Source organism: Citrus sinensis, chromosome 2 (genome assembly GCF_022201045.2).
Source record: "Citrus sinensis cultivar Valencia sweet orange chromosome 2, DVS_A1.0, whole genome shotgun sequence".
Classification (NCBI taxonomy): domain Eukaryota; kingdom Viridiplantae; phylum Streptophyta; class Magnoliopsida; order Sapindales; family Rutaceae; genus Citrus; species Citrus sinensis.
The window spans coordinates 3,088,044-3,146,899 of record NC_068557.1 but is presented as its reverse complement, the minus strand read 5'-3'; the positions used below and the strand labels follow the sequence as shown (position 1 = coordinate 3,146,899).

General features: G+C 32.9%; 5 protein-coding genes and 1 non-coding gene across 6 annotated transcripts in view; 3 read left to right on the top strand and 3 right to left on the bottom strand.

Moving 5' to 3' along the window:
• The first annotated feature begins 3,867 nt into the window (after positions 1 to 3,867).
• On the top strand, positions 3,868 to 5,520 carry LOC107175932 (uncharacterized). The gene is made up of 3 exons (XM_052434557.1): positions 3,868 to 4,686; positions 4,782 to 5,321; positions 5,422 to 5,520. The coding sequence occupies exons 1-3, from the start codon at positions 3,868 to 3,870 to the stop codon at positions 5,518 to 5,520; spliced, it is 1,458 nt and encodes a 485-aa protein (XP_052290517.1).
• Positions 5,521 to 5,845: 325 nt separating this feature from the next.
• LOC102609068 (hypothetical protein) lies at positions 5,846 to 10,338 on the bottom strand. Its single transcript, XM_006470575.4, has 8 exons — positions 9,551 to 10,338; positions 8,952 to 9,020; positions 8,409 to 8,540; positions 8,272 to 8,325; positions 8,130 to 8,174; positions 7,304 to 7,443; positions 6,325 to 6,450; positions 5,846 to 6,229 (listed from the first exon to the last, which is right to left on the bottom strand). The coding sequence occupies exons 1-8, from the start codon at positions 10,130 to 10,132 to the stop codon at positions 6,160 to 6,162; spliced, it is 1,218 nt and encodes a 405-aa protein (XP_006470638.1). The 5' UTR covers positions 10,133 to 10,338; the 3' UTR covers positions 5,846 to 6,159.
• Positions 10,339 to 13,283: 2,945 nt separating this feature from the next.
• LOC112497338 (small nucleolar RNA R71) lies at positions 13,284 to 13,390 on the bottom strand. Its single transcript, XR_003064137.2, has one exon. It is a non-coding gene; the product is annotated as a small nucleolar RNA R71 (small nucleolar RNA).
• A 19,128-nt stretch (positions 13,391 to 32,518) lies between these two features.
• Positions 32,519 to 34,599, bottom strand: LOC102608575 (phospholipase A1-Igamma3, chloroplastic). The gene has a single exon (XM_006470574.4). The coding sequence runs from the start codon at positions 34,245 to 34,247 to the stop codon at positions 32,640 to 32,642; it is 1,608 nt and encodes a 535-aa protein (XP_006470637.1). The 5' UTR covers positions 34,248 to 34,599; the 3' UTR covers positions 32,519 to 32,639.
• A 13,539-nt stretch (positions 34,600 to 48,138) lies between these two features.
• LOC102608284 (phenylacetaldehyde reductase) lies at positions 48,139 to 54,662 on the top strand. The gene is made up of 6 exons (XM_006470573.4): positions 48,139 to 48,355; positions 49,795 to 49,964; positions 52,058 to 52,249; positions 53,070 to 53,232; positions 53,910 to 54,096; positions 54,340 to 54,662. Exons 1-6 carry the CDS (start codon positions 48,229 to 48,231, stop codon positions 54,482 to 54,484), a joined length of 984 nt encoding a protein of 327 aa, XP_006470636.1. The 5' UTR covers positions 48,139 to 48,228; the 3' UTR covers positions 54,485 to 54,662.
• A 1,751-nt stretch (positions 54,663 to 56,413) lies between these two features.
• LOC102608002 (phenylacetaldehyde reductase-like) overlaps positions 56,414 to 58,856 on the top strand; it is a 7,170-nt gene continuing 4,727 nt past the window's right edge. Inside the window, exons 1-2 of the mRNA XM_006470572.3 lie at positions 56,414 to 56,584; positions 58,672 to 58,841. Coding sequence (XP_006470635.1) covers positions 56,455 to 56,584; positions 58,672 to 58,841 — 300 coding nt within the window. The 5' untranslated portion in view covers positions 56,414 to 56,454. The remainder of the gene's footprint in view (positions 56,585 to 58,671; positions 58,842 to 58,856) is intronic.

The following is a 58,856-nucleotide window of genomic DNA, read 5'->3' as shown; positions in this document are numbered from 1 at the left end:
ACACTCGAAGTTCGCCCGGTAACTTGCCGATTTGTTTATCAAATGGCAATCCTTCGGCTAATCCAATCCACAAGATTCAAGTTTTTTCGCCATCAACAGGACGCAAAGAGGTGTTTTTCTACTAAGCCAATTCAAACAATGTAAAATTCGATAACACTATGGATTTTAATATTTGAATGAAAACTGATATGATAGCTTATGAATAATTTTTCCATCATATTGAATACTAATAACGAACTTAATGTGATGCTTATAAATAAATTGTCATAACAACTGAGAATTAAATGCTTGGATCCCTAACATTATTGATCTTTTGGTTTTTTTTCTTTTTCTTTTTCTTTTTCTTTTTTTCAGGCAGGAAGAATTGAATGCTGTGATGTTAAATATGTAGCTGGTGAGGACACTGTGGACGTTAAGCTAAGCGCCTGCATGAAAGGTGAAATGTTGGCTTAAATGTAATGTGAAGCTAAGATGAACGGCATGAAGGAGAATTATTGGATACGTAGGAGTTGTTACCGCGAATAAGTAACAATAATACAAGGGGATTAATTAACACTATCTGCTCCATTGAAGATTAAGGTCTTTAATCTTAAACTATTTGTATGATTGATTGTCTACTTCATTTGTACAAAGAATTAACTCATGTTCAATTCTTATGTCGTGCAGATATTCGCAATTTTATAAACTGCAAACTTATAAATTGAATATTTTTGGGAAAAAGCATTATACTTTTTTGATCAATTTCATCTAAGTATGTTTATTTTTTATCTTTTCATATCCGCATTACATCCGGCCCAATGAAGCAAAAATAAAATTTTAACTCGGTATTTTTTGTCTTTTTGTAATTAATGTGTGGTTCAACTTAATTACAATAAATTTCGATACCCCTTAAAGTTTCTCTATAAATAATCGAGGCGGACTAAAATTAACACTTACATAATGTTGAAAAATAATCTATAAAATGAGAGAGATCGTTTTATCCTCTAAAACAATACATATCGATTAATTCTTTCTTAATTTCAACTCCTACCTAAGCTATCGATTAATTCTTTCCTAATTTCAGCTCCTACCTAAGCCCCAAAAAAAAAAAAAATCGTGATAAGTAAATAACAAAAAGACTAGAAAAATGAAAGATTCCTAATACCAAACTTGTGAAAATAATCACTCTCAAGATTTTTTTCAAAATTGAATATATTTAACCCAAAAATGAGCCGTTGGTATTAGTAATTTAGTTGGGAAATTTACACCAATAACCATAAAAATTTTGATTTTTTCCATCTTAACCCCCCAAACAAATTTCTATCAACATTAGCCATAAAAGAACCTTTGAGACCAAACTACCCCTCACTCTCATCTCCATTTCCTCTTCCTCTCGCCTTCTTCTCTCCAGTTCTCTCCTAATTTCAGCATCCACCGCTTTCTTCTTCTTCTCTCTCCTGTAATCTTCGTAATCGTTCGGTCTGCCGGGGTCGTACTCCTCGATTACGGTCGAAGTGACGCTGACCAATGCCGGTTGCAGCAGCGCTGCCACGTCATCGGGGGAAGGTGGCGAACAAAGAAGAAGGGACTGGCGAAAACAAACACAACAACTTCATCTCCATCCTGATCGTATTCATTTGTCTTTACTTTTCCTCGCGGCTTCTAGAAGGAGGTTGTATCTCCAGATGATCGCTGATGATCGCTCCTATAGATGTTTCCGTATCAAAAAAGACAGCGTCCTGTCTCAAAATTGTTTTCAAGTACAAGCCACAGATTCTGGCAGACTGCCGTTACCCTATGATCGTCCAACAGCACACCTCCGCAATATTGCAGAGCAAAATCTTATGTTACTTACGAAGAAATTAGGCAATGCCGGTGCCAATAGCCAAAATATACAAACGTCAAAGATGCCTAAAAATCATTCAATGATATCAGCATAACAAAACCAAAGGAACTAGAGAAATATAAGGCTGCACGTCAAGAATTATGGTTTTGTCACCTTTGGAACTTCATTTACAACATGGGAAGGATCACTGGAGCCAAATGATTCAACTCACTGGAGCCAAATGATTCAACAAGGGGGCCGAAATAAGAGTCCAAGGCACCTAATGATCCCAGCGTCATCAAAACGATATCCTGTTTGTCAGCAAATGTAAACAGCTTATGATATGCCACCTTTTGAACAGCCTCAGCCTCTTTCTTCCCATCTCCTGCTTTTTCTCCATTAATTTCTTTCTTTTTTCCTCCATTACCTCTCCTTCTAAATATTAATTTCCTGTTATTTGTTCATTTGCAATCACTAAAACATCATCGAGAGTTGTTGTTATTAGTTAATAGTCTCAAGGACTGAAATATAAGTAAATAAGAACCGGATGCTTATATTTCATGTTACCATAAATGTAACAATAAAAAGAAAAAAAAAACAGAAAGAGAGATAGAGCATGAAAATATTGTGAGATGCAGCTACAAGTTACAGAGGTTATGCTTCGGTAAATGTATGATATGACAAGTAAATGTTACTTGTTCTCGTAAGATCTGCAGTACTTTCTTTGATTTATTGCAGGGATGTGTTCTAAATGTTGAATTTTTTCAGAATCCCTACTCTTGCGCTCTCTCTCCTTTTTTTTTTCACCAAGGCCATAGATCTTCGGATCTATCATCTCTGTGTGTTTGATCAAATCCCCTCGATGTTGCATGCAAATTGCAAGGACTTTAATTTCACGTTTATTTTTTCAGTATTAATTTCGTAGCCTTTTGAAGGTTACAGTAATACAGCTCCTCCCCAGTTCCCATACATGATGCATGGAGCGGGAAACAAGACGAGAATAGTTTTACGTAAACAACAAACCTCCATAATAATACAAGCTATAAGCTGAAAACAGTTGGTGCCTTGGAAGGCAACCTGTCGCACTAAGCCTTGGTGCGACAGGTGCCTGTCGCAGCAAGGCTTCGTGCGACAGGTGCCTGTCGCACCAGGCTTCGTGCGACAGGTGCCTGTCGCACCAAGGCTTCGAGCGACAGGTGCCTGTCGCACCAAGGCTTCGAGCGACAGGTGCCTGTCGCACCAAGGCTTCGAGCGACAGGTGCCTGTCGCACCAAGTTTCGTGCGACAGGTGTTTGTCGCACCAAGTTTTTTTTGATTTGTAAAGAAGGGTAATTTAGGGAGAAAAGCGTGTGTTTGGCTAATGTTGATAGAAAAAAATTGAGAGGGTTAATTGTGAAAATTATAAAAATTTTATGGTTATTTTTGTAAATTTCCCAATTTAGTTGGTAAAATCTTATTCAGCTCCACTACAAATCAACTCATAATTTTAGCCCAACTTCGAGTCACCAATCAAAAAAAAAAAGGAGGGGGGGTGGGGGAATGAAGGTTATAAATTTTTCATATAATTTTGAGTATAATGGAATTTTTAAAAAAGACAAATAAATTAAATTATTATCTAGTAGAATTATCTAAAGTACTAGCTACGATCGATCCTATGTTCATTCTGTGCTATATCATAGATGCCCAAAAAAGGGGAAAAATTATAAAATCATATAAAAGTTTATAAACACTATGACCGTTGTAAAAAGTTTGTTTAGTTCCCGAGAACATGAAGTACTAGTAGCTAGCTGGCATGTAAAATGTTTTGAGAACTTTTTCCCAAAAATCTCACTTAAAATTTTACGTAGCAGTTAGATAATCACTCCAACTCACGAACTTAATGCTTAAGCCCCATTTCATAAACTTGTTTTAGAGAATTAGAAAGGCCAATAAGATCACATGCATTAGCAAACTTAAGGAAACAAGATCCATGCCCCAATAATTAAAAAAAAAAATTAAACGTAATTGTCACATGGGATCATCCCCCTTTTCAATTTCTTTCAAGTTTTTGTTTCATTTGTGAAATGTCTTCAAAGAAAGCAATCAAAGTTAGGAAAATGAAGCAAAGTTTTCAAAATTTATCTTTAGAAACTTTGTGTAAATCTCTAGCAATTTCAGGGTTAGTTCTCTTTTTGTTCTACACACTCTTGTTTAACCAACTTTACAATCACTCTATTACCTATTTCTCTCCACACTTCAAAGTAATATGGCCAGCTTCATCAAGTAATGTTACTTCCCCTACAAATATCAACCACATTGTGTTCGGCATTGCGGGTACCGTAAATGGCTGGAAATACAGAAGGGCATACGTTGAAGCATGGTGGCGACCAAACGTAACAAGGGGTTATCTCTTTTTAGAAAGATTTCCCAGTAGAGAGTTCTTACCATGGCCTCCATCCTCTCCTCCATTTCGAGTAAACGAAAACATCACCCGTTTAAAATCATACGAAAAGATTAAGAACTCATTTCAAGTTCGAGTGTTTCGAACAATTTTGGAGACGTTTAGAGAGGGAGATGAAGATGTGAGATGGTATGTAATGGCTGATGATGACACCATTCTCTTTGTAGATAACTTGGTTGAGGTTCTTGCAAAATATGACCACACTCAATATCTTTACATTGGGACAAATTCTGAGTGTGTTTCTTCAAATTTTCATGCTTCTTTTAATATGGCATTTGGTGGAGCTGGCTATGCTTTGAGCTATCCTCTTGTAGAAGCATTGGCTGCAAAGTTTGATAAGTGTGTTGAGAAATATCAGAATTTGTATGCCAGTGACCTCATGTTATATTCTTGCTTGGCAGATTTGGGAGTCACCCTAACGCTTGAGAAGGGCTTTCACCAGGTAACTTATGATCATGCTTTGAAGATTCTTAATTTTAGTAAGTTTTTAAATTCTAAAAGTGCTTCTTTGTATCCTCATTGTAATGGAGAATGCAGATTGATCTACACAGTGACATATCCGGTCTCCTATCAGCTCTTCCTCAGATACCGGTCCTCTCGCTCCACCACCTTGACGTCATAAATCCAATCTTTCCCTCAATGAGTCGCTCCAAGTCCATAAACCATCTGATGAAGGCGGCAAAACTTGACCATTCACGTCTCCTACAACAAACTATCTGCTATGACATGCAAAGAAATTGGTCTTTCTCCATCTCCTGGGGCTACACAACACATATATATGAAAGTATTCTCCCTAGAAATTTTGTAGTGAAACCCCTCGAGACATTCAGGCCATGGCGGAGGAGCGACAGGCAACCACTTTACATGTTCAATACTCGGGGCATCACCAGAAACTCATGTGAAGCACCCCATGTTTTCTTCTTTCATTCTGCAGAGAATTCAACAGAAAATAAAATTGCTACAACTTATCTCCGCGCATTACCGCGAAATCTGCCACCTTGTTCAAACAGTGGCAATATTTCTGCAGATTCCATCAACACAATTCATGTATTTTCTCCAGCAACTGAACACAAGAGGGTGAGTTCCCTACTCCATACCATCTCATTATCATCAGCATTCATATAATTGACAAAACTATAGAATATGAAATGATGTCTGTACTTCATGCATCTTCCAGATGGGGAAAACTGAATGCTGCGATGTTGAGAAGATGCGTGACGTGAATGTTACTGATATCAAGCTAAGGAAATGTACAAAAGATGAAATCATTTCCTAAATTTGATTCAAAATTTTGATGTTCATTGCTGCATGAATAGAAATATCTACATGCGACCTTCAACTATTTTTTCTATTTTTGTCTCCAAAAGATCTTGGTGATTTTTTATGCATCTAAAAGAATGAATTTGATTTGTTCAAACTCTCATACAACTCTGACTACTTTCTACATCTACAGCAATAAAGCACGACTCAACCACATTATTTTTGGCTGTGTGCTGTGCTCAGCAACCACAAGAGTTAACTTGCCCTTGCACCAGCGACATAAATCATAAATCATGAAGCACCAAGTATAAACAGCTTAAAAAAAGTAGGCGCCAAACACATTCTATCAGAAACCTTTCATCATTATTATTGCCACCTAACAGATGCATCAGATGTTTTTCAGGTGCAGAAAAGTTTCGGGAAAATGCCTAATTCAGGAAATCTGTAGAAATTAATTGGGGGAAAGTAGAAAATCATGGAATTACATGAAAGATAGATCGACTTCAAGAAAATGTCGGCTGATAGGCAAAAAGAATTACAAAGGCAGTTTCATCATGACTACTTTCAAATTCCCCACATGTATAAAACTTATCATGAATCGATATCTTATACCTACTTATATAACTGAAAATAGCTTCAGACTTCAAAATGCATATTACCCAGACAAAACCTTCTCATCCTCGTGAGCCTTCTGAATTCCTATCAAACGAGCATAGTCCACCCACCTGCCAAAGCAAATTAAAACTCATAATGAGTTTATTTGGAGTGATAAGGTTACCCTTAGCATTGAAATTTGGGAGGAAAAAAATCAGAATCTTACAACAATGAACCCAAGTATGTGTTGCCTGTTCGAACGGCGAAGCAAATTGCACTGAGAATAAGCTTGTGCTGGTGCAGTAAAGGCTCCAAAATTCGCTGTTCTATAACACCAGCCAGTACTTGGTACCTGTGAAACACAAATGTGTCGTAACTAAAATACTCCCATGCAGAGTTGTTACCTTCAACAAGAATATATCAAAAGACAAAGGAACGTCTATTGGGGAAATTTTCCATAAATTATAGGAATGAGTAGGCGTCCCATGTTCAACATGCACTTCTGTAATATGTCAAATTTGTTTCTCATAGACATATACCATTTCAAATATCTTCCACTTAGACATTTAGACCATGAAGGTCCACCTCCAAGCCCCTAGCAGATGTAGGTAGTTTCAAGTAAGAATGTAACCATCCAGGTCTCTTAAACCAATATTATGTCTATATTTACACTAGGAAGTTGTACTCATTCATATTATTAGCATCTCAGTTCTGTGGCAACTTCACATTTTTGTGAGTGCTCGTAGGTTCAATGGTAAAACCTCGTGGAGTGAGGAGGAAGTTTGATTTCCATTCATGAAAAAATAATAATAATAATAATAAATAAATGACAACCTAGTCTATTTGCTAGAATCTATAATTAAATGTCCACATAAAGCATCAATATGTAGAGTTTGAATTTGTTGCAAGCAAATTATTAACAAAAAATACAGCTTAGCCCAAAGCAGAAGAACATGAACAGTCATTGAACAAAAATATATATATCTAAATACTCCACAATATACCAATAGATAACTCGGCAGCATACCAACTACTTATAAAAAAAATAAATAAATAAGCAGAAAAAGGGCTCTAGACTTCATATTGTTTTAACAAGATTAGATAAATAGACATAGTGTGTTATGGACATCAAAGTGGGCTTCAGACTTAGGCCAATGATAGCAAACCAGGGTTTGAACAAAGTGATGGTCGTCAGAAACTCATACCTGAGGTTGCTAGAAACTGCCATATAGACACCATAAGCAACACTGGTTGAAAGTATGGGCACATTTTCAACTTCACCTTCGGAAGACTTGTCCACAGCCTTTCGTGCATTGATTAAGGCATTTGTCACAGCTGTCCCAACCTTTGAAAAATTAAATTGCATTAGATGCAAGCATATCCATATTTCAGATTCAATTGACCACATTTAGTAAAGAGAAAATCTCTGGCATAACAAGCTAATGGCCATCAAGAACTTTAAGAGCTCCACAAGTTCAAATTCTCAAATAATAGAAGAAATAAATACATGAATTTTATGAATTAAATCATTATAGCCAAGATGGACAAGATAGATCCCCAAGATGACTTCTATAACGCATCAAAAGATTTCAACTTATAGCAAAACCACAGCATTTGATCGACATTTGCTATTGGCAAAGCACCAGAAGAAGCGAAGGTATCTAAGTGCTTAGGCAAAAGCAATAAACACTAACCCGGGACTTTGAAATCCATAAGGCCAACCAAACCATTTTGATGTTTTGTGATGGGACCACCCAAAGAAAGATGTAATACCCAGTCCAATTCTATCATGTCTTTGGTGAATATATAATGATTTCATCCTTATAAACAAAAAGAGTTTGAGTGTGTGTGTGTACATGTAGATACACAAGGAGGAATGCATGATAAGATCTCAACAACTTTAAGTACATTAAGACCTCATGCCAAACAACAGAGTGATAAAACAATCCTGCCATAGGCAGATAAAAACAATCTAAAGACAGAGAGACTCATGCTTAAAGCAAAGAACCTCTTAAGAAAAAACTAACTTACCAGCGACGAAGTGGTGCCAACTGCAAAAAGCTTTGCCCCGTTCCGCTGCGTAACACACAGATAATATAAAATATAAAGTATACTTTTCAGAATAAATTTGAGAATTCCTAACAAAATATATTCAACATAAGAAATTTCTTACCGCTATGGCACCTAACCTCTGCAGCAATGAATAAGAAGTTCCAGAGAGTGCCACCTGCATAAAGAGGTTAAAAAACAGCTAAGTCTCTTGCTTTATAATCCCAGAAATAATTTTGCAAAATTTGGACAAAACTGAACCTGGAAAGCATTATCTGGGCAGTTGTAGAAGAACTTGGATATGGGACCAGCATGGACTGCAAAAGACGATCGGAGAGCGACAGTAGGAGCAGGAAGATAAACAAGCATGAAATCTGCAATTATGGCCATTACCTAAGAGAAAAGGAAATGACAACTCAAATTATAGAGATTACATATACTTAATGCATAATACACGAACCATCAAACATTTTTTTCAGTTTATGAATAAAACAACTACTTGGTTCATAAATTTAGGTATAAAAATATGCACATACTCAACATTTAAAGATTTCACAAAGATTGTATAAGTATTTTAGAATATAACCATAAGCCTTATGTTTGGCTCAAGTTAATTGTAGTTGCAATCACTGAGCTATTTTCACAATAAGGCAACCCATTTGCACAAGAACGTGCAATATTTTTAAAGAAAAAAAAAATCTAAATCCACTCATATTTAGTGCTGATTTAATATAACCTCACAGCAAAAGAAATCATGAATCTGAAAAATCAATAACAATTTATAGCAAATTAAAAGAACCATACCACATCCGCAAAAACAATTTCAAGCTCCTTAAAAAAGTTTTCCCTGCGCCGATCATACTCTGCAGCTGTCTGGGCAATTGAAAGATAAAAGAAAAAAGTGTTACCCTTGATGAAATTTAAGGTTGTAGGCCTAACTAAACTAGAGAAATTCAGAGCAACACACAAAGTGAGAAACAGCAAAACATATCGAAGTGGTGTATTATAAAGCATTATTACTATCAAGCAAAACAATGAATTTCTACTTTGGCATAACTGCATATCATAATGAGCGAGGACGACAGTTCTTTACAGGGGCATTTTCATAGATCTGCAGTTCAAAATAACCTGCTCAAACAATGCATAATTACGCCCAGAATGCAGTAAGCTGCAGCAACCGTCACACAATTCTTATCAATACTACTCACTACATAGTTAAGGCTCAATTGAGGGTTGAAATTTGATTTGATCCATATGCTCCCTATAGACAGCAATCATCATGAACATATCCGCTTCACCGAATCAAACAAAATTTTTCCAAGTGTACTCATTTTACCAATAAATTAAACAAACACTTTTCCTCCATCAAAGTGATCCAAATGAAGAAGAAGAATAAAACAAACCTTGGTGAAGATACCAACGCCGCATTCAAAGAGGACCTTTGCCAAGAAAAGATCATCAGCCAATAACCTTTCCTTGAACCCACCAAATTGCATCAGCCATTTGAACAAACCGGACTTCTCAAGCTCAAAGTACCTCGACAACACCGCCCCAGGAATCCTCCCGTCCTTGATCGCGGCCGCCAAGTCCTTCGGCAGACTCTCCATCGACCTCTTCGCCTCCGCCAACACGATCAACGCCTCCTCCCTGTTCTTCTCACCCGCATTCTCACCATCGCCATCGCCATCATTGTTATTTCCACCACCACCACCACCACTACCACCATTGTTGTTGTAGTTGTCGTCGCCGCCGCCGCCGCCAGAGGAGGTGGGGGTGGAGAAGGCGAGAAAAAGGGAGGTGGGTGGTCGGCGGTGGTGGTGGAGGTGGAGGGAGAGAGGGGTGGTGAAGGAGGAGGAGGAGGGTGGTGACGTGACGGAGAGGCGGAGGGGAAGAGGAGATGGACGGTTGAGATTGAGTTCTGGGGTGTTGTTGTTAGAGATTGTGGAGAGAGACGCGGAGGCAAAGAAGCAACTGGCGATGGACATTTTCGTTGTTGCTGCAGCACTTGTGGTCAGAGTTGTGTTCGTGTTCGCAGTTGTAGTTTCTTCTTCTTCTTCTCCTCCTTTGGTTTCTGACGAATTTTTCTTTGACTACCACCTGGTATTTCACTCTTTAGAACGAGAGAAGAAAGCAATCGGGCTTTTTCGGTATTTTGGCGTGCTCCAAATCTCCCTCTATTGACTCCACCACTCTCTCCTAGTCTCTACTCTTTTTCTTTTTTTTCTTTTTTCTTTTTCTTGTTAACACTTTTGGTTTATAATCATAAAATAGATAAAATAATGGTGACACAATTAGTTGTTACTTAGCATTTGTTAAATAAGTAATTATTTTAACACATTACAATTTGATACATTATTTTTATGTACAAACTTTATATTAAGTAGACGGCTGACAAATTTTATGTTATATAACATCGCACGTGACAAACTACGTTTAAGAGAGACTATAAGTTCCACAGTACTAAAGCCTTAATTTCATTAATATTAATGAGAATCTTTTGTTTTTTAAACAAGTCACAAAAATTCTTTCTTAAAATATATAAATAGACTTTCTTTCAGAATAAATTTTGAGTCTCTAAGAATAATTTCTAGACACAAAAGAATGTTTTTGACTTTTGAGTGACATAAAAGAATCCGTGTACGTATTTTTTTTAAAAAAAAATATTGGAGTCGCGTTATTATACACGAGCGTTTTTGTCCCTTTTTTCTTGTATTTTAATTTCAATAATTTGAAATTGTGAGAAAGTGTGGCACACGCTCTTAGACAGGCGTGACAAACTTGAGTAAATCTGTGTGGGGTCCGGGCACTGTTGGGGTTGGTGGCAGTCAACAGGTACCTAGTTTTGCAGTGCGTGGCACGCGCAATGGTTGGCGGCTGGGAGTTAGTTTTTGTTGTTATTTTTTTGTTATAAAATCGAAATAATTTTAAAATAATAGGGAACCTTAAAAATATTAGTATGAGTGCCGTTATGGTACCATACCACAACTAAATTTAATTATTGAATTCAATTCTGGTGATTATTATGTACCGGATCTAATGACTGGATCCACTAATAATATGTTACCATTACAGTATCATAATTTTACCCGATTAATATTTAATCATTCAAAAAATTTGTTACTACTTAATAGTTACACCTACTAATATTTAATATTTTCAATTGTGTAATTGTATCTTGTGGAATACAGATTTTGACAACCCCACAAATTTAACCTTTTTTATGCTATTGTCTTGATATTTTTTTTAATAAATAAATTTAAAAAATCCATGATTTAGATGAGGAATCCAATTCCCATGTTGCACAATTAATTGTAATTATATTGTTAGAGTGCAATTTATGCACTAGTTTTGCATTGTTTACTTCCCTTAATATCGATGTTTTGCACTTAATAATAATGTTTTACTTGTGTTTTAGTTTTGTAGGTGCAATTCTATTGATTGGTGATAAAATTGAGCTAAAAGATGATGTTTAAGGAGGATTGTTCTCTTGGAGAAATTATGAGGGTCAGAAGAACTTTGTTGATAAGGCGTGGGCGCGTGCTGTCAACTGCGGACCTGCAGTTTTTAGTTTAACGTGTTTTGTATTTTTGGTTATTTTTGTAATTACGAATTTAATATTTCAGATATTAGTATTTTATTTTAAATAGAATTCTAAAAGAGAAGAGAGAGAGAGTATTTAAGGGAGGAATCTATTGTGAAAAAGGGGGGATTTTTGGATTGGAGAAAAAGAAAGAAACCCTAGATTTAATTTTTCTCTCCTCTCTATAAAGAACTAAACCTATTTTTCTGGTTGAAGGATAACGAAGCTTTGATTCATCACTACTGTGAGATCTTTCTTGTGCTTTAATTGTTTTATTACTTTTTGGGTATTTGTTTATTCTCTGAATTAGTTTCATGATTATGTTTGTTAATTAGGTAATTGGCCACTATTTAATTATCAACTTAATCTATTGTCAATTAAAGAATTCATCGTATGAAGAATTTAATGCTTGTGACAAATAACATAGCAGAGAGTTGTGTTGTGAGAATAAACAATCTAATTTAAATGAATCATCATATGTGTTGATTAGGATTTGGGTCTCTCTGGTTTTTCAGGCTGTCAATTGATTAAATTCTATGATCGTATCTAGAGTTGTCTATTGATTAGGGAAATAACCAACGGTCGTACCTTGGTTATCGACTAGTTAAGGAGAGATTGGCTATTAGAGGGTCTCAGTAGCTATAACCGGTCTATTCATGAGTAATAATAATCGATATTTGAATCAATGATCAGTAGTCGAATCAAGCTGAGTTAATTCCTTCAACCAGAGCTTTCTCTAATTTGAATTACAACTTTAATTTGCATTCTTGTTATTTTAATTTGATTTTTATTATTGTCAACAATTCCCCCATTTTACGTTTTACGTTTCAAAAGGATTTAATTAATTACCGATCTCTATGGACACGACCTTGCTCAATCACTATACACAATTTATTTAGAGTAGGAATTTATTTTTGTTGGCTTCGACACCCATCAAATTTTGGCGCCGTTGCCGGGGATTGGTGTCATTTATTTAATCCTTTTTACGTTTTACTTGGTGTATGGTTCGTTCTTCTCGTACAGGTACACTTTCGTTTGATCCTGAAATTGAGAAGACAGCTCGCCAGCTGAGACAGCAGACGAAGCGAGCTAAACAACGATCATCGTCACCTTTGCTTTCTGAAATAGATACAGTACCTGATTTAGTTGAATCATCTAGCGATTCAGAAGAACAAGTGATGGATAGACCTGCACCTGTAGAAAGAACTCTTAGAGAGTTAGCTGAACCAGACTTGAATCAACAACCACTCTGCATTCAATATGTAGATTTGGAGGTAAATTTTGAATTAAAGTCCGGTCTTATTCATTTATTACCCAAGTTTCATGGTTTTGCAGGTGAAGATCCTCATAAACATCTTAAGGAGTTTCATGTTGTGTGCTCAAGTATGAGGCCACAAGGCGTGACTGAAGAGCAGATTAAGCTGCGTGCTTTTCCGTTCTCTGTAGATGGGCTAGCTAAAGATTGGTTATACTACTTGCCTCCTGGATCGATTACAACGTGGAATGGTTTGAAGAAGCAGTTCCTTGAGAAGTACTTTCCTGCTTCAAGAGCTGCCAACATCAGAAAAGATATTTGTGGGATCAGACAACTTCCTGGGGAGACTTTGTATGAGTATTGAGAGCGATTCAAACAATTGTGTGCCAGCTGTCCTCAGCATCAGATTTCTGATCAACTTCTTATTCAATATTTTTACGAAGGACTGTCATTGATGGATAGGAGTATGATAGATGCTGCTAGTGGAGGCGTGTTGGTAAACAAGACCCCTACTCAAGCAAGGGAGTTGATCTCAAATATGGCTGCTAATGCACAACAATTTGGCAGCAGACAAGATGCCACTTCAAGAACGGTGAATGAGGTAAATATTTCTTCTGTTGAACAACGTTTAGATAAACTTACTTCTCTTGTGGAAAAGTTTGTTGTAGGTAATGTGCAACAGGTGAAGACTTGTGGCATTTGTTACAATATGGGTCATTCAACTGATATGTGTCCTACACTTCAAGAAGAACCCGCTGAACAAGCCAATGCAGTTGGAGGATTTCCAGGCATGCCTCAGAGGAGGTATGATCCTTATGCACAAACATACAATCTGGGATGGAAGGATCATCCCAACTTCAGCTATGGAGTTAGGCCGTCAGGATTCCCACAACAGTATCCACCAAGACAACCAACACCTCCACAGTCAAACTCCAAGTCAGGTATATCTCTTGAAGAAATTGTTAAATCACTTGCGACTAACACTCAACAATTTCAGCAGGCAACTACAGCAAGCATTCAGAACTTGGAAAACCAAGTGAGTCAATTGGCAACTACGATGAGCCGTCTAGAGTCTCAAGTATCTGGGAAATTGCCTTCACAATCTGAGGTGAATCCAAAGCAAAACGCCAGTGCCGTCATCCTTAGAAGTGGGAAGGAGTTGCAACAGCCTAGTAAGAAAGTGACAGAGCATGTAGAAGATGAGCTTGAAAAGAATGAATTGATGCCTAAATCTCAGGATGCGCAACCCACCAGAGCGAAACCCCTACCTATTGTGATACCTCCTCCTTTTCCAAGCCGGTTTGCAAAATTCAAGAAGGAGGAACAAGAGAAAGACATCCTTGAGACATTTCGCAAGGTTGAGGTAAATATTCCCTTATTAGATGCTATAAAATAAATACCTCGATATGCTAAATTTCTTAAGGAACTGTGCACCTCCAAGAGAAAATTAAGAGGAGATGAAAGAGTTCATATGGGGGAGAATGTTTCAGCAGTTCTCCAAAAGAAATTACCTCCCAAGTGCAAGGATCCAGGTATGTTTACTATCCCTTGCAAAATTGGTAGTGTTAGAGTTGAGAAGGCTATGTTAGATCTAGGAGCTTCTATTAATGTCATGCCTCGTTCTATTTATTCGTCTTTGAATATTGGTGCATTAAAAGAAACTGGCGTGATAATTCAACTAGCTGATAGGTCTAATGCATATCCTGATGGGGTATTAGAAGATGTCTTAGTACAAGTTAATGAGTTGGTTTTTCCTGCTGATTTTTATGTACTTGATATGGAAGATGATAACTCCTCTAATTCTGTCCCAATTTTGCTAGGAAGACCTTTTCTTAAGACTGCTAGAACTAAAATGGATGTACATAAAAGGACTCTTACTATGGAGTTTGATGGAGAGGTTATAGAGTTCAATATGTATGATGCCATGAAATATCTCAGTGAAGAACATTCGGTATTTTCTATGGATGTTATTAACCCTATAGTGCAGGAAGTTTTTTATTTGGATGTTGAAGATTCATTGGTAGCTGCTTTAAATAACAGTTTGGGCCTCAAAGGATTGCAAAAGGATGAAAATGAGTTTGTTTTAAATTCTGTATTGCAAGAGACAATTTATGAATTAAATTCTTTGAGAACTTTAACTCATCATATGTCTAATAATGAATTACCTTCATCTAATGCAAAACTTCTTCCATCTATTTTGCAGGCACCAAAAATAGAGCTTAAACCATTGCCTAGTCATCTAAAGTACATGTTTTTAGGAGATAATGAGACACTTCCGGTGATCATCTCTTCAAAGCTTAGTACTTTAGAGGAAGAGAAACTTATTAGAGTGCTACGAGATTACAAAAAGGCTATTGGGTGGACAATTGCAGATATTAAAGGGATAAGTCCGTCCACGTGCATGCATAGAATACTGCTGGAGGAAGATGCCAAACCTTCAATTGAAGCTCAACGCCATTTGAATCCACTCATGATGGAAGTAGTGAAGAAAGAAATTCTAAAACTTCTTGATGCAGGTATAATCTATCCAATTTCGGATAGCAAATGGGTAAGTCCGGTACAAGTGGTACCAAAGAAAACTGGTATAACAATTGTTGAGAATTCTTATGGTGAGTTAGTTCCTACCCGAGTTCAGAATGAGTGGAGGGTTTGTATTGATTTTAGAAAGCTTAATTCACTCACTAGGAAGGATCATTTTCTTATTCCTTTTATTGATCAGATGCTTGAAAGGTTGGCAGGAAAATCTCACTTTTGTTGTCTTGATGGCTATTCAGGTTTTCATCAGATACCAGTTGCGCCTGAGGATCAGGAGAAGACTACCTTCACATGTTCTTTTGGAACCTTTGCGTACCGACGTATGCCATTTGGTCTTTGTAACGCTCCCGCCACTTTTCAGAGGTGCATGGTCAGTATTTTTTCAGACTATGTAGAAAACACTATAAAGGTATTTATGGACGATTTTACAGTCTATGTTGATTCTTTCGATGATTGTCTCTATAATCTGAAGAAAGTGCTTGAAAGATGCATTGAAACAAACCTTGTCTTGAATTATGAAAAATGTCATTTTATGGTAGATCAAGGCATTATTTTGGGTCATGTAGTCTCTGCTAGAGGAATTGAGGTAGATAAAGCTAAAATAGATGTTATTAAATCTTTACCTTATCCCACATGTGTGCGAGAAGTTCGTTCTTTCCTTGGTCATGCAGGTTTTTATAGACGATTTATCAAGGATTTTTCGAAGATAGCTCAGCCTTTATGCAAGCTTCTTCAGAAAGATGTGACGTTTGATTTTAATGAAGCATGCAAGGTAGCATTTGATAAACTTAAGGAGTTGTTGACTTCAGCTCCAATTATACAGCCACCAGACTGGAGCCTCCCTTTTGAGATAATGTGCGACGCCAGTAATTATGCTGTTGGTGCTGTTCTCGGACAAAGGGTTGGAAGAGCTGCTCATGTGATATATTACGCATCAAGAACACTTGATAGTGCTCAGTGCAATTACTCAACAACGGAAAAAGAACTTTTAGCTATTGTTTTTGCTTTAGAAAAATTCCGTTCATATTTATTGGGTACTAAAGTGATTGTTTTTTCTGACCATGCAGCTCTCAGATATTTGCTCGCCAAGAAGGAAGCGAAACCGAGACTTATCCGCTGGATCCTATTGCTTCAAGAATTCAACTTGGAGATCCGTGACAAAAAAGGAACAGAAAACTTAGTTGCAGACCACCTTAGTAGATTGACCACGAGTGAAGAAGCAGCACCTTTGAAAGATGATTTTCCAGATGAGCATCTCTTTGTAACTCAAGGTATGGTTCCTTGGTACGCTGATATTGTCAATTACTTAGTTACAAGAACACTACCTAGTGATCTGACGAGGGCTCAAAAGGATAAAATTAAGAGCGATGCTAAATACTATGTTTGGGATGACCCTTACTTGTGGAAACATTGCTCTGACAAAGTCATCAGAAGGTGCGTATCTGAGTTTGAAATTCCTTCTATTCTTCAATTTTGTCACTCATATGCATGTGGTGGTCATTTTGGTCCCAAAAGGACAGCATCCAAGGTGTTAGAATGTGGTTTATTTTGGCCTACTTTATTTCGTGATTCATATATGTTTTGTAAGTCGTGTGAGAGTTGTCAAAAGACTGGTAATTTAAGTCATAGAAATCAAATGCCACTTACCCCTATTCTTGTATGTGAAATATTCGATGTGTGGGGCATTGATTTTATGGGACCTTTTCCCTCATCTTTTGGCAATTCTTACATTCTTTTAGCAGTGGATTACGTTTCTAAGTGGGTAGAGGCTAAGGCCACCCGGACTGACAATGCTAAAGTTGTTGTAGATTTTGTCAAGTCTAATATTTTTGCCAGGTTTGGTGTACCGAGAGCGATGATAAGTGATAGAGGCATTCATTTCTGTAATCGAGTGGTGGAAGCTCTATTCAAAAGATATCATGTTACCCACCGAGTGTCTACCGCCTATCATCCACAGACAAGTGGACAAGCTGAGATATCAAACAGAGAAATCAAGTCTATTCTTGAAAAGACAGTTAGTCCAAATCGTAAGGATTGGAGTTTGCGATTAGATGATGCATTATGGGCGTATCGCACCGCTTACAAAACTCCCATAGGTATGTCTCCTTATCGTTTAGTATTTGGTAAACCTTGTCATTTACCTGTAGAACTTGAGCACAGAGCATACTGGGCGGTTAAGCAATGCAATATGCGGATGGATGAAGCAGGAAAGCAGAGGAAGTTGCAGCTGCAAGAGTTGGAGGAGATTAGAAATGAATCCTACGAGAGTTCGCGATTTTACAAGGAAAAGACGAAGACATTTCATGACAGAATTATTTTGAGAAAAGAGTTCTCTGTTGGTCAAAAAGTTCTTCTCTTTCACTCTAAACTTAAACTTTTTCCTGGTAAATTACGTTCTCGTTGGGTAGGACCTTTTATTGTTACTAATGTTTTTCCTCATGGTGCAGTTGAGATTCGGAGTCCAATCTCTAATAAAGCCTTTAAGGTTAATGGTCATCGTTTAAAACCTTTTTACGAAGGTTTTTCGGTGAATATTGTGGAGGAATTGGCTCTCGAGAATCCTATTTATGGAGATTGATACATAAATGTGTCTAGCCAAAGACATAAAACAAAGGCGCTTTTTGGGAGGCAACCCAAATGATTTGTTTATTTTGGTTTTTGTTTTATCTTCTTTAAAAAAAAATGAAAAATGAAAAAAAAATGAAATGAGTTTGCTTATTTTGGTCAGAAGAAAATTTTTGATAAGGCGTGCCCACGTCTTAGCTAATTCTGTAATTTTTAATGTCTCAAAGTTTTAAGGCGTGCCCACGTACTTATTAGAAAAGTACTTCTGAAATTTAATGTGTTTGCTTATTTTGGTCAGAAGAAAATTTTTTATAAGGCGTGCCCACGTACTTATTAGAAAAGTACTTCTAAAATTTTTAGTGTCTCAAAGTGATTCATCAAAAAAAAAAAAAACCAAAAATCGAAAATCACTGTTCACAAATCCCTAATTCAAAAATTACTGTTGATTATCGTTTTACAGCAGCATCAGCCCCAGCCGCAACCAGCAGCATCAGCTCCAGCCTTCACCGCGCAACCAGCAGCAGCAGACGAGTACGCCCAGAACCAGCAGCAAGCTCCAGCATCCCCAGCCCGCGAGCGCAGCGCGAATCAGCCTCAGCGCAGCACATCAGTCCCGCGCGCGCAGCGCAACAGATCCGCAACGCAGACCCGCAACGTGAACTGGCTCTTGCGCGCAACAGCCCCGCAGCGCAACGACCCAGCAACGCGAACCAGCTCTCGCGCGCAACACAACAACGAACCAGCACCCGCAAAGCAAGCCTCAACAGCGCGCACAACCAGCCCCAACTCGCGCAACAAACTCCAGCCGAGCAGCAAGCGCAACACAACCAGCCTACACCCTGTATTCCAGCCGGGTAAATCGAAATCCGTGAGTGCAATTATTGTAACAATGCCGAAGAGGAAAGCATCTACTTCCAAGTCGTCGAAAAAGACACCCGTCGCAAAGAAATCTAAGATTGCCGCTCCCACTACGGTTCCATGGAACATAATTTCAGATTCACGCCAAGCCGTGAGACAAAGATCGAAGCATGGAAAAGGCATGAGTGTTTTGCCACTTGCGGAATCCAATCTCGGAGGGTGCCTCGCATTCGCGACTCAACAAGAGAAAGAGAGGTACAAAGATATTTCCACGCGCAAAATACTTCCAGCTAAGTATATTCATTACCCGACTCTTGAAAAATTAAATGTTAAAGATAATTTTGATTCTTTGATAGATAAGATTGGGTTGCGTAAGTTTGTTGATGTTGATTGCTTGGGTTATGTTGAGTTGATTAGGGAGTTTTATGCTACTTTTCAATTCACTATGCCGAATGATTTTACTTTGCATACCCCGGATGTCATTAAGTTTAGGTTAATGGGACAAAATTTTTCACACTCTATCACGGATTTTAACCTAGCTTTAGGATTCATTGATGATGATTATTCTACTAGTGATGAATATTTAGGAACAACTTGTGACTTTAGCGAAAATTTTGAGCCTTATGGTCTTTGGCGTAATTTATCTGTTGATCACAATGCCTATGACCCGAGTAAATCAAAAAGTTCTTTCTTACGTGATCCTGTTTTGAAATGTGTGCATCGATTCTTAGCATATAATTTTTTAGGCAAGAAAGATCACTCAGGAATTTTCTCTAAAACTGAATTTTATTTTATCTGGTGCATGTTAAATGATGTGAGGCCTAATTTAGGTTTTTAGTTAGCGGATCAATTTCAAAGTGTGCTTAAACGGTATAGGACTTTATTTCTTGGTCCATACATTACTCTGTTAGCTATAAACCTATGTGTGCTTGATCCTGACAATAATGATTTGCATCCTGCTTGCAAAAAGGAATTTTTGGATATGTCTGTGTTTGAAAGAACAGGTGTGGTCGAATTCAAGGAGGGGAGATTTCAGTTTACTGAACCAGGACCCACTCAACTTCCGAAGAAGCTTTATGCTAGGAGTGGTGCTACCTTTGATGACGAGTTTGACGACGACACTGTTGCCCCGCCAACTATTCCTTCTACATCCGCACCACCTTTGAGCATTCAGTTAGAGAAAATGGAGCACAAGTTGAACAAAATGGAGCAGAATTTGGCCGCATACTTCGAGAGTGTGGGATTTACCCCACCATTTCCGCCAAGCCCATAGACGTTATGTGGATCAAAGCTCACAATTCAGGGAAGTTTCTTTTTGCCCTTAAACTTTTATCCTTACGCTTTAATTTTTATGTGAGCTTTGATTATCTTACATTGGGGACAATGTAATTTCTTGGTGTGGGGGAGGGATTTTTGCATTATTGATGTCTGGAAGTAGTATTTTCACTCTACTCATTTATTTTCACTCTACTCATCCTTAAATGATTTTGGAGTTAGTATGCTTTATATATTATTATTTTATCTTTTCTTTTCTTTCTCACTACTTTTTTTTTCCCATCTATCTCAAATTATTTACATCTATTTCTTTTTTCCTATCATACTCTTTCATCACTCACATTTTATCTTTCATTTTTTTTTACTACATACATCTTTCTCGCTTATTATCATTTTTACCTTTCCTTTTATATCTCATTCATACCTTCATCTCATTCTACACCACTATTGATGATTGATTCATTTGAAGAGTGTACATGATTTGATGGCAAATTTACCAACTTTGTGAGGATTTGAGCCTATGAGCAACCACTTTGCTCTAATTATTTTTGTTATGTGAATATCAATCCTAGTTTGTTTATTCTAGAACTTGCTTTATTATGCATGTTGAAGCCACATTACGGGATTTTATGCATTAAAATGATAAGGGCAAACCATTTATCATTTTTCTATTCTCGCATTTTCCTTTTTCTTTACCCGAAGACCTTTATTTGCTACATTTGTTTGAGCCTTAACCATTACCTATCTAATTCTCTCCGTCTACTTAACCATTTTTCTTCTTTTTGAGCCTCAATTTAAGGAGATTTTTGGACTCATTGTATGGATATATTTTGTTGCTTTTTCTACCTTGTATTAAAGTTTCTCAATTAGATCAACAAGCATTATGCTTGAATTCAATTGTGCAAGGTTCATTTCTTTTGTTTGATTCGAAAAAAAAAAACAAACAAACAAAAAAGAAAAAAAAAGGAAAAAAAAAGAAAAAAGAAAAAAAATCGAAAAAAAAATGTTTACATTCTTGGTGACTTGAGTAGAAATAAGCATTTTGATATCATAAGTTCATTCAATGAGTTCATTCTTCTCGTTTTGATCTCTTTTTCTTTCGTAAACCTTTCTTTTTCATTTAACCCCATTACAACCCTTTTAAGACCCTTAGATTTTTGCATTTTATTCATGTTTTGTGGATTGAGATGTGATATATAAGCAAGCTTATGGTAATAGCATTCTTTGATTTGATTTGAGTGCATAGATGATACCCTAAACACTTTGAGTGCATGGAGTGAAGTCATTGAGAGGGCTATTAAATCTTGTTGCACTTGAATTTTGAATGGATCTTCTTGGTGGTTAAATGTTCTTATTCTATCTTATGAGATTCTATGCTTTAAAAGTCCTTGTCTCTCGAATGTTGATCGACTTAATTTCTTGAGGTATGCTTGATTAAAATTATTTTTGGATGAGTTGAGATGAGAATTGAGTGGAGATTTGGGATTAATCTTGAGTTATATGCTTGAGGACAAGCATCATCTTGGTGTGGGGGAATTTGTTAGAGTGCAATTTATGCACTAGTTTTGCATTGTTTACTTCCCTTAATATCGATGTTTTGCACTTAATAATAATGTTTTACTTGTGTTTTACTTTTGTAGGTGCAATTCTATTGATTGGTGATAAAATTGAGCTAAAAGATGATGTTTAAGGAGGATTGTTCTCTTGGAGAAATTATGAGGGTCAGAAGAACTTTGTTGATAAGGCGTGGGCGCGTGCTGTCAACTGCGGACCTGCAGTTTTTAGTTTAACGTGTTTTGTATTTTTGGTTATTTTTGTAATTACGAATTTAATATTTCAGATATTAGTATTTTATTTTAAATAGAATTATAAAAGAGAAGAGAGAGGGAGTATTTAAGGGAGGAATCTATTGTGAAAAAGGGGGGATTTTTGGATTGGAGAAAAAGAAAGAAACTCTAGATTTAATTTTTCTCTCCTCTCTATGAAGAACTAAACCTATTTTTCTGGTTGAAGGATAACGAAGCTTTGATTCATCACTACTGTGAGATCTTTCTTGTGCTTTAATTGTTTTATTGCTTTTTGGGTATTTGTTTATTCTCTGAATTAGTTTCATGATTATGTTTGTTAATTAGGTAATTGGCCACTATTTAATTATCAACTTAATCTATTGTCAATTAAAGGATTCATCGTATGAAGAATTTAATGCTTGTGACAAATAACATAGCAGAGAGTTGTGTTGTGAGAATAAACAATCTAATTTAAATGAATCATCATATGTGTTGATTAGGATTTGGGTCTCTCTGGTTTTTCAGGCTGTCAATTGATTAAATTCTATGATCGTATCTAGGGTTGTCTATTGATTAGGGAAATAACCAACGGTCGTACCTTGGTTATCGACTAGTTAAGGAGAGATTGGCTATTAGAGGGTCTCAGTAGCTATAACCGGTCTATTCATGAGTAATAATAATCTATATTTGAATCAATGATCAGTAGTTGAATCAAGCTGAGTTAATTCCTTCAACCAGAGCTTTCTCTAATTTGAATTACAACTTTAATTTGCATTCTTGTTATTTTAATTTGATTTTTATTATTGTCAACAATTCCCTCATTTTACGTTTTACGTTTCAAAAGGATTTAATTAATTACCGATCTCTGTGGATACGACCCTGCTCAATCACTATACACAATTTATTTAGAGTAGAAATTTATTTTTGTTGGCTTCGACACCCATCATATATATATTTTATTTTTTAAATTTAATTATCTATTTGATGTTATGCTTCATCTTTTTATTTATCTTTTGCTCTTTGACTGAAAATGGTATTTATTTTTTTATTATATGTAATTAATTTTTGTAATAAATGATTATACATATTCGTTATCTCCTTATAATAGTTTTCCTAAGTTATTTATATTATTTTAAAATTCATTGAAAGTCTTTAATACATAAAAAATAATAGTTAGATTTCCATAATATCTTAATGAGATTTCACAATATAAAAATGCGAAGAACTTAACAAATTGAAGATAAGATACCCACCTAAATTGGTGGGCAAGCTAAATTAAACCACATTTAATAAATTAAGAATAAATTTTAAGTTTATAAACAAGCCAATCACAGATTCGAGATGGCCAACCAATTTGACAACTTTATATTTAATAGTATGTTTAGAAAAAGAAACCAATATTTTAATGATTCTATTTAGAAAAAAAAGAGAGAGAGAGAGAAAGAAAATGTAGAAGACACTTTTTCATTATGAGAGCGAAAAAAAAGTAAAAGAATAAATAAAAAGATCGGGTCGGATCCGCCATCGAGTTGACAGAAAGGCGAACGGGCCCTGTAGGTAGGTTAATGAAAGGGACAAGTTGCTTAACTTACGGCCACAATTGCACTTCTTAAAATAGCTACAAATTATGGAACAAAACAAGTCACACAAATCAAAATACATAATATTATATTTATTTTATTTTATTTTTATTCTAAAATAATAATAATAATAATAAATCGACATATGAGAGTCTATTTCTACACAAATTTAATTATAAGTATATTTCTCTTTAATGTTGTTAGTAGTACTAGATAGATTTATCATTTATAGACTATACATGTGTAATTAAATTCTAAGTCACTATTAAAAATTACACAAGATTTTTACCATGTGGCATCCCATCACTAATTAAGATGCAACAACCTAAAGTATTGCACTGCTTGCAATATATTTTCCTTGGCTTTTCTAGCACATGTAATTGAAATCTTCTTATTTTTTATTGTTTTTATTATGCAATATTAAAAATTTAACTATTAAATTTATGTATGGACTTAGACATTTCGTATTTGTGTCTATTTCGATTAAGATGAACAATTCGGAGTAAGTTACAAGAGCCCCTATATATTACAAAATTAATCCCATCTTAAAGATGCCATTAGATTTATTTAGCACTATGTTGGTACAAATAAACAAAGTGAATAATTTTATTAGGAATTTATTAATTTGATGAGATGGAGACCTGCTGACAACAACTCAGGCATGTCCCAAAGACTTATACAATTTCCAAAAACTTTGGATGTCCCGGTCAAACCTACCATTTTTTGTTTTGTATCATAATTTTTTTTTTTTTTTTTGGGGGGGGGCGGGGGGGGGGGGGATAGACTGTTTTGAGAAAGACAAAATTTGGTTGCCGCCCTTGAAAATTGAAGATCAAAATTAACATTCCGGCCATGAGCCATCCGGACTTATTTGTTAAACATTTAAATCTAAAATTTAAATTTTATTAATTTTAGATTTTTTAAATTCATTTTTTTGTTAACTTGGATCTAATGTTAAGACAATTACAATTGAACAAAAAAAAGTAATTTTTTATGATTTTTATATCTAAATAAGAAATATATAGTATATTATAATAATATTTTTATTAAGTGTACTTATTTCTTAAACTATAAAACCTAAATAATTACCCGTTTTGTCTTGTAAATACATAAATGTCAAATAACCATATTTTTGATATTTTTATTTATAAAAACAAACAAGATGCTGCTTATACTCATATATTAGAAAAAAAAAAAAAGCCATTTGAACATTAATTAAATTTAGATATATTCAAATTTCACACAAAAAAACAAATGCTACCTCCATCTTCATACATTATAGTTTGTGCCAATTAAAGCAATAATACTACCATGTGTAGACATAGTTGAGTTGGATATGATTTGTTGAAATCCTATCCAATCCACTATTGAATAGGTTGAGATAAAATTAATCCAAGCTAGCTAAATAAACATGTTCAACACAAACCAATTTAATCCTTATACCATCAAGTTAGGTTGATCAAGTTAAATGTCAAATTAAAAAATTAAAGTTATATAAAGAAAAAGATATGAAACTTATTAAAGTCAAACATAAATATAATATAACATGAAAATTTCAATCAATAGCTAGTGTTCAACAAAATAAAATAAAATAAACCAACTATCTTAAGATTAAGAACAATATTTCAACATAATTAATCTAACCCAACCTGATAATAAAATGAAATTTTCATTTTATCATGATCATGATGATGATCATCATCTATGTGGATTGGGATGAATTAGACAAGTTCATCATAATTAATCTAATCCAACCTAATTATTAATTGAGTTAGAAAAATCAACCTATTTAACTCATAACAACCCACTCGAACCCTTTAAAATTAGATTGAATTGGCATTGAATTAGATCAGGTTTGCCAACCTCCTAAATACTCCCTCCGTCTCTCTCTCCATATATACATTCTATTGGTACAACATAAAAATTTATTGAGACACGCTGAATGCGTCATTATTGAAATCTAATTAAAAATATCTACTTGTTCCAAAAGTGGTTAACAGCTTTAGAGATAAAATTAACCTTGTATATTTTTCAATAACACACGACACCATGTTATAATTGTTCATAGAATGCTATATTAATAATATTCACTATTTAGCTCATATTATTATGTAGTGTTGTTCTATGTTGAAGATTTTTTGTTTTTTTTTCTACTTTTTTTTTAAAAATTATAGCAGGGCGGTAACTAAATTGACCCATCATTCCTAATCAATGACTCACGTAAGTGGCGTTTTAATTCTAGACCCTTTTTACCACCACAAGAGCTTAATCTAATTAACACCCACAATGTTAAATATTATTAAACCATTCCAGGAAAGTTGGCAATTTGGTGTGGGAAATAATTTGTATATTGAAAAATATTTAAAGTGCATCCAAGATCTACATAGCTTGAATGTATCTGCTCTCAGACAAGCCCAATGAAAGCAAAAATTGCAAACACAAAGTTACAATATTCAATTGGGTTACTCTTTGGCCCTAATCCATCGCTAAGTGTAGATTCCTTTGATGTCCTGAAAATCAGCCCCACTACAAGATCCCCGAATCATCCGTAGCCAATCCATCCATATTATTTTTAATCCAAAGGCAATCTGAGAGAGTGTCATTAAAAAAAAAAAAAATTAAATCTTGATAGAGGAAGCTTTGAGGCAAGCATTTGGACAAACAATATAGCTAAATTTCTTTTTTGATTAAAAGGCCTCGGTTAATCGAGATTTATTAATATAAGGAAAATGAGTACAATACATACAAGTGCTGAAAAATGAATAGGATATTTAGGAAAACTCCACTTATACTTGAATTAAAAATTCGGTAATTGATCAAGTAAAATAAAGAAAATGCAAACCCAAATTGACCAATAAATCTACTATTTAATTGCCTTCAAGATAGATACGAGAACACTGAAAAGATATTTTGGAGATTGTAGCTCAACAATTTAGCCATTTGTCCACGCACCAATGAAGCTTAAAAGAAGAGTTGAGCAAACAAGAAACAGCAGTTGTAGAGTCAACTGTCCAACTAAATGCATTTCCAACCGCCACTAAAAGCTTGAAAAACCGCATATAGAATGGAGCTAATAGGTGTTACTGATGTTGGGTTCATAGTTACAGGCCAACACAAAAGATAAAGTAATTGATGGTGGATAGCAAATCACTGATCCCAAATTTTCAACTAAGCTCCGTGTTATTTTTATAGAAAGAGCCTATCCTTGTAACGAGAAATTTTATAATACATATGATATATTACAATCAATTGATGCATGTATGACACATGTGGTTGAATTTATTATAACCACCACTTGCATGATGATTTTTCAAAATAAATGCACATATGTTATAATATTAATTACTTGTTATATGACTGATATGATACTTCTGATGTAATTTAGAATTTCTCTCTTATAATTGTTTTAGGCAATAATTGTTTTAGGCAAACTAGCTAGCAAAGAAGAACTGTAGAGAATACAACACCGGAACAGTGAGCACCCAAGTAACTAATGTAGCTTGAAATCAATGTTTTGGCTCGTTAAAAATCTGCGTTAAAAAGGAAGTGAGATCTCTATCCTGTACTTAAAAACAAATATACGTACTCTCTGACTAATATTTGAAAAGAGATACATGGTGCCATGGTGACAGGAGCAGCCCCTCGAATGTTCGAAAGCTCATTTCTCTTGATGCTTAAGGATTTTCCCAAGTACCATTTTAGTTGGTTTAATCATGATTTGTATGTCTTTTCATACCATTTTTAATTTTTAAATTCTTGGTGCAATTTTCACTTTTAGAGGGCAAGGCTCACTTTGTGCCTACCTAGACATGCTGTGTCAGTTTCTTCGAGGCCAGTTTCAGCTTACAAACTATATATATCTATATTCTATGCGCAGTAATTATAGGAGAGGATTTTGTTACAAATTTTTATAAAGGGACTCGAATCACCGAGGGCTCCAGAGTCCAGAGGAATGGCGCCTTCTCTTGGAACATCTGTTTCTGTTTGTATGGAAAGTTTTTACCCGAGCCCCGTATCACAATCATCATCAATAAGCGCACACATTTTAAGAAAAATTTTGAGCACTGCATTCATTTCATTCGGTTCTTATTTATTTATAAAAATAAATAAACAACAACCTTTCAGAAAACACCGAACACCTTCTCTGTGGAGAGAATTGTCAACTTAACTATTCAGAAAATAATTAAATAAAAGAAAGGCACTCTGGTTTTTAGTCTAAGGACAAATGATGGATTTGTGCAAGTTAAAGACTAAAAGAGAGGCGTGCCATTGAAATGATGTAGCCGTCCTGTCAGTGTCCATTTTTCCGATTCTTGTTGGGTCTCTGTCAGTGGTGGAGCGCTTCTCCAGTAGAAGGGACAAAATTGAGTGTCTCGTTATGTCACGTACTCCACGTAATTTTTGTTTCATTGCTTTCTATTGTGACACGTGCTGTTAAGTCATGGTGCGTCCAGGGAGTTTGAGAGATAAGCGTGCATTGTAAATGTGCTACACTACAGAAGTTGCCAACAACCTTTTAATACCCTTTCCACTTAAAAAGATAATGTGTGCCTATTTATGCGTGGGTTGAGTTTTGATAATATATAAAAGTTTATAATCCTTACATATATTTGAAAACTAACTCGAGAGTGAGAGTTGTCTAAAATTTATATTATCAACCTAGTAATTATTCTCAGTTGATGTAAAATATGCTCCTCAACAAATTTTTTGAACCACTCTTTCAAAAAAAATCAACAATAATAGTACAAAATGAAATAAAATACTGTTAGCAAATGACTCAAATTTTTTGTTAGATTACAAATATATCCCTTTAAATTAATAAGGACAAAAATTTGTATTTTGCTACAATAAAATTTATCTAAATTAATTCTAATAGTCAAAACATCTAGACAAAAATATAAGATGAATCGTAGTCAATGGACTCGTAACTCATTGATAACTCATTCATCCAATAATATTAATTAAGCGCATCTAAAAATGATTAGAACTCGACTATCTGTTAACCAGAGGTAGAGGGTTGAATAAATTTTCTTTCGGTATTAAGTAAAAGAACTCAAGTAAAGGCTGTTATCGGTGGTTGTAGAAGATGAGTCGTATCAATGACATCATAACAAGGTGTCATTTCTTCATATACAGGTACACTTATGGTTTTCAAATTGTGCACATTTTCATAACCATTCGTTTCGTGTGACAGATGGGAATTTTTTGTCTTTTTTTATTAAGAAGAGTGGAAGTCAGGTCCACAGGCTTTAATGAAATTAAGTTGAGCACTGAAAATTGACAACTCACCGATGAAACTCAGGGAAGAGTCCGAAGTTACTCTGTCTGCCACATAAAGGTAAATAAATGGGATTTTGTTACGTTACAATGTACCATACACAGTTAATAAGAACCACACAGTTATGTGGGTCTCATAATTTGTGTGGTTCTTTTGAATTGCGTATGATATATTTAATGTAACATAGGAGCTCCCAAATAAACGAGGAAAAAGAAAATATATATCTGACGTACACCCATATATATCAACAGTATCTATTAATGAAATTTATCATTATTAATGTATGTGGAGGTACTGTTATATTAATTGTAACATAGTATTAGCCTATATATCTATCATTATTATTGTGTGTGGAGGTACGTTATGTTTATTGTAACCTAACAACAGCATCACATTGCTCTTGGGATTTTGATCATGTCATAGATTTTGAGTGTCTTGATATGTCACGCTATCCAGGTAATTTTGTTTTTATCGTTTTCTATTGTGACACATGCTGTATTGTAAAATGTGCTACGCTACAGTAATGGCAACAACTCTAAATGTCCTTTTCCACTCGTGATGTGAATTTTGCATTGCCAATGCGCTCAATTTATATTCAATAACTATTAACTCAATAGTTAACTTAAGAGGTACCTCAAATTTATGTTATTACTTAGTCCAGTATTTATTCAGTATCATTTTCTCTTCGCTACTTTCTGTCAGGTATCCGCTCTGGTGAAATAATTGTAAGTGGACTGACTTATATGCATGTAACTTATCATCATTCTTTATCAAAACATTTGGACAGTATCACAATAAGCTAAACCATATCAACGACACCATAGCGTGGTGTCATATCTGCATGTACAGACGCACTTGTGCTTTTCGAATTGTGCACATTTTCATCACCATTAGTTTCGTGTAAGAGAGGGAATTTTTTTGTCTTTTTTAATGAAAAGAGTTGAAATCAGGTCCACCGGCTTTAATGAAAGAAGGTTGCGGATTGAAAATTTTCAAATTTGACAATGTTTGTCAGAAGTTACTCTGTCAGCCACGGAAAGGTAAATAAATGGCAAAAAAATCAAAAGAGAGGACAAAGAGATTGGTGTCTATTTAATACTAACTTCCAGCAAGACTTAGCCAGATTAAACAGCCGACCTCATGATTTTACTCACAAGGTCGGTTCATTAATGACGATACGGACTGTTAAAAAGAAGTTAACTCTATTCAGAAATTTTGTTAGGTTGGAACACTTACAAAAATATATTGTAGTCTAAAAAATTTATATCAAATAATTAATTAAACTCTAAAAAATTTATATCAAATAATTAATTAAACTCTAAAAAATTAGACTTCTAGACGTGGGACGTGTTGAAATTATCTATGATTAACTGGCACATTTTCATAGTTTCAATATTTATATGGGAGGGGGGACATTTAGATAGGACATTTTTATAAAATTTAAATAAAATAAGGTATTTTTTAAATCATTCTTTAAATTTTTTTAAAAAATTAATTGAGGTCGTGCCTCACTTAGGTCCCATTTGAGATTGAGGTTGAAATTTAACAATTTATTTATTTCATAATTTATGACAAAAATAATATTTAGTAAATTTGAACTATTATTTCTAAAATAACTGACCGTTCATTGAGTTGGTTATAGATTTTGTGTTATACTATATTATTAATATTATAAACAATGTGAAAATCTATTCCACAACCTGTTACCCATACGAATATTCAATAACCATATAGTATTGCCAAAAATTTAACAGCTATATGTATCAAAAGGACTTAACAAATAATGACATAAATTATCATACTACTATCCTTTCAGACCAGCCCCACTTACATCCCCAAATCTATTAGTTTAGTTTGGAGATAATGTATTAAGGAACGGAACAAACATCCATACCCACTTTTAAATTATATAATAATCTTTAAAACATTGCGTATTCATCTTTCAAATCCCAAAACTTAATGCTAGTCTTAATTATTTGGATATCAATAATGTTGATCTTTCAAAAATGAGATGAAAAGATTATTATGAAGTGATATGTCCATGCATTAATTGTACGTAATGTGCTAAAAATTAAATGATTGACTTTCTCATCTAATCGTTAATTAACTGTATTAAAATCAATAATTGAATGACATATAATGTAATCATTGTGACAGTATGATTAAGGGAAATTCTGTTTTACTCAAAATTTTTTGATCAAATAAGTACTTGATGAGCAAACTTGAAAATGACATCATTTAGAGTTTGCCTAGTCAAGCACTCGGTAAAAACAATTACTTTAAGGATCTCACTGTTTGAGTCATAACTTGACTCTTAATGTTATACGTCACTTATTTATTAGACAATAGATCTCATAAATAGTAAAATTACTTAATCATTATCTAATAATAAAAGATCATATTAGTTGAGATTCGAATTGAGATTTATATGTTAGGACACCTGATATTACTCCTCGATAAAAATTTCAGTTCTCATAGTCTTTTTTCACTTCAGCCAAAAAAAATAAAGGTTGTGATTGTTTAATTTGTTGTTTTTAATAATAAAAAGAAGAGAAAAAGAAACACATAAAAAGCTTGGCCACATATTATGATCGATATTTATGTTCTTTGCTCAACATGTTGATCACATATGCTAGGCATCTAGCGACATCATCGTGATCGAGACTCCTAAAAAATATCAAAGAAATGAAAGCAAAAATTTATCCTTTCCCACCCAAAAAGGGTAAAAAGATATAATGTTTCAAAAATAGAGGGAAAATGGGAGGTAAAAAAAAAAAGAGATACAAGATAATAAATATCATAATCACAAAATTAAATTCAGTGTTGAGTTGGCTTTTTTGTTAAATTTTTTGAAAGATACAATTAGTAATTATTGGATAAGAATATAAAACTAAATAAATCTTAACCATATATTGTTATACTTGCATGTGTAGTAGAAGATTATGAAAAGTTGATTATAGATCAATTTAGCATTGGCTTCATATTCTATAATCACACTAAATTAAAATTTGTTAGGAAGCATTAAGCACATAACTCAGCACTGAATTCATATCTCATAATCACACCAAATTAAAGTTTGGTAGGAGAGAGCGTCATCATACTTTAACTAATTAATTTATTTTATTTTATTTTATTAACGCATGCACACTAACAAGGATCAAATCAAATCTAAGAAGGCCGCTCAACTAAACATTGACCTCTGCTTTAACCAATTACATGAGAAGACATGTTCGATACATGTATCGTCATGCACATAACTAATAATAAATCACCATCTTGGACCATCATATATGATTATTGGACATGCCAGATTTCAGCTGGGAGAAGCTGAAATCAAATAGAGCTTTTTACACTCTTAAAATTTTTACAAGCAAATCACATAAAATCCAGATCTTACTGTTTGCCTCACCAGTAACTTGTCTATATTGCCTTATATTGAGGAATAGCATATTTGGATATGCCAAATATTAGCTACTAAGAGCCCTTTTCTGTAATATAAAATTTAAATATGAACCTATTTTATCTTTTCTAACTAACGAAGCAAAAATTCAAATTTGGAAGTTATGTTACTAATTCGGGACATGGGTTGCGATGGATATTATGTAACCAAAAAAGAAAATAACCATAAAAAGAAAGTAAATAAAGGGGCTCTCAAAACTGACAGTAATTAATTATCATTAAGTATGCAGAAGGCAACAAAGTACACCAAAGTTTTCTGGTAGTTCATTAACTACCGTACAAGCTACTTAATTGTACCATACGCAGCAACTATTAACAAATCAAATTGCTTCTAACTGAGAGGAATTATTAGCAGAATTGGAATTATTATTATTATTACTATTAGCAATATTCTTGAGAACTTTTTGAAGATGGTGCGCTGTATCTTCTGGAAGAGCCTCAAGCCTTGGCCTCTCTGGCAAAACCCATCTGCCATCAGTATTTCTCACCATCCCTTTGTTTTCATCTTGACGCCAGTGTGGAGGCACCTCGTATTCGCTCTTCAAGAAATCACAACTTTTATTAACCAACGCAATATCTCTCTTTGTGGTCTCCAAACAAAACTGATTTTCTTTTCCACAATACCCATCTAGCAAATGTAAAAGTGCTTCAAGATTGTGGGCGCACCCAAAATCTTTAGTGTTCTTCAAAAATGGACTGTTAGTGTGATCCAATGCTAACTCAACACCAACATGAGCATAGCTCCATGGGAACTTTGTAGCTTCTTCAAAGTGCTTCTGAAATTGGAACTTTTCATTTGCAAGAATTCCGGGAACCGTTGGTACTTTGTCATGAACATTAACAACTCGTAGCACTTTAACTCCAAGCTCATCACACCGTTCTTTGAACTTGAGATTCCCCACTCGAGGCCCGGCAAAAGAGTAAACGGTGATCGGAATCTTCTTGGTACTTGATGATGATTCTCCATCGTTTACGATGTTTAATCCCAACTCTGCCACATCATATGCACTTACTATAGCCAAAGCCGCTCCAAGGCTATGGCCTGTGAATGTAATGCTAATTTCTTCTCCTTCATAGTACTCAATAAGCCTCTTGATTTCAGCTAACACTTGTTCACGAGCTGAAAATGTGCAATAGTTACAAGACTGTTCTTTCTTGGTGTACAAGTCATGAAACCCTAACTCAATTTTGATAGAAGGGTCACTACCAAAATTTGCCGTATGGAGAATATCTTTAAGATCATAAATCCATTCAATATATGTGACCGTGCCCCTCCATGCAACCACTATATCTCTTCTTCCCAGCCGTTTTATCTCCTCTTCATCGGTGGTAACGGCGATGTAGCCCATCCAATTAGCATAAGTGCTCCACACACTACTTAGCCTAGATTTTTGGAAAAATTTTGGAAGATTGATGTTTGAGGTCGCATAAAGATACCTGCTAATTTGGTAGCCAGAATCAGCCATATCAAGCTTTTTGAAGAAACTAGCTGCTGAATATTTGCAAGTGCCACAATACTTGGAGTGAGGATCAAAGTCAAAAGAATCGTAGCATGCTTGTGAGAATTCGCCATAACGAATGATTTCTTTTCGGAGATGGCAATTCATGGGGTCTAATAATCCTTGCCAGTCATTGCAACCCTGAATTGCCTTCCACATCTCATGTAACTCCTTTTCTTCTTGTTCTTGTTCTTGTTCTTCTTCTTCTTGTTGATGATCAAAAGCTAAGGTTTCATCTAACGGGGGAGTGCTTAGATTTGAAACGGATGAGCATTTGAGGAGGTTTTTAGAGTTTAGAGATGAAACATTAGTGAGGTTGTTTAGGTAAAGAAGACTTGTCTTGGCTTTCTTTTTGTAGTATCTGTATTGTTGAGGGAGAAATGGAAAGACACCCTTAGGACTGCTGAAAGATAAAAGATTAGGAGCCATTGATGGGTTCTTTCTAACGGGTGAGTTTTAATTTTCTTTTGATTTCTTGCTGGTTTTTGAGAGAGGGGTGAGTTATGAATTTTCACAAGAAGGAGATAATACAAAATTAAGTAAATTGTGGGGGTGAGGATTGCGCGGGAGGGAGAGAGAGAGAGAGAGAGATCAAGGAAGATCCAAGTCAATGCATGTGATATGTATGTACAAGTTCTCGTTTCCCGAATGAGGCTTAAAGAAGCTTTTGGCTACATCCACTGAGTCATACCAATGCCTGGTTAATAGTGTTTGAGGCGTTGAGCTGTGTTGTTTTGTGTATCAGTGAAAGAAAAGGATCAGAAAATACTGCATGTGAAATGGATGTACGAGATACTACATTATATACATATAACGCAGGACCAGGACCGAGCTACAATCAATGAGTTGTCTTATCAGTTTGCATCTGGGCTCAGTTGACGTAGATATTGAGGTATAGCTAATGTGACACGTATTTCATACCTTAGGCTACATAGCAATGAGACTAAGGGGTTTTGAAAAAGATCAGGGCCATCGAAATCTTCTTTTGGATAAAATTTAAATGGATGATTGGTGGTCCGTAGATATGATTATAAAAATTATTAAATCTCAAGCATACGTTCTCATCGGTCCCTAGAAGTAATTTGGCTTGCCATGAATGTTGTTTGTGCCCACAATTATTAGAGTAATATGAGGGAGCAATTTTTGGTGTTTAGTGTCAAATAAAGTGGCCATCTAGATGGTAACAATTTTGTTCAAAGAAGAAGAAGAATTTTGCAGCAAGTTTGAAAGAAAAAGAAGCACACGGTTTTGACAAGAGAAAGAAGAAAAAGAAGAAAAATAATAATATATAATTGATGAATAGTGTCAAATCTTTCTCTATAAATAGAAACGAAGAGAATGAGTAAATCCAATTCCATTAAGAGAGAAGCATTGTCTTCTTTTAGAGTTGAGAGTATTAAGAGTTTAATAAACTCTTGAGTGATTAGTGTTCTGAGAGTTTGAGTGTATTGAAATTTTGGGAAATGAGCTATAATACTACAGTACTTGTAACTCATTTTCACTAGTAAAATATTTCCTTTTATTTTCGCATGTGAATGTAGGCTAAAAGCCGAACCACATAATTTATGGTGTCCTCTATTGTGCTTGTTTTTTATTTTCTTACAATTTCATTTTAACTGCGTGTCTGCTTCACCCACCAATTTACTAACATTTAGTAAGTGAAATTTGTAATCTCTATTTTTTTTAAACTACACGCTATCAATAATATGAAGCACAAGGTTATCAAAAGTGAGAGTTCAGAACATTTGATAATATATTTTAATTATTTTAAAAAATAGAAGTAGATTTTTTTTATTTATCCTATAAAAGTTAGACATAAGAGTAAGGTTCAAATCAATTTATAATTCTTACCTAAGTTATTTCACTAAAATTCAAACACGAACGATAAATCAAATAAAACTATTTAAAAATTACTCAATTAGACACCTTAAAATAAATTAAGAAGTAAAATATGGATTTTGAGTAGTGCTAATGCTTAAAGACTATTGCATTACGCCTATATTTTAATATATGTGATTAGTTAAATAATGCAGCTGGTATATTTTAATATGAAAAAACGCCCAAATCAGTTGATATGCGATTGTTCTATCTTAACTAAAGTATTCGGTTCGAGACTTGAGAATACAACTGCGTTAAATATTTGTTGGGAGAACTTTACGCCCAAGTGGTCCTATCTGACTTGAATCTAGATTAATCGAGTCCAATTTAATTTTTAGATATCAAATAATTTAATACACTGAAAAAAGAATTTTAACAATGAAATAAACAAATGGATGAGAATTAATGGATTTTTATTTATTAAGAGGGAAGAGTTGTTGATGTGGTACCATCTTAGTTCTCTCACACACTCTCAGCAAGTGCCTCTCTTTTTCAGAACTTTGGGGGTCACCACTAAAACTTTTGTTCATAATGGATTGGCTTATTATGGGAATTTACAGCACTAATATCCAGTACCCCACAAAAATTCGTGGAAATTATGGTAGATGGATATGCTAGATATTTGTTTTAAAAAATAAAAAAATTGGCGCATAAATTTACAGAAAATTATAAATAAAAAGGTCGTTTTGATGGTCAATCCTAATCTTTTCAGTTTGAGAAAGTATTTTACAGCTATAAATCCATAACAAGTGTATACATAGATTAATCACCACTCAAATAAACACTTATACAACTACTCGAGATTTTATTTGAATAAATGCAGATTTTTATAATTAGAAGCATAGTTGCTGTGTATCATTAAAAAGATCATTAATGAGTTCGATCAGCTGAATATTGATACACCATACATCAAAGTCAAGCTTAATAAAATGGATACATAATGCGGGAGAAGGGAAAAAAAAAGAAGGCATAATGGCTAGAGATCGTTTATGACAGGATATTCCTGTGTAGGATACCCAAAAAGGGGTTCACGTGAACTTTCTGGAGTGCTGGAGGCATAAACTATAAGGGATAAATTTTAGATTATGAATGGATTTAAATTATCTCCATATTTTTAAAAATTTTAAATTATCTTTATTTTTATTCAAAATATCAAGAAAAATAAGGATAAATTGATTATTTTTTTCTTCTTAACAAAAAAAAGAAGAATAAATTGATGTTTTTAAAAATAAAAGGAATGAGTTGAATATGGGTGGGGTGGGGATATTTTCACTTTACTATTTTTATAAATCCACTCTACTTCTAAAAAATAATTATAACAATTCACAATATTTTTAAAAGATATGAATTAATAAAATTTTTGTATAGTTAATCAATTAAATCCTTCTATTAATTTTTATCTTAGTTTTTTTTACCGTCTTTGATCATAAGTTTTAATATAAGTTTTATTTTACTAATTTATTATTATGATATAAAACAATCAAATTGCCCCAATAAACACGAGTTATTGTATCTAATAATTTACGTAGTTAATTATGTGAATCTAATATTTTTAAATGATATATAGTTATTATTTTCACTACCATTACATGTAAATGACATAATTTGATGGCCTAATAATTTACATGAGTACTGTGCAATAAAAACAGTGTTAAATTAATTAAAATTTAATAATCATACTAATAAAGTAGTATTAGAATCAATGAATTTAGTATAAAATTATAAAAATATTGAAGTTAAATTAAATTCTTGGTAGTTTTACCTTATAAGAGTAAAATAATCAATTTAAACTTATGCCAAAGCAATCTTTGTAATCAAGTACAATAAAAATATCTAAGTCACAAAAAAATAAAGTAAGATAGATTTAATTAATTACTTCTCCAAATTTCTTTTTTTATTTGAAATTTTTTAAAAATAATGTGCAATTTTGTAATTATTTTTCTGAAAATTTTGGGGTGGAGAGAGAATCACCTTTTGAAAATAATCAATTCACGGAAGGTAATCTAAAATTAATTTTAAACTAAATATCAAAGGATTTCTTGATTCAATTTTTTAATTTTAACAAGTACAAGAGTCTATTTATAGCAGACAACTGAAATTAGCCTAAGACCTTATATTGTACTCGTGATTTAAGGAAAGATTGGAATCCCTTTGAGATTTCGTTTTGCTCCTTACCCAAATCAAAGTATCCAATAAGAGCATTCAAAAAATAATAATATGATAGTGATTTAGATTCAACACTAAGCAAAAATTTATATATAATTTTTGGGAAATTATCATTCATATACCCTATATTTGCTCTGTTATTAAAAATACTACAACACTTTGAGGGTGTATCAATCGTCCACCCTTAGTTGACAAAATGTATCAGCCGACCATCAAACCGTTAGTTTCCGTTTGAAAGTTAACGGAGTTACAGTGAATTGACGATTTTACCCTTGAAAATTATCACTTGTATACCCTTAAATTCTCTTTTTATCACTTGTATACCCTTAAATTATCACTTGTATCATATGAAAAGACCAAATTACCCTTATGACGTCATCATACTTAAACGGCAACTAACGGTTTAGTGGTCAGCTGATACATTTTGTCAACTTAGGGTGGACGATTGATACACCTTCAAAGTGTTGTAGTATTTTTGATAATGGAGTAAACTAAGGGTATACAAATGATAATTTCCCATAATTTTTTAATATTGCAATTAGATTAGAAATAATATTTAATTAAATGCACAGTACATGATTCTTTTACTTATTGATCATAAAATGTTATACTCGTTTTTATTATTTCTTATTGTGTGCTTCTCTACTTCTGTTCAAGTCAACTAGTATGAACAAAGCCATCGTCAATGAGTCCGAAATCAACCAGAACTAAAGGAGCAATTAATGCACGTGGAAATTTTGGTTTTTTTTTTTTTTCCGACCAGAATCATAATGATAGAATCATCTTTTCTTAATCCACGAGTGGTCTAACGAACCATACACGGGGTCTCCCTTTTGACACATTTATGGGAAAAATGCAATATATTCTTGTTATTTGGCTAAATTAATTATAATCCGTTAATATTTTAAAATACATTTAGACTTCCCTAAGTGTCAATATATATTTTTTGTTTACACTTAAAGATTGTTTGATGTTGGGAATATGAGTACCTCAATTATTTAATTAATTGAATAAATTTTTAATCCTAATTAATTCAAAATTATAAAAAAAAGTAAGGGAGTTTTCAGAATTAGTTTAAATATTATGACAATTCCCTTGTTTTTTCTCATAATTTTAAATTTAGATTTTCCATCATTTATGATAAAGAATTATTCAATTAATTAAATTATTAAAGGTATTCATACTCTCAATAATAAACAACTACCTAAGTAAAATAGTAAATCAACAAAAAAAATTAACATTCAGGGAGATTTAGATGTGTTTTAAAATATTAGGTGGGTTTTAATTAGTTTAGTCAAATAATAGAAGGTTTCACTCTTTTTCCCTAACATATTTATTTGTACATTTGAGAAAAAGTTATCTTCAAAAAATCTACAACTCTTGTAGAATGATTCACTCAAATACACCAACCCATTAAAACTATATTTATGGTCTATACATCTTCTAAAATTTTTACACTATCGCCTTTTTAAAATTAAGGTATGTTTGTAAACACTTATATATATAAAAATTTTTCATTTTTGTTTTTTTTGCTCTTCGTTAATTGTGTTTTTCCTCACCATAATCAAAATTACTCTTAACATCGTCAGTGCAAATGGTGATGACCAAACAACAAACAAAGAAGAAACAGAAGGGATTTACTCAATTTAAGAAAAATACTTACTCTTTCTCCCTCTTGGTTTCTTTGTTCAATATTGAAGAAAATCATTGAATCGATAAGCCATCAGCAACTTATAATAAACATTATGTAAGAATACCAACTAAACCTCAAGAAATCAAATATCTATTCTTCAATGATTTGATGATGGATATGTTCTTGGTGTGCAATAGCATCCATGACTAAGCAAGCCATTCTTGTTTGTGGATTTTTTAATGATATATTCAATGGATAAATTTAGAGGCTTAGTGATGAGATCATGAGAAAAGAAGAATGGGAAAAAAAAAATTTATTGAGTAGACTCAGAAAAGAGAAATCATATTTTACAAGGAAATTGATGGGGAAAAAGAAAGTATGATAATTGCTATTGTTATTAAACCTTTATGCTATAATTTTCTAAAATCTTGATTGTTGAAATGTCTTCAATCTAATGGTTACAAATTAGCTGTACAAATAGATATAATTTTAGATATACATATAGCAAATATTTGTCGATGACTTGCTCACTTATATATGGCAGTTAGAGCTAATTAAAAGCTAATGATTTTGTTTCACAATAGTTGTCAATTAATACACTAATGATTTTTTTATGTTGTAGCCTAATTATGATTTAGAGAGCCAAGTTCTAGTCGTAGCACGTATTAGGACTCATATCCCTCCTAATTATATAATTACATAAGGTCAATAAAGATAGACATTTCTCTTGTATATGGGCAGGACTAAATAAAAATCAATAACATTTTTCATTGTAATACAAATATCAATGTTTTTAAATAAAACTTTTGAAGTTGATATATAGTGGATGCAATTGATTTCATATTGACAGCACATGATGTGACGCTACTGCCATCCGCATCAGCAGTTTAGCAATAGTGCCGTGCCCTGGCCTTTCACTGTGTTTCACATTAAGCATGAAATTTGGTGGCCGGCCTTGACCGACCTTTAAAAAAAAAATGAGAAACCTAGTAATAATAATTAGGGAAAAGAACACAGAGACTCCTAATCTTTGAATAAGGGACACATAGACTCCCAACGTTTAAAAAAGGGACACAAAATCTTATAATATTTCAAAAAAAATACTCAGACCCTTATTTGTTAACAGAAATTATAATTTTAAAGTACAATTACCATTATACCCTTATAGCATATTAAAAAATAATTGTTCATTGTCCAATTTATTCCTATATTATTAATAAAATTACGAATATAACTTCATTATCCAATTTTTCCATTTAATTTTTGTCAATTTTTTCTCTTCAACTAAATAAATTTAATCCATTGCTCAATAATAAAAATAAATTAAATTGATTACTAATATAATAAAAATAACAATTCTCCATTTAAACTTATATAATCAACAAAATAAAAAAAATTGGTTACAACAATAATTACAAAATCTTAATTGTACTTCGTAATTTTATTAATAATATAGGAATAAATTGGACAATGAACAATTATTTTTTAATATGCTATAAGGGTATAATGGTAATTGCACTTTAAAATTATAATTTCTGTTAACAAATGGGGGTCTTAGTGTCTTTTTTGAAACATTAGGGAGTTTTGTGTCCCATTTTCAAACGTTGGGGGTCTCTGTGTCCCTTATTCAAACATTGGAGGTCTCTGTGTCCTTTTCCCTAATAATTATGTATGTTTTTGTGATGTCATAAATTTTTCTTTGTTTCAAAACTGAATAACTATTTTTTTATACAAATATGATTACTAAAAGACTAAATTAATATTATCGGAATAGAGTAATTATTAATGATGGCCAATGAGCCGTGTTAAAGTGAGGCACACTTGGGTCATTGTGCTGGCACGACACGACCCACTATGTAAATGAGTCTTCTCATGCCTATTTTTTCTAGGCCGAGCATGGCCCACAACATGCCCCGTGTGTGCGCTATGCCCAACAAAAAGGACAATTACTTTTTTTCCTTTTTATTAGGTGTGTCTAGCTCAAGCCAATGCACTATAAGGTATCGTTTACTTTTTAGATTGGATTGAGAATCTTGAGGAGTGGGAATCCTAGGATTGGGAGTGTGGAGTGGGAGTGAGATTAGGTTGTTTACTTACACTGGAATGGAAGCATGGAATAGAGATCAGAATCTAATTTATGTGTTTACTTTGTCTTGGATTGCGAGTAAATAATTTCAAATTATAATTTTATCTTTATTTAAAGAATTATAGTTTTTAATTACAAAACTAATAAAAAATATATTTAATGAATAATATTTATTTTATTATATTTGTAAATTTATTATAATTATTAATATTCTTAATTATGAACAATAAATTATTAATTTTAATTTTAATATAAAATGAAACCTTATTTTATTTTATTTAATATAATTATATTAAATTTATTATTATATAAAATAATAAAATAATATTATTTAGTACAAAATTAATGTTTTCTTAGAATAAACTATTTATTATTATTAATATTAAATAAATATAGTACTATTATTTTTAAAATAAATATAAGAATATTATATTTATTAATTCTCTATTAATATAATAATATTATTTTAAAATAATTTTAACTTAGAATCAATGCAAATTATTATTTAGTTAAATATAATATTATTATTCAAATAAATATAATAATATTATTCAAATAAATATAATATTATTTATTTTATTTTATTAATTATAAAATATTAAATTAAATTAAAAATAAAAGGGTAAAAAAGGGAGAGGTGGGAGTGGATTCCCACTCCCACTCCCCACTCCAAAAATGGGTGGGGCCCACGGAGTGGGATTCCCAATCCCTTCCCATTTTGAGGAAGTAAACGCTAGAGTGGGAGGAATCCACACTTTTCACTCTCACTCCAGCAAGTAAACACGGCCTAAAAGTAGTAGTAGTGATGATGATGATGATGATGATGATGTTGATGATGATGATGATGATGATGATGATAATAATAATAATAAAATATTTCTTAAGGGTTAACATTAAATTATTAATTTGAAATTACATGGAATCATAAATGATAGTCTATAATAACATTAATGCTTGGAAGTTTTAAATTAAAATATCATAATTAACATATCATTAACACAATTACACAATTATATCATCTAGTTTTGCAATAACTAATTATAATACAATGATACATAAATTTAATTTTGTAGACCATGGTAATGATTAATTAAAAATTAAAATTACAATCCTAAAATGACGATTACAAGATATTACAACTATGAGATATCAACTATAACAACCTAGTTGGGATGTATTGTTTAACTGTAGTAATGCAAACTACACTAAATTTCCATTGAATGAAAATGCAACTTTTAATCGTTCATAATTTATTTTTTTGTGTGTAAACGTGAAAAGTATTTCATTTAGAAATGAAACATATCTCCTTTAATTAATTGATGATTTCATAAATGAAATATTACAGTTCTAAACAGTTTGGATTTATCATTTATAAAATTATAATATTTATAATTTTATATATTAAAATCATGATATCACTTATTTATTTAAAAAATTATAAAAATAAAATAATTAAAATACTTTTTTTTGAAACTAAGATTTAAATTAATTTAAAAAAACCTACACTAACAAAATATATTAAAAGATTCAATTTTAAGTCATTTGTAAAGTCATAACATTTTTTTTTTACTTTTCATTAAAAAATTTGACTTTGATATACTTTGACCCGCATACTGTTGATGGCCCATGGATTGTGCATTAGCCCACCAATGAAGTGTGCTAATTGCAAGCCTTTTCACATGCATATTTTAGTTTATCTCTAACTGTGTCGTACTTTTGAGGCTCACTTACCTAAAATTCTCAGTCTAGTGCAAACCGTTTATGCATCTTTCCTGTCGGGTGTCCTATCAAAACGTACTCATGTTGTGCCATGTTGTACGAATACATGCCCTATTCATACTATATCACGTGCTGCCCGCCCAGTTGGCCATCTCTACAAATTACAAAAGTAATTTAACTATATTTTTAGTAACTTTTTGCGTAAAGAGTTGTCCTATTTGGATTTTGAAAATAAAATATTAGGGTTTTTATTATTGTCATCATATCAATAATATTGTTACTTATTATTCCTTATATTTGGCATTTATTTAGTATTGAGTATTTATTAGATTAGATTATGTGGAATATTGAAGAATATTTTTGGAGGCATAAAGAAGTAAATTGGAGTGTATACAAGATTTCATATCAAAGCATTCCAAATAAAAATGAATACTACATTGGTAAATATATCAAGAACTTAGAGAATTTTGGGCTCTTGAGAAAATATATCCTATTACTCCTCTACTGGGGTATGATTGAAATACTACATCTAAATAAACGGAAGTTTTTCACACATTAAAGATTGAAGAAGACATATCATATTTTATAGCAGAGAAGAAAGTCTATCTTACCTGCATATGATGTTTCATATCCCTATGAAATTTTAATCTTTGAGTCTTCTTCATATCAAGTCCTTCATTAGACATTTTTTGATTTTTTTTTTTTTGTCTCTTTGGGTTGAAGGATTTGTTTGTTTTTATTAAAAGGATCTCAAGGAACTAGTGAATATAATTGAAGATGAGTGGTGCTCATTAAATAAGGTCGATTAAATTAAATTGAACAGAGTGACAACAAGAATAAAATGGAGTTTGCAATTATGTAACATTCCAATAAGTTGCAATTTTTCATTACTTGTGAATTGATTAATGTCTGGGCATGGTCTCCTATGTATAACATTATGATTTGAACAACGTACAATCCTCTATATGTTTTACTTTCTGCAATTTACTGTTTCTAGCATATTTGATAGATTTAATTTGAATAAACAGTAAAATGAACAATATTATAAATAGTTATGATGAACAATAATTGTGGACAGTAACTCGTGAATATTGTCATATGAATAGCGAATCATAAACAATATTGTACGAATATCAATATGTTAACAGTGATTTGAGAATTAATGAATTAATTAACTAGGATAATTAATTTATCTAAGGTTTACATTTTCCTACACTTCTTAAAATAGATTTAAATTCTTAAGAAAAAAACATGAATACTTAAGAGGGAAGAATTTAAATTCAATGGCGATCTTAATTATGAATTTTTTAAAATCATGTACTATGTGTACATTTTATATATTGATTTGAGTTGTAAATTCTACATGTACATTCTAGGTATCTTAATTTATGATTAAAATTAAATTATTAAATTATTAATTCTTATATAGTTACTACTTATTTCAACCAATCTTAACACAGAGAGGCCACCTAAAAGTAGAACTTCTCCCATATAATATCTACTTCTATATTAAACCATCATTTTTTACGACTTTATCTTTCTTTCTTAATGGCACTGATAAGGATTGTTATGTAAAAATAATTTAAAAAAAAATACTTTTCATTTATTTATAAAGAAAATGAAACAGCAAGTATATATCTCCAAATTTTTCTCTTCATCCCAGACGAACTGACATGTCATGAAGTAGTTGATAATTTTCCATAAACTAAAAAATAAATTATTATATAAATTTATTTAAAGCATATGTGAAGGCACCTCATTCGAATAAATTGGATGAGTGATATAGCGATCCTTTAATAAACAAGCATATTATTTATATTTAAACATTTAGTTACAGTAAAATACGCTAGCTAAGTGATATTGGACAAAATAAAATTACAAAAATTTAAAAATGCTTTTTAATTTTTACCTCTTTACTTGTTAGAGAAATATTTAATATTTTATCGAAGCGTGATTTATTTTTCATATTTCGATTTACATGGAGGAATGTATTTACTTATTTAATGAGGAGGTTTCTTGTGCATTTTAATAATCTCTTTCAATAATAAAATTATATTTTTGTTTGACGTTCTTTACCTCTAGATTCAAAATCTTCGAGTGGATTCCACATTTTGTCTTATTTCATTTTCTTTTGACGTTTTGTCTCAAGACACGCAAGAGATGCTGATGGTTAAAATGACAATTCATGACCAGAAAATCACAAAAAATATTATTTGTCCATACAAGAATCTTGACAAGAAGTTTACAACATCGTCATAGGATATTGTGTTTGTTCTTACTCATGTACTAAAATTTGTGTGGTATGGAAAGATTATTCACAACATTTGATTTCATGATTGACAATTAAGCAATCCGAAAAGATGATACAAGCTTAACAAACGGACATGTATATTAAATCATTGATTCATACAAAAAAAAAACAGTAAATATTAATACCTTATGATATAAAGTAGGAAGAAAATTTTCTTTGCTTTTGTGTAAATTAAACCACTCCTTAGTTTAGTATTAGTCATTTCTTAGTCTCATTCTTAAGGTTGAAGAGCTTGAGTCTTCTGTGTGTGTGGCCGTAAGCATTAGACTGAACTTCAGACCCCAACAAGATTTTTGCTCCATTTCAAAAAATTAAATTTGACTATAGTATATATTCAAGCTGCAACTTCTGTTAACATGATGCTTTATTTTTATTTTTATGTTGTTGTTTTATCTCAGCTGTATACTTTTATTGAGGGGTAATGTCTACTACGAAGTCCCCTCAAAATTTAACCCTTCCATTATTGAGAATTAAAGCTATGGTCTCTTCTTATCTTAAGAAAATACTTGGTGTAGAAAAAGATGAGAAAAAAATGAGAAAAATAAAGAAGAAAAGGGAAGAGGGAGAGTAGGTGGGTAGAGAGAGAGAAAGTAAATTTCTCTCATTTTTCTCTATACCTATCACTACTCCTTCTCTTATTCAGCTCCCAGTGGTCATGTAGCAGCTGGTGGTGCTCCCAATTTATGTTGCCCTGAATTTGCATAAGCCTTGGCCTCAGGCTCCTGCAGTAATGACAGTTTTATCACTTTATGGTACTCTTCAATTATTTCGTGCATTAAAATAAGCACTAATGGACTCCCAAAAAATAATCTTTGGCAAATCTTCTGCGTTTATTTTCACGGGATTCAATGGTGCTTTTCATAGGAGTGCAGGGGCCATTTAGACTTTACTTCACAAGATATAGAATCACATTTTCATCCTATATATAAAGTTTATATTTAAAGCATGCAAGGGTTAAATCAATCTTTTTATACTTACATTTTAATATTTCATTTAAAAGATTTGAAAAGTTTTTCAAAATCCACAGGCACCTCGGCCTCCTCCAGTCGGACCAGTCCCCGTAAGCCTCGGGCCTGCTGCCTTAGAACCGATGTGAAAATTAATAATATGATAATATTTTAAGATTATATTAGAGAAAATTATTAGAACCAATGTAAAAATTAATAATATGATAATATTTTAAGATTATTTTAGAGAAAATTATTATAATTTCGTGTCATTAGTTATGTTGGAGCATCTCTAACGTAAAGTAATCAAATTAACCATCGGATACATATGAGAAGAATTTGAAACAATTGTAATAACATACACCTGACGGTTCGGTCAGCTACCCTGTTCTAATGTAGTTGGATCCTAATTTCATTTAGAACCCATTTATTTATCCAAATAAATACATATATTATATCTACTAGAAAAAAAAAGAAAGTCATAAGCAAGTAGGTTGCGGTTGTACAAGGGGTAAAAATTTATTTAGTCCTTATATTTTAAGATTAATGTCTGTTTAGTCCCTGTATTTTTAAAAATGCCTTGAAACATCTCTGCCATTAAAATATTGATACCCATACCGTTACTTTTTATTTCTTTTGGCCTACTTTTACAGTATTACCCTTTTATAATAATTTTTTTGATTGGACATTAATAAAATAATAATAATTAAATTACCAATTTCACCCTAGAAAATAAAAAAATTATATTAATTTTTTTGCAAGCACCATTTGCACACTTGGTAATTTGCATACAATTTTTAACAATTTAATTTTTGACAATTAAAAATTAATATTATTATTTTTATTTTTTAGGATTAAATTGGTAATTTAATTATTTTCTTTTTATTAATGTCCAAACAAAAAAAATATTATAAAAGGGTAATATTGTAAAAGTAAGCCAAAAGAAATAAAAATTAACAATTTAATTTTTGATAATTAAAAATTAATATAATTATTTATTTATTTTTTAGGGTTAAATTGTTAATTTAATTATTTTCTTTTTATTACTGTCCAAATAAAAAATTATTATAAAAGGGTAATATTGTAAAAATAAGTCAAAAAAAAAAGTAACGGTAGGAGTACCAATACTTTAACAGCAGGGATGTTTCAAGGCATTTTTAAAAATATAAAGATTAAATGGATACTAATATTAAAATACAAGAATTAAATGAACTTTTACCCGTTGTACAAATAACATAAAAAATAAAGCCAACGATCTTTTTTAAAAAAAAAAAACCAACAGTCGATCTAATATTAAAAGAGATTAGCAGCAACCGTCGAACAAATTTATTCAATTTGCATTAGTTAAAAGCGTGGAATGCATTTGTGGTGAAAAATATACATACAGTGCCGCTTGTTTCTAAATTTTATAATAGTGCGAGTCTTCATAATTGTATTAGATTTCAAGACTTCTTTAATAAAAATGAAAAAAACTCTATACCTTCCTTAGAAATTATAAAAGATTAGGGAGCTAAATATTATTAGCCCAACTAAATATTTCCTTAAACAGAAGATTTAAACGACATATCACCATGTCAACCCACTTTACTTAAAGTGACAATACTCTCACACGTACAAACAAAAAAGAAGCACTCCGAGACGTTACGATTACGAAGAATCAGTAGCTAAAAATGAGCGGTGCAGCAGCAGCCGGGAAGGTCGTGTGCGTGACCGGAGCATCTGGTTACATAGCATCATGGCTTGTCAAGCTTCTTCTTTCTCGTGGCTATACTGTCAAGGCCTCTGTTCGTGATCCCAGTCAGTTTTTTACTTCTTTTCATTCTCATTCATTTTTTTAAAAAATATTTATGCGTAAATGTGTATGATCAAAAAATATATCTGTGGTTTAATTTTCTGATGGTTTCGTGCATTGTGTGAATCAATTGTTTGGATTAATGTGATGCGTATTCATGCATGCAAAATTAGAGCATGCCCATATCAAGATTTTGTCTTATTATTATTATCATCATTATTTTTTATCTTAATTATAAATGTATTGATTGATTGGTGTCTTACCTGATATATCCAATTTAATCTTAGGTACACTTTTAATTTTTAATTGTTTGTTCTTTTTATTGTTCATGATTGGTTGCGGTGTACACGTGAAAAGAATTTAGTGGAAATATTTCTCAATACTTGTATGTATTGGTACCTCTGTATGCCAGTGAATCATGTTTACTCGTTTGATATCCTGGAATCAACATAGAAATGCATATGGGAGGCTCTATTATCTTTGAAGATTGCGAAGATTTAATTTTGACAAAGACAAGTCAAAATAGAGATAGATCATACATTTCCAGTTTGTTTTGAGTCAAAGCTCAATTGTCGAACACTTTCTTAATAAATTTGCATTATACATTAGTGTGTCGATCTTTAAACATAGTCGACCTGTACAGCTAAAAGCACTTACACCATTCAGCACTAGTTTCTTTAGTAAATCTTCATGCTGTGTAAGCGAGATTGAAACATTGAGGAAAAGAAAATCCTAATTATATCCATTACTTCATATTTAAATTCTTTCCCCTGCTTTGGAATGCTGTATCAATATGGTATGTCTGGTTGTAGTCATGCTTTACCGTGGCCTCTGAACTACCAGAAATTGATAAATTCATGGTTAGTTGAGGCAAAATTGAATAGTCATTATGATTTCTGTTCGCTTTCTGATAAACATGTTCCTTTTTTCTGTCCATTCAGCTCTGTTAGTCATTAGTGGTGCTGTCTCCAGTGAACACATGGATTATCTTTGATCTTTGAAGGTTTACAAAAGTTATAAATGTTACCATCAGATTAGTGCTGTTGATTTCAAGGATCATTGAGGATCCAACAGTTTCGAGGATCAGTTTTCTTGCAAGTCCCTAACCTTCAATGGGAGGGCGTCAACTTGCAAGTGCACATATAAATTTTTTGCTTCTAATTATTTCATTATGCTGTACTTAGAGACAAATATTATCGCTCTGAAGTTGCTAGTTTCTGAATGTATAGTTTATCAAAACTGGATGACTTGTGTTTTTATTTTTCCCTTCTTTCGTCCCTTTTTGATAAGCAATGATCGGGATTACTTTTGCATTCTTCTTTTCAGGGAATATGAGACCTGGAAATTATTTAAACTTTTTCATAGCATAATTTTATCTCGTAGGCACTAATTTGCTATTTCTGGAATAAATTGCTAATTTTATTCTGTTTATATTTTTCTGCAGATGATCCAAAAAAGACGGGACACTTACTTGCACTTGATGGAGCTTCGGAAAGACTTCAGTTGTTTAAGGCAAACCTTTTGGAAGAAGGATCTTATGATTCAGTTGTTGATGGGTGCGATGGTGTTTTCCATACTGCATCCCCTTTTTATCATGATGTCAAGGATCCGCAGGTTAATATTTTCAATCTACACAGAACTCTAAATACAATCCTGTGTTCTAACTTGCTTTGCTAGTTTGTTGGACAAAATTGATGTAGCAGACTTTTCGAAGAAGTTGTAGTGGTTACCCATCAGAAACTTTTTTCTCAGCTAACTGCCGGTTTTGGAATGGATTAGTTCGGATGGGTCTTCCTTTTTTTTTTTTTCCCTTCTCCTCCATAACAAGGGTGTCTGAATTCCAACTTCTTTCGCCTTCTTGACACCATGATTTTTGTTGTGTCCACATGTATGTATGCTGAAATTGATTTTTACACCTGACTAAATAACTAAAATCTGTGTGTTATCAGGTGTTTGTATAAAACAAGTTGATAGTTACTATGACATGCAAGTTCTGTAGTAAATTTCTCTTGAACCTAATGTATATTTCTTTCAGACATTGGGATAAGGAGTTGGGAAAGTTCGAAAGTGGCTTTTACATTAGGAAATATTTCATCCTTTGAGACAAACTTTTATTACATGATCTAACTCCCTCTTCCCCGTTTTTCTCTTCCAGTTCTTTCCACCTAATTGTCATGCTTGGATAACATTGATTTTAGAGTGAATCAAACAAATAGAAAGATCTAAGTGCTTAGGCATGAAGGGGAAAAATGTAGTCAAGTAACAGACTTGCTCCAGATTCTGAACTCTTAAAGGTGGATTTGTAAATTCCTTAATGCCATGAGAGTGCCTAAGAACATACCTTGAATAGTTATGATGTTTTGATGTTTGATTATGGAAGAAGGCTGTAATGTCATTAGATTGGAGGATTTTAATGTTTATCAACATAGCATTGGATTGTCAGCCACTTCTATCTGTTTACTTTCTTAGGATAGAAAGATTTGTCAGTTCTCATTTTCTTCAAGAAGATGGCGATGACAGCTCATGGTGATTAATAGGACGTAACATGAGAGATTACCCTCAATCCTATCTGGTCTTGATGTGTATGGCTATGGCACAGAGGTATAAATAATGTAGCATTCCTTTCACATCCACATTTAGGATGAGAAATCTTTTGGGGGTTAGCAGATATTCTAGCTGTAACCAGTATGCCTTTCAATATCTAGCCATGCAATTATTTTCTTTATATTTTGTAATTTCTTCACAGAAAAACCTTCTCTATTCTTGAAATGATATAGCCTTTTCAAATCAAAATGCCGTCTGTATGCCTGCTCCTTTGTTTGAAAATGATGATCTTATGCAGAACTTTCAGTTTATATTACAATATTTTGTATGTCATTTTAATTACATAGGTGTGCATTTGTATTTGATAGGATATATGAAAAAGATAGATCCTGAAATATCCATTAAGTAAAAAAGAAAGATGAGCAGGAGGGTTGGAGCCAGCTGACGGAGCAATAATTAAAAGGGTTGAGACACTACTCTGACGAAGGACCTTATCTGATAAAATTGATTGTTAAGTGTCCCTTAACTTATGACTAGAAAGTGGGAATGTTTTGGCTCATTTTGCTGAGAAACCAAATATTATGTTAAACTGTAAAAGAGATGTACTAGGATTGCTGGGACTACAAATCCACAAAAACAAGGACGACAAGTAGTCCCGATGAAGAGAAAACACTCAAAACTCTACATAGAGCAAAAGTAGTGGAAACCCAGAAACAACGCAGCTCATTAGGATTGCAATCCCTTTAAGGATAAAGCAACTCCCAATTAAGCAAAATAAAAAAGCAATAGAAGCCCAGAGGGAATCTTTTGGCTCTTAAAAACCAATAAATGTAATTGGCACATGATTTTCCTCTGAAGCTATAATCTGAACGTATACAGGAGATTAATTTAGCTTTGCTATTTTTTCAAGGAAATTAAAGTTCAACTATACTCTTTTGCTTTGTATTTTCTTCCATAAGAATTACTTTTGCTATTACTGCTTGTTCATTTGGCAGTAATTACGACAAGAGAATGAATAGTATTTTAGAACTACAGTATCAATTGTCTTCTAAAATTTGGGAACACTGTGCTGCAAATTTTGTTATGCTCCATGCGTACAAAACATATAGGCAAAGAATATGCCCTTTGTTTTCTCCACTAGTTAACAGTTTTTCTCATTTCAGGTGGAGTTACTTGATCCTGCAGTGAAAGGAACTGTTAATGTTCTTAACTCATGTGCAAAGTTCCCTTCTATCAAACGAGTGGTTTTAACATCTTCAATGGCTGCAGTTGCATACAACGGAAAACCTCGAACCCCTGATGTGGTAGTTGATGAGACTTGGTTCTCGGATCCAGAGGTTTGCAAGCAATCAAAGGTCTGTATGCATGATGTTGTTTCTCCTTGCTTAATTGGTAGTGATTCACATGATGTTTCATTTTGTTAATTGCAATGGAGATTAAAAGACAGATACAAACAAGTATTACTCATAGGAGATTAGTAACATCAATGCTTTAGCTTAATGGCAAGATTGTCCACAAATGAGCAGTAGGTAGTTTCAGAGAAGCTAAGCTCAGCCTTTTCTTCTCTTTTCACTCGTAGTAACCATTATGGTTGTCCGGTAAGAGGGATAACATGCTGAGACATTTATTTATTTTTTGGAATTTAGAGGATCCTTGATTGTTTGCAAACTCCTGTAACACAGCATGGAAATGTTTTTTGACTATCACTATTTTATTTTTATTTTTTAAGTGTACTATGTACATGTCTAAAACCTCGGATTATGCAGTGATTCTAGAAGGCATTATGGATGTAACCTTTTTTTCACTTCTAATTTGGAATTTTGGTGGTTAGGTCTTTTCCTCAATGTTTCTAGGGATATTTATTTACCTGAACCTCATCTTGTATTTTTTACTGGTGACCTGAATCATTTTTTGCAAAAAAATACTTTTTGCTAATTTTTATGCAGTTTTAGTCTTTAGACATATTAGTTTATTTCAGATTTTGCATAACCTATATTCTGCTTTTAATTTCAAGGTTGTATAGAATGGCCAATTTCTGTTATGCCCAGCTATTAAACAAGTTTTCAAGAATCCATTGGCTTGTAAATCTATTTATAAATAAGGACATGATTGTGCACTTATCCATGTGGCAATTATATATTATTCTCGAGTTCTTTGTTTTTTTGGGGTTTTCAGCTTTGGTATGTGCTTTCAAAGACATTGGCTGAGGATGCGGCTTGGAAATTTGCAAAGGAGAAGAGTATTGACATGGTCACCATTAACCCAGCAATGGTTATCGGTCCTCTCTTACAGCCAACACTTAATACAAGTGCTGCTGCTGTTCTAAGCTTAATTAAAGGTATATGTTTACTGCCTGCAATGCTGACCTTTTTTTTCCCCCCTTAATTCTTTGCCTTTTATGTTTGTCATTGAAGTCAATATATTGTGCAATTGAATTAGTTCATGTCGTTAACGAGCTACAATAGTCTGCTGAAATTTCCAGTTGGCTGGTCGTAGAACTAGGAAGTGCAACAAGTCAATAGTGAAAGAACATTTGATGAACTTTCAGAAGGCTGACTATCTTAATGACACTGGTTCTGAGGTGGTTCTTGTGTTACTTACTGTTGATCACCGGTATTTACCTTGTTGCTGGTTTTTTGGAATGGGGGTGTTTTGTACAGTAATGCAAAACTAAATCTTGCTAAGGAACATTTATATGTTTTCAAAATTGTCTTCTAATGGATTTGCATCAAGTTCTAACAGTTAATTTTTTCAAGGAAATTAAATAGTTTTTGTTTCGGCTTAGTATTGACTTTATTTAATTGCATATCTAGATGTTTTTGTCCAGATGAAACTTCTAGCAAGGCCTTTAGTATTTTTTGAGTTCCTTTTATTGCATGGCAATAATAACTAATACCAGGGAATGTGGTGTGAAGCCTAATGATACAAATACATGAATACCATACAGCGGACGTCATTCTTCAACTTTGCTGATAGTGTCTGTTTCTATTCTCTCCTTTTGTCCCCTTAATGCAGGAGCACAAACTTACCCAAATGCGACTTTAGGATGGGTTAACGTTAAAGATGTTGCTAATGCACATATTCAAGCATTTGAAGTTCCATCTGCCAGTGGACGATATTGTTTAGTTGAAAGAGTTTTACACTATTCAAAACTCGTGAACACTGTACACGAGCTTTACCCTACTTTTGAGCTTCCAGAAAAGTAAGTTCTAAAGGACAAAAGATTACTGGCACTAGTAGGTTCTTTAGAGCATTTGTGCATGCATCCCATGATATTATTTACTTTCAAGGTGGCTTTAGTTTAACATATTTACTCATTTGTGCATTCATCATGCTGCAACTTGCACCTTATTTCCAGATCAATGTTATTTCATTTAAAATGATAGTGCTTTCCCCCCCTACCCAATTGACAAAACAAGTTAATCATCTGACAAAAACTTTGTAGGTGTGCGGACGACAAGCCATATGTTCCTACATATCAGGTTTCGAAGGAAAAAGCGAAAAACTTGGGTATTGAGTTCATCCCATTAGAGGTCAGCCTCAAGGAAACCATTGAATCTCTAAAGGAGAAGGGGTTTGTTGATTTTTGAGTCGTGAGTAGCTCTTTCACAGCCTCATACGTTATCATAAATAAACGGTTCTGACTCATGGCTTTTGGTGTGATCAAACGTTCAATTTGTTACTACCGCTATTTTATTGATTCAGAATATGATGCTACTTTCTCGCTTCAATTAAATTCCATTATGCATACATATCTTTTACGTAGAAGGGACAAGTTTATTCTCAATTTTTCGCCTTTTTAACCAAAATAAAATAATTCAATAAATAAAAACAATAAAAGAGAAAGGAAATGGTTTGATTTTGTACTTCACTGAGATGCTTCATGCCACGCATTTCTGACATTGTACGTTCAAATGTACCAAAAATAAAAGCATCGACGATCGTGTGGAATTCTGTGGCGGCGCCGCATTAGAGCTCGGAGGGGCTGAATAAAGCCCCTGTTTGATTTTTCAAAAGTTACAAATGGTCCCACTTTTAATTTGATTTATTATAGAAATATTTGTTAAAATTTAAAAATAACTAAAATATTAAATATTTATTTTTACACCTTCAACTTATAAAAAGATATTATTATTTTGAAATCTCTAGGACCCCAACTCTCCTTACACAAAAGAATGGAAACAACTCATCTTATTGAGTTTTACCCAATTGATTTTTCACCGAATTTTTTATATGGGAAAAGAAAAAGAGATGAGGTAGAATTCCAATTTTCTCCCCATTTTTTTCTTTTAATTTTTTCTAAAATTATCAGTGAATAAATAACAAAATTTTCTTTATTTCTCTATTTTGATTTTTTTTAAAATTATTAGTGAATAAATAATAAAATTTAAATTATAAAATATTTAATATTAGTAAAAATAACAAATATCACAATATTTATACAAATAACATAAATATTAGTTAATATAAAAGTTTTGATGTAATTTAAACTTAACAATAGTCTAAAGTTTACAAGCCCACAATCAATAAATCAAATCTTAATTCACTCTCTCACAATCTTACTCATTTTTTTTTTAAATTATTCACATCGCAATCAACACCCCCTTTGTTCTTATTTCATTGTAGCTCAGCAGCATGTTTCATTCTCATTTCATTACTCACATAAAAATAATTTTTTTATTATAAAATCATAAAGATTGATGAAGATAATTATACTGATAATTTATATTTTATAGTGCGATTTTTATAATAGATTAATGTAATGTAAGATATATTATTAAAGTTTATTTAAATTTTTTATTTTAATATAATTAAATTAAATTCAAAAATAATTTTGACGGAAATATAGGAGAGACGGAGATATATACAGGATATCGAGATGAACACGAGATATTGGTGTTGTGCGCGGAATGCGGAATCAAGCGCACCAAATAATTACAGAAAAATAAAAGACACCAGAATTTACGTGGTTCGGTAATTAAACATACATCCACGGAGGCAAGAAAGAATAATTGTTTATTTAACAATTAATAGAATACAATATTTGAGTAACGAATCTCACTTCCCAGAAACCCAAATATACCCAGTACTCTCACACTCTGCAAGAAAAATAAATTCCCCAGACACACTTCTCTCATTTCTCTCAAAAGCTTAGAAACTTATAAGCTTAACAATTTTGGAATGATTTAGCATGGAAGAAGTGTCATCTATTTATAGGGAAAATAATGGCACTATTGCACCAACCCTTTTACTATTCTACCTAAGCTAAGCTAAGCCAATAGTCAATGGTGTCCATTTGGCAAATTTGACAAATTTACCAACTTTCCATTTTTTCTTCAAATGTTTGGTAGCCATTTGAAATTTTGCATTCATTTTTGAATTTCAATGTCACGTGCATGACTTTTCAACAATCGGTCCCTCCTCTCCCCGCTGCAGCCATCCCTGGATGTAAAATGACATATCAATCCACACTTACGTAAAGTGAAAATACTCTTACGCGTATAAATAAAGAAGAAGCAAACTCCAAGACGTTAACGATTGCGAGAATCAGTAGTTGACAATGAGCAGTGTAGCAGCAGCAGCGGGGAAGGTCGTATGCGTGACCGGAGCATCGGGTTACATAGCTTCATGGCTTGTCAAGCTTCTTCTTTCTCGTGGCTACACTGTCAAGGCCTCTGTTCGTGATCCCAGTCAGTTTTTTACTTCTTTTTTTTACTGATTCATTTTTTTATCTTTTATGTGTAAATGTGTATGATAAAAAAATATTTCTGGGATTTCATTTTTTGATGGTTTTGTGTATTACGGTGTGTGATTTGTTTGGATTAATGTGATGTGTGTTCATGCATGCAAAATTAGAGCATGCCCATATCAAGATTTTGTCTTATTATTATAATTATTGTCATTATTTTTTATCTGAATTATGAATTTATTGATTGATTGGGGTCTTACATGATATATCCAATTTAATCTTAGAGACTTTAATTTTTAACTTTTTGTTCTTTCTCTTGTTCATGATTGGTTGAGTTGTACACATGAAAAAAATTTAGCGGAAATATTTCGCAATACTTGTATATGTTGGTACCTCTGTATGTCAGTGAATCATGGTTACTCGTTTAATATCCTAGAATCAACATAGAAATGCATGTGGGAGGCTCTGTTCACTGTGAAGATTGCAAAGATTTAATTTTGAGAGAGACAAGTCGGAGTAGAGATAGATCATATATTTCCAGTTTGTTTTGAGTCAAAGCTTAATTGTCGAACACTTTCTTAATAAAATTAGCATTATAGATTTCTATTTCCTGTACACGTTAGTGTGTCCATCTTTGAGCGTAGTCTACCTTACAGCTAACAGCACTTACACTGATCGGCACAAGTTTCTTTAGTAAATATTCATGCTGTGTAAGTGTGATTGAAAAATCGAGGGGAAAAAAACTTAGGATAATTTTTAAAAACCTCCCCTGAGGTTTAGGCTTGTTGCAAGTAGATGGCGAGAATTTATTTATTTGTAAAAAACCCCCTACCGTTAGTTAACTTTAACATTGACCGTTAGTTGACTATGCAAAGACAATATTACCCTTAACAACAGTTTGTAAACGAAAATAACTAAAAAAAAAATTAAAATTGTTGGTTATTTTACCCTCTTTAAATTATTGATATTTTCTTAAAGTTCCTACAAAAAAAATAAAATTAAAAATTTTAAAAATTCTCTTTAAATTATTGATATTTTCTTAAAGTTCCTACAAAAAAGATAAAATTAAAAACTTGAAAATGAAATAGTTATAATCTTTACCTATGATAGTGTAAATCTTTAGAATTGACAAGGATAAAATTGTCAAAAAATAGGGTTTGTGCTTTTCGCGCCAATAATTTTAATTTTTTTTTAGTTATTTCCATCTACAAACTGTTGTTAAGGGTAATATTGTCTTTGCACAGTCAACTAACGGTCAATGTTAAAGTTAACTGACGGTAGGGGGTTTTTTACAAATAAACAAATTCTCGCCATCTACTTGCAACAAGTCCAAACCTCAGGGGAGATTTTTAAAAATTACCCAAAAAACTTAATTGTATCCATTACTTCATATCTAAATTTTTTCCCCTGCTCTGGAATGCTGTATCAAATATGGTATGTCTGGTTGTAGTCATGCTTTACTGTGTGGCCTGTGAGCTATCAGAAATTGATAAATTCATGGTTGGTTGAGGCAAAATTGGATAGTCATTATGAGTTCTTTATGTTTTCTGATAAACATGTTTCTTTTCTTCCTCTACCCACCTCTGTTAGTCATTACTGGTGTTGTATCCAGTGGACACATAGATTATCTTTGATCCTTGAAGGTTTACAAATGTTATAAACGTTACTATCACATTAAGGTTTGTTTTGCTGTTGATTTCAAGAATCAGTGAGGGTCCAACAGATTTGAGGGTCAGTTTTCCTGCAAGTTCCCAACCTTCATTGGGAGGGCATCAACTTGCTGGTGCACTTTAAATTTTTTGCTTCTAATAATTTCAGTATGCTGTACTTCAGAGAAATATTATTGCTCTGAAGTTGCTAGTTTCTGAATGTATAGTTTATTAAAACTGGATGACTTTTGTTTTCATTTTTCCCTTCTTTCATCCCTTTTTGATAAGAAGCAATGATTGGGTTTACTTTTGCATTCTTCTTTTCAGGGAATATGAGACCTGGAAATTATTCAAACTTTTTCATAGAATAATTTTATCTTCATAGGCACCAGTTTCTGGTATAGATTGATAATTTTATTCTGGTTATATTTTTGTTCAGATGATCCAAAAAAGACAAGACACTTACTTGCACTTGATGGAGCTTCGGAAAGACTTCAGTTGTTTAAGGCAAATCTTTTGGAAGAAGGATCCTTTGATTCAATTGTTGATGGGTGCGATGGTGTTTGCCATACTGCATCTCCCTTTTACCATGATGCCAAGGATCCGCAGGTTAATTAATATTTG

Excerpts from the sequence above, each read along its gene's own strand:
- LOC107175932 (XM_052434557.1), top strand. The coding sequence starts at position 3,868 with ATGTCTTCAAAGAAAGCAATCAAAGTTAGGAAAATGAAGCAAAGTTTT. Across the intron at positions 4,687-4,781 it reads TTGAGAAGGGCTTTCACCAG|ATTGATCTACACAGTGACAT; the intron begins GTAACTTATGAT and ends TGGAGAATGCAG. Across the intron at positions 5,322-5,421 it reads CAGCAACTGAACACAAGAGG|ATGGGGAAAACTGAATGCTG; the intron begins GTGAGTTCCCTA and ends TGCATCTTCCAG.
- LOC102609068 (XM_006470575.4), bottom strand. The coding sequence starts at position 10,132 with ATGTCCATCGCCAGTTGCTTCTTTGCCTCCGCGTCTCTCTCCACAATC. Across the intron at positions 8,175-8,271 it reads AGAGGTTAGGTGCCATAGCG|CGGAACGGGGCAAAGCTTTT; the intron begins GTAAGAAATTTC and ends TGTGTTACGCAG. Across the intron at positions 6,230-6,324 it reads ACATACTTGGGTTCATTGTT|GTGGGTGGACTATGCTCGTT; the intron begins GTAAGATTCTGA and ends TTGCTTTGGCAG.
- LOC102608575 (XM_006470574.4), bottom strand. The coding sequence starts at position 34,247 with ATGGCTCCTAATCTTTTATCTTTCAGCAGTCCTAAGGGTGTCTTTCCA.
- LOC102608284 (XM_006470573.4), top strand. The coding sequence starts at position 48,229 with ATGAGCGGTGCAGCAGCAGCCGGGAAGGTCGTGTGCGTGACCGGAGCA. Across the intron at positions 48,356-49,794 it reads GGCCTCTGTTCGTGATCCCA|ATGATCCAAAAAAGACGGGA; the intron begins GTCAGTTTTTTA and ends ATTTTTCTGCAG. Across the intron at positions 49,965-52,057 it reads ATGATGTCAAGGATCCGCAG|GTGGAGTTACTTGATCCTGC; the intron begins GTTAATATTTTC and ends TTCTCATTTCAG.